Source organism: Mus musculus, chromosome X, assembly GCF_000001635.26.
Source record: "Mus musculus strain C57BL/6J chromosome X, GRCm38.p6 C57BL/6J".
Taxonomy (NCBI): Eukaryota; Metazoa; Chordata; class Mammalia; order Rodentia; family Muridae; genus Mus; species Mus musculus.
This window is the reverse complement of record NC_000086.7, coordinates 150,150,224-150,222,312: the sequence shown is the minus strand read 5'-3', so window position 1 is coordinate 150,222,312 and position 72,089 is coordinate 150,150,224. Positions and strand designations below refer to the sequence as shown.

At 41.4% G+C, this 72,089-nt stretch overlaps 1 protein-coding gene and 1 pseudogene across 2 annotated transcripts; both read left to right on the top strand.

The window, feature by feature from the left end:
- Positions 1 to 1,604, top strand: part of Gm5946 — a 2,643-nt pseudogene extending 1,039 nt beyond the window's left edge.
- A 43,389-nt stretch (positions 1,605 to 44,993) lies between these two features.
- Gm20153 (predicted gene, 20153) lies at positions 44,994 to 64,887 on the top strand. 2 transcript variants are annotated; one of them, NM_001378685.1, is made up of 3 exons: positions 44,994 to 45,476; positions 48,175 to 48,313; positions 64,120 to 64,887. In NM_001378685.1, exon 3 carries the CDS (start codon positions 64,120 to 64,122, stop codon positions 64,531 to 64,533), a length of 414 nt encoding a protein of 137 aa, NP_001365614.1. In that variant the 5' UTR covers positions 44,994 to 45,476; positions 48,175 to 48,313; the 3' UTR covers positions 64,534 to 64,887. The 2 variants fall into 2 exon arrangements, with proteins under 2 accessions (NP_001365614.1, XP_006529071.1); XM_006529008.2 differs by having other exon boundaries at positions 64,117 to 64,887.
- The last annotated feature ends 7,202 nt before the right edge of the window (positions 64,888 to 72,089 follow it).

The window sequence follows — 72,089 nt, the reverse complement described above, 5'->3', positions numbered from 1 at the left end:
ATTACAGCTTTATAGATGCTTAATACATGTGACTGTTGTCCAGTTTGCTTCCTTTTGTAGTGACTTTAAATTTGGCCATAAATGATTGACTAGATGTGATACTTCATATGGATGTTAAGTGGAAATATTGATTCTTTCTCTAAAGAATTGGATTCTGAGAAAGATTCTGTGTTAGGAAAAATGTGAATTGATTTCTGTGACCACTGTTTGGATCTGGAAATGTTCTACTGTGGGTAGACATTGGGCCAGTTTGTTAATCTCAATTAATGCCTACATTACATTCTCTTTGATTGTTCTTGTTATTATGCTGTTCTGTGAACCTGTAGAAAACAAGTGCTTTTTATCTTGAAATTCAGCAAATGGAAAGAATAAGCATAGAATACTGCATTCTGTGCAGCCACGTCACTGTGAATAACAATTTCTTGCATATTTAGCCATTTTAATTCCTGTTTGATTTTTACTTCTCTGTTGCTATGCAAAATAATCAAAGGAAACTTGTTTTACAATCTGTATGCATAAAAAGCAGGTACTACCACTTATTTTACTGACTTGTTGAAATGATTCACTTTTGTAAGAATCAGATGGCATTATGCTTGTTGTACAATGCCATATTGGTATATGACATAACAGGAAACAGTATTATATGATATATTTATAAATACTATGAAAATATTGTGTTTCATGCATTCAAAAACAGTTGTAAACTTCTCCAAATGGGTTCGACCTTTGCAGATATCACAGTGCACCCAATGCTGAGGCTTACCACCAGCACAGAATTTGTTTTAATGTTGATAACCAGTTTCAAATTCTTTTTCACTTAGAAGCAAATGGCAGATCTTCATAGTTCTGGCTTTTCTCCAATAAAACTTTCAAAATTAATATTGCAGTAATGAAAAATTTTAACCAAGGCAAATATAGTGTTTTAATTTTCCATTGGTTAAAATAGAATTAATGTTTTTAAATTCTGTTTATCAGTGGAATTCTAAAATAGATTTTAAAGTCAACCAGCTAATTGCTGAAGTAAAGCATTTTATCTACAATTTTATTTTAGTGTATGTGGCACAAGTGTAATTTCAAATTTAAGAGTTGTTTTCATAGTTAAAGGAATCTGCCTTCAATGTAACATCTGGAAACAGAAGCAATTTGTTATGATTTCTACAGGGATTTTTAATAGAGCAAACATATTGAATTTAAAATATGAATGACCCCTCCAAGTCTTAGTTTTGCTTTGGTTGAACTTAGCGTGTGTTTATCAGCCATCAGTTATTGTGAGGATGTTAATTCCATATGAATATTGTTTCATGTTTGTATGGGAAACTGTAGCTAAGCATTTCATTGTCTGCAGTCTGCAGAAGAAGCACAATTGTATTGCTTTGTCTTGTTTGTAGCCATTAAATCATTACTTTTACACACATTGCTGTTAACTTCTGCTTTCTTTAAAGATTTAGTAAATAATGTTTTATGAAGCCACAAAATACATATATTTTTATTTTGATTCCTGTACAGTCCCATTGTGTGTGTGTCATTTCTAATTATATATGTAAAATTAAATTTCATTTTTAATTGGAAAATTCAATAAAAGGATATTCATTTTTTTAAAAAAAGATTTTTTTCTTTGGTTGGTTGATTTTGTGCTTTTCCAGACAGGGTTTTTCCATGTGGCATTGACTGTCCTGGAACTCTCTCTGTAAACCATGCTGACTCTGCCTCCCAAGAAAGGCAGGGGCCACCACCACCCAACCCCACTTAAACTTTGAAACCCCACAATTCCCCTCACATTCTTTCTCTGCACCTGTGTTCCCTTGCCTCCTCATACTACATTCTTGCCTTAGAATGCTCCCTTCCCCCTTCCCCCACCCCCTTTTTAGTTCCCACAGATGGTAGCAAGAAGATGGTTATGCCATCCACATGAGAAACAACCAGCTAAAGAAGACATGCACACACGTTTACATCTGAATGCCAAGTTTTCCTAAGACCTTGAGTAATCCAGTTCAAAACTAGGCATTTCTCTTTCTTTCTTTTCTCTCTCTCCAGGGTGTTCCTGGCAGCTTCCTCCCCACTCCCAAACTCTCTCACAGGTTTCAGCTGCAAGCCCTTTTCCAGCTCTGCAGCCACTCACCCTTGCTCTTGGCTTTGATCTGTGTGTGATGACAGCCCAGCCAGGCAACATATGCTCTAAACTGTCTGCCTCCTCAAAGGGCAGTGTTGTTCTGAACTCTGTCCCTCCCCTCTCATCCCCTCCATAGCCCCACGGAGCGTGTGACCCACGCTGAGTGACCAACTGAGACCAGGCCCAACTCTGCACAGTGGAGTCCCAAATGTTATGTGCGCCTTCAGACAAAGCCCTGGGTCGTTCAGTGGGCCGGGAAACAGGCGGTGGACAAAAGTGACATGCAGTGGGCAGAGGCAAAAAAAGAATCACAGCAGGGCAGAAGTGATGAGCTGCTGTGGAGGGCCAGACAGCACACTTAACTAAAAAGCCTTTCACTTAACCCTTTACTTTCAACTTCTTCTTTCCTAGAAAAAACAAAGGGGAAAGGAAACCACGGGGAACAATGTACACCTCCTCCCCACCCAGATAAGTCCACAAAAACTGCATCCAAAGTTGTGCCCCCACCCCAGGAACACCTACACTGTGCTTTTCAACCCAAAAATTTCTTGCTTCTTTATTTAAATGCTTATTTTTCTCTCTAGCATTCATGATATATGTCTAAAAATTTTTCTCAACTTGTTTAAAATTTCCTTTCAGGTTTAAGAATCATCCAATCCTTAATTAACAACCAGTTTTCTTTTACAGACCAACTGTTAACTGCCTACCCCAGATACACAATTAATATGATATTTTCTTCCTCAGCCATTAAAATGGACTGTGATGTGCTCCTAAGGAAACCATTGCAGGCATAATTTTGTTATCCACCCTATGCAGAAATACTCTGCTGGTATTCCGCTCCCCTGTTACAATTACTTTACAGATCTATCTCCACATAGTGCCTGCTGCCACAGATCCACCTGAGACAGCACCACAGACAATAAAGTTGCCTTCCTCCAAAAACCTCATCTGACTGAAGACTCCTGAAACACATGCTGAAACCCACAGTAGACAGACTTGGGACCTTCCAGCTACAAATGAACTCTCTTGCCAAAGTCAAATGGCTCATGAACTTTGGGGAATTTACATGATAGTGAGGAAAGCATAATGTGTATATATATAGATTAATTGCTGTTCAAAACTGATGTTATTACCCTCAAATTGTACTACCCATTGAACCATTTATTGTACAATATCTTGCCTTCTCAACTCTTACCCTTAACACTCCTTACTACTCTGGCTTTGTTGTGCTTTTCACCACAAATGACACAGTCACACAATGATTCCCCCCCCCCCCCCGATTTTCTTATAAAATCAGACAGGGGAGTTGTGGAGCACTGGGCTTTGCAAAGACAGTCTGGTCTACAGTCGCGCTGAGGTCTGAACCCTGTGACCTGGTGGTGATAATTCAACTACATAGGACATAAGGAGTTCTCTCATGCCTCCTGGGACTCTGACTCCTGTCGAAGTTACAGCCCCCTCAAGAGAAGCATGATTAGTAGTCACATAGGCAATGTCCCAAGCTTCTGACCTTCAGGCTAAACTCCTTCCCAGTTACCTAGCAACAGTAAAGATAACCCACACCATAAGAGGGTCTGCTTGGCCCCAACTCACTCTCTTCTTCTCTTGCTCTCCCACTCTCTTACTCTTCTTACACTTACTCTCCTCTCTCCTCTATTCTCTCCCTCTCTTTGACTTTTCCTCTCCTCTCTCCCCTCTCTTCCCCTCTCTCCCTCTTACTCTCTAGCCTTTCTTCTCTCTCTCTCTCTCTAGCCTTTCTTCTCTCTCTCTAGCCCTCTCTCTCTCTCTCTCTCTCTCTCTCTCTCTCTCTCTCTCTCTCTCTCTCTCTCTCTCTCTCTTTTTCCCCTTTCTTTCCTCTCGGCCATGGCCAGTCTCTCTATTTTACCTTTTTGCTTTCTCCCTGCCTTTCTATAATAAAGCTCTAAAACCATAGACTGTCTCTGTTCATCAAGGCCTGCTGCTCAGACTCTAGCCTGTATGGAAACCTCTCCCTGTAAGCCCTCTGTCCCATAACCCCGGGGCACAAGGTGTCGCCCCGGAGTCCTGGGGTTTTGGGGCTTCCCCTTGGCCACCCCCAGTTGAGTGGGGTCAGTGGCTTTATGCCCACCAGGGACCAAGTGGAAAGCATCTGGCAGCCCTTCAATGTCTGCCTGCCCAGAGCATAGGAGGAACTCTGGCCGGACGTGGGCTATCCCCCACCCCCTTCTTTCCCATGAACCCTTTTAGTTCCCACAGATGGTAGCACTTCCCCTTTCCCCTACTTCCATTTTTAGTTCCCAAAAAGGTCTGGTCCAATTTCACCTGCTTGTCTTCAGAAAGCCTAGCTGAGCCCCCTACCTATGCACAGAATTTCACAGATTAATGCTATCCATCCCTTGGTCCTTTGCAGAGTGGTAGTAATTCAACAGCCTATTTCCCTGGCTGTCCTATGGCTCAAGAGATTGTGAAGTATTTGTTGGGCTCAGGGAAGGTGATGGAGTCATTTTGAAAGTGAGGAGCCTCTGGGAGTTCATAGTCTAAAGACTCTAGTGGACTTGCTTGGTCTTCTCATTTTCAGTTAGTAAACAACACGTAATTCCAGGAGTGCAGTGGTACAGGGGTGAATTTTGTTACACTGTTGAGATTCATAGAAATGAGAATTTCTGAGGTATACCTGAGTGGAATTGGGTGGAAAGCCAGAACTTAAGGTAGAAAAACCTTGAATTCACTTGCTTCTCAAGTTAGGAAACATTTACAGTTCTATATTATAAATACACACAAATTATCATTCAGTTCTTGTCATGCTCTTTCCTGATAAAGGTCTTCATTACAAGTTCCATTTTCCCCACATTTGTACCATTAGTTCATTGAGGCTCTCTTTCCACCTACTGTGAAGCCTGCTGGCCTGTGATGCTTCTTCAGGTGCTGTCTTTCTTCTGTCCTGTGATTCTAAGCTGCTGTCTGCAATCCTTCATGCCACCTAGTCTTTGGCAGCTTCTTTTTTACATCTGCTTGCTCCACTTACTGTTGGCATCTGCTGCCTTGCTTTGCTATAGCTTCCAAGGGAGTACTCAATATGGGGCACCTGCCAACCTGAAGCACAGAAACGTTTAAATTGCCAAGCATTGCCTCCAGAGGTGGAATGTTCTTGTGCATCTGTACAGTGCTCTCCAGAACTCCTTCCACCTCCACTTCTCTGGGCATCACTGGATTGTCATGTTCGTGGATACTTTGCAAAACTGTGTGGGTGGCCTCTGTGTTTCTCTTCCTCCTCTACCTTTTATCCATTAGGATATCTATTCAGCTCAGATATATAACCTCTTCCTGTAGAGATTTCAGCCTGACAGACAAGGCCACCGATTTTCCTCAGCATGTCTTCTGTTGCACATCCATGGCTCAAGAATTTCCCAAGGGTCACAGATATTCATTCTAGCAGCATCTGATTGCCCTTAGAAATCCTCCTCACTCTTCTCGATCTATTGTTCTCCCCATTAGGCACACTCTTCCTCTTACTATTCTTCTTATTTTTTATTATTATTTATTAATTGGGTATTTATTTCATTTTCATTTCCAATGCTATCCCAAAAGTCCCCCACACGCTCCCCCACCAACTCCCCTAGCCACCCACTCCCACTTCTTGACCCAGGCGTTCCCCTGTACTGAGGCATATAAAGTTTGCAAGACCTATGGGCCTCTCTTTCCACTGATGGTCGACTAGGCCATCTTCTGGTACATATGCAGCTGGAGACATGAGCTCTGGGGGGGGGGTGGTATTGGTTAGTTTATATTGTTGTTCCACCTATAGGATTGCAGATCCCTTCAGTTCCTTGGGTACTTTCTCTAGCTCCTCCATTGGGGACCCTGTGATACATCCAATAGCTGATTTTGAGCATCCACTTCTGTGTAGTCTCACAAGAGACAGCCATATCTGGGACCTTTCAGCAAAATCTTGCTAATGTATGCAATGTTGTCAGCGTTTGGAAGCTGATTATGGGATGGATCCCGGATATGGCAGTCTCTAGATGGTCCATCCTTTCCTTTCAGCTCCAAACTTTGTCTCTGTAACTCCTTCCATGGTTGTTTTGTTCCCAATTCTAAGAAGGGGCAAAGTGTCCACACTTTGGTTTTCGTTCTTCTTGAGTTTCATGCGTTTAGCAAATTGTATCTTATATCTAGGGTATTCTAGATTTCTGGGCTAATATCCACTTATCAGTGAGTACATATTGTGCGAGTTCTTTTCTGATTGGGTTACTTCACTCAGGATGATGCATTCCAGGCCCATCCATTTGCCTAGGAATTTCATAAATTCATTCTTTTTAATAGCTGAGTAGTACTCCATTGTGAAAATGTACCACATTTTCTGTATCCATTCCTCTGTTGAGGGGCACCTGGGTTCTTTCCAGCTTCTAGCTATTATAAATAAGGCTGCTATGAACATAGTGGAGCATGTGTCCTTCTTACCGGTTGGGACATTTTCTGGATATATGCCCAGGAGATGTATTGCAGGATTCTCCAGTAGTACTATGTCCAATTTTCTGTGGAACCACCAGACTGATTTCCAGAGTAGTTTTACAAGCTTGCAATCCCACCTATAATGGAGGAGTGTTGCCTTACAGAAGCTTTGCAGTTTCATGAGGTCCCATTTGTTAGTTCTCCATCTTTCAGCACAAACCATTGCTGTTCTATTCAGGAATTTTCCCCCTGTGCCAATATCTTCGAGGCTTTCCCCCACTTTCTCCTCTATAAATTTCAGTGTCTCTGGTTTTACATGGAGTTCTTTGATCTACTTAGATTTTACCTCAGTACAAGGAGATAGGAATGGATAGATTCGTATTCTTCTACATGATAACCACCAGTTGTGCCAGCACCACTTGTTGAAAATGCTGTCTTTTTTCTACTGGATAGTTTTAGCTCCCTTGTCGAAGATCAAGTGACCATAGGTGTGTGGGTTCATTTCTGGGTCCTCAATTCTATTCCATTGTTCTACTTGTATGTCACTATACCAGTACCATGCAGTTTTTATTACAATTTCTCTGTAGTAAAACTTTAGGTCAGGCATGGTGATTTCACCAGAGGTTCTTTTATCCTTGAGAAGAGTTTTTGCTATCCTAGGTTTTTTGTTATTCCAGATGAATTTGCAGATTGCTCTTTATAATTCGTGAAGAATTGAGTTGGTATTTTGATAGGGATTGCATTGAATGTGTAGATTGCTTTTGGCAAGATAGCCAGTATTACAATGTTGATCCTGCCAATCCATGAGCATGGGAGATCTTTCCATCTTCTGAGATCTTCTTTAATTATTTTTTTCAGAGACTTGAAGTTCTCATCATATAGATCTTTATAGAAATTTGTCCATTTCGTCCAGGTTTTCCAGTTTTGTTGAGTACAAGCTTTTGTAGAAGGATCTGATGGTGTTTTGGATTTCTTCAGGACCTGTTTTTTGTCTCCCTTTTCATTTCTGATTTTGTTACTTAGGATGCTGTCCCTGTTCCCTCTAGTGAGTCTAGATGAGGGTTTATCTATCTTGTTGATTTTCTCAAGGAACCAGCTCCTCATTTGGTTGATTCTTTGAATAGTACTTCTTGTTTCCACTTGGTTGATTTTGCCCCTGAGTTTGATTATTTCCTGCCGTCTACTCCTCTTGGGTGAATTTTCTTCCTTTTTTCTAGAGCTTTTAGGTGTGTTTTCAAGCTGCTAGTGTGTGCTCTCTCTAGTTTCTTTTTGAAGGCACTCAGAGCTATGAGTTTCCCTCTTAGAAATGCTTTTATTTTGTTTCATAGGTTTGGGTATGTTGTGGCTTCATTTTCATTACTCCAAAAAGTCCTTAATTTCTTTCTTGGATGGTTTTATTCAATTCCATCATCTGTTTGGTCATGTTTTCCTGTGATTCTCTAAGGGATTTTTGTGTTTCCTCTTTAAGGTCTTCTACCTGTTTAGCTGTGTTCTCCTGTATTTCTTTAAGTGAGTTATTAAAGTCCTTCCTGATGTCCTCTACCATCACCATGAGATATGGTTTTATGTCCAGGTCTAGAGTTTCAGGTGTGTTGGGGTGCCCAGGACTGGGTGGGGTGGGAGTGCTACGTTCTGATGATGGTGGGTGGTCTTGATTTCTGTTAGTTAGATTCTTACGTTTGCCTTTTGCCATCTGGTATTCTCTGGAGCTAGCTGTTATAGTTGTCTCTGGTTAGAGCTTGTTCCTCAGGTGATTATGTTAGCCTCTATCAGCAGACCTGGGAGACTATCTCCCTCCTTAGTTTCAGTGGTCAGAGTATTCTCTGCAGGCAAACTCTCCTCTTGCAGGGAAGGTGCCCAGATATCTGGTGTTCGAACCTGCCTCCTGAAAGAACTTGTGTTCCACTCACCAGAGGTCTTAAGATCCCGTGGAGGGTCCTGTGAGGACGTTGGGGGTGTCCGTAGACTCCTTGGGAAATGAACCCTGGTGCTGGTGTGGACTGAAAAGGACTTGTTACCCTGATCAGGCCGGGTTTTCTGCTTCCCTAATTAATGCAGTCTCAGGTCCCGTGTGATTGGATTGGAGCAGATGCTGTGTTCCAGTCACCAGAGGTCTCAAGGTCCCGTGGGGGATCCAGTAGGGTTCCTTGCAGGTGTCCCGAGACTCCTTGGGCAAGTAACCCCGGTGCTGGCGTCATGTCTCACTTTTCATTTCTGATTTTATTACTTAGGATGCTTTCCCTGTGCCCTCTAGTGAGTCTGGCTAAGTGTTTATCTATCTTCTTGATTTTCTCAAAGAACCAGCTCCTCCTTTGGTTGATTCTTTGAATAGTTCTTCTTGTTTCCACTTGGTTGATTTCACCCCTGAGTTTGATTATTTCCTGCTGTCTACTCCTCTTGGGTGAATTTGCTTCATTTTGATCTAGAGCTTTTAGGTGTCTTCTCAAGCTGCTAAAGTGTCCTCTCTCTAGTTTCTTTTTGGAGGCACTCGGAGCTATGAGTTTTCCTCTTAGAAATGCTTTCATTGTGTTCCATAAGTTTGGGTATGTTGTGGCTTCATTTTCATTAAACTCCAAAAAGTCCTTAATTTATTTCTTTATTCCTTCCTTGACCAAGGTATCATTGAGAAGAGTGTTGTTCAGTTTCCACGTGCATGTTGGCTTTCTATTATTCATTTTGTTATTGAAGATCAGCCTTAGTCCATGGTGATCTGATAGGATGCATGGGACAATTTAAATATTTTTGTATATGTTGAGGCTTGTTTTTTGACCAATTATGTGGTCAATTTTGGAGAAGTTACCATGAGGTGCTGAGAAGAAGGTATATCCTTTTGTTTTAGGATAAAATGTTCTGTAGATATCTGTTAAATCCATTTGTTTCATAACTTCTGTTAGTTTCACTGTGTCCCTGTTTAGTTTCTGTTTCCATGATCTGTCCCTTGGTGAAAGTGGTGTGTTGAAGTCTCCCACTATTATTGTGTGAGGTGCAATGTGTGATATGAGCTTTACTAACGTTTCTGTAATGAATGTGGCTGCCCTTGTATTTGGAGCATAGATATTCAAAAGTCATAGTTCCTCTTGGAGGATTTTAAATTTGATGAGTATGAAGTGCACCTCCTTGTCTTTTTTGATGACTTTTAGTTGGAATTCGATTTTACTCGATTTAAGAATGGCTATTCCAGCTTATTTGTTCAGACCATTTGCTTGGAAAATTGTTTTCCAGCCTTTCATTCTGAGTTAGTGTCTATCTTTTTCTCTGAGATGAGTTTACTGTAAACAAAAAAATGTTGGTTCCTGTTTGTGTAGCCAGTCTGTTAGTTTATGTCTTTTTATAGGGGAGTTGATTTCATTGATATTAAGAGATATTAAGGAAAAGTAATTGTTGCTTCCTGTTATTTTTGTTGTTAGAGTTGGCATTCTGTTCTTGTGGCTGTCTTCTTTTAGGTTTGTTGAGGGATTACCTTCTTGTTTTTTCTAGGGCGTTGTTCCCGTTCTTGTATTGGTTTTTTTCTGTTATTATCCTTTGAAGGGCTGGATTTATGGAGAGATAATGTGTGAAATTGGTTTTGTTGAATACTTTGGTTTCTCCATCTATGGTAATTTAGAGTTTGGCTGGGTATAGTAGCCTGGGCTGGAATTTGTGTTCTCTTAGTGTCTGTATAACATCTGTCCAGGCTCTTCTGGATTTCATAGTCTCTGGTGGAAAAATCTGGTGTAATTCTGATAGGCTTGCCTTTATATGTTACTTGACCTTTTTCCCTTACTGCTTTTAGTATTCTATCTTTATTTAGTGCATTTGTTGTTCTGATTATTATGTGTCGGGAGGAATTTCTTTTCTGGTCCAGTCTATTTGGAGTTCTGTAGGCTTCTTATATGTTCATGGGCATCTCTTTAGATTTGGGAAGTTTTCTTCAATAATTTTGTTGAAGATGTTTGCTGGTCCTTTGAGTTGAAAATCTTCATTCTCACCCACTCCTATTATCCGTAGGTTTGGTCTTCTCATTGTGTCCTGGATTTCCTGGATATTTTGAGTTAGGATCTTTTTGCATTTTCCATTTTCTTTGATTGTTGTGCCGATGTTCTCTATGGAATCTTCTGCACCTGAGATTCTCTCTTCCATTTCTTGTATTTTGTTGCTGATGCTCACATCTATGGTTCCAGATTTCTTTCCTAGGGTTTCTATCTCCAGCGTTGCCTCACTTTGGGTTTTCTTCATTGTGTCTACTTCCCTTTTTAGGTCTTGGAAGTTTTTATTCAATTCCATAACCTGTTTGGTTGTGTTTCCCTGCAATTCTTTAAGGGAATTTTGTGCTTCCTCTTTAAGGTCTTCTACCTGTTTAGCAGTGTTCTCCTCTATTTCTTTAAGTGAGTTATTAAAGTTCTTTTTGATGTCCTCCACCATCATCATGAGATATGCTATTAAATCTGGGTCTAGCTTTTCGGGTGTGTTGGGGTGCCCTGGACTGGCGAAGTGGGAGTGCTGGGTTCTGATGATGGTGAGTGGTCTTGGATTCTATTAGTAAGATTCTTACATTTACCTTTCGCCATCTGGTAATCTCTGGATTTAACTGTTATAGTTGTCTCTGGTTAGAGATTGTTCCTCTGGTGATTGTGTTAGCCTCTATCAGCAGACCTGGGTGACTAGCTCTCTCTGAGTTTCAGTGGTCAGAGCACTCTCTGCAGGCAAGCTCTCCTCTTACAGGGAAGGTGCACAGATATCTTTCATTCAGATCTCCCTCCTGGCCAAAGATGAAGGCCCAAAACAGGAGCTTTCCCAGAAGCTGTGTTGCTTTGGCCTGTCACAGAAGCTGTTAGCTTCTGCAGTCCACACTCTCACCTGTGCAGACTAATTTTGGTGGAGTCTCAGAACCAAGATGTCTTCTGCTGATGCTGAGGCAAAGCCCTCTTGGGCCGGGCGGACACCTATCCTCTGGCCAGGATGGTGCCCGGATCTCTGGAGCCTGAAAAGGATGCTGTCTCAAGATCTCTGTCGCTCCCACATGTCCTAGAAGCTGTTAGCTTTTGTAGTGCACACTCTCACTTGTGCAGACTACTTTCAGCGTAGTCCCGGATCCTTTGTATGCTTCTTGTATGTTCATGGGCATTTCTTTCTTTAGGTTTGGAAAGTTTTCTTCTATAATTTTGTTGATGATATTTGCTGCCCCTTTGAGTTGAAAATCTTTATTCTCATCTACTCCTATGATCCGTAGGTTTGGTCTTCTCATTGTGCCCTGGATTTCCTGGATGTTTTGAGTTAAGATCTTTTTGCATTTTCCATTTTCTTTGATTGTTGTGCCTATGTTCTCTATGGAATCTTCTGCACCTGTGATTCCCTCTTCTGTGTCGTGTATTCCGTTGCTGATGCTCGCATCTATGGTTCCAGATTTCTTTCCTAGGGTTTCTATCTCCAGCGTTGCCTCACTCTGGGTTTTCTTTATTGTGTATTCTTCCCTTTTTAGGTTTTGGATGGTTTTATTCAATTCCATCACCTGTTTGGTCGTGTTTTCCTGCTATTCTTTAAGGGATTTTTGTACTTCTTCTTTAAGTTCTTCTACCTGTTTAGCAGTGTTCTCCTGTATTTCTTTGAGTGAGTTATTAAAGTCCTTCTTGATGTGCTCTACCATCATCATGAGATATGCATTTAAATCTGGGTCTAGCTTTTCAGGTGTGTTGGGGTGCCCTGGACTGGGCGTGTTGGGAGTGTTGGTTTCTGATGATGGTGAGTGGTCTTAGTTTTTGTTAGTAAGATTCTTACATTTACCTTTAACCTTCTGGTAATTTCTGGAGTTATTTGATTTAGTTTTCTCTGTTTAGAGATTGTTTCTCTAGTGATTCTCTTAGCCTCTATCAGTAGACCTGGGAGACTAGATCTCTCCTCTGAATTTCAGTGGTCAGAACACGCTCTTCAGGCAAGTTCTCCTCTTACAGGGAAGGTGCACAGATATCTGGCATTTGGACCTCCCTCCTAGCCTAAGATGAAGGCCCAAAACAGGACCTGTCCCAGAAGCTGTGTTGCTACGCCCTGTCACAGAAGGTGTTAGTTTCTGTAGTTCACACTCTCACCTGTGCAGAAAACTCTTGGCGGAGTCCTGGAACCAAGATGTCTGCCACCAATGCTGACGCAAAGCGCTCCTGGGCTGGGCGGACACCTATCCTCTGGCCGGGGCATTGTCCAGATGTCTAGGGCCCGAAAAGAGGGCTGCCCCAGAAGCTCTGTGTCTCCTGCCTATCCCAGAAGCTGTTAGCTTCTGTAGTCCACACTCTCACCTGTGCAGAATGCTCTCGGTGGAGTCCTGGAACCAAGATGTTTCACTATTCTTATTATGCAATGTGTAGTGAAGGGGACTTTTTAATTTAATTGTTTTTTGATATTATAGTATAAAGATATCATCTTGCCCTACCATTCTCCACCTCTAAACCCTTCTTAACCATTTTCATATATATGTCCCTTTATTACCTATCTAATTCATTAACTCTTTGTCATTAGTTGATCTTACACACACACACACACACACACACACACAGAGCGAGAGAGGGAGAGAGAGAGAAATGCACACTGTCTAGTCTTTATCATGTTACTTTCATGGATCTTTTCAGGACCTAGCCTTGGTGTAGATAACTAGTAGGTATGCTCTTATCTCCCCCTATCAGCTTTCCTTATACCCCTACCTGCTCCCCTATATTGCCTGTAGTTCTTTTGTAGCATTGAGGTATCCTGGGCATTCCCTGTTCACTTTGACATGTCTACTCTGGTTGTTCTCTTCAGACCATGTTTAGATAGTCATTTTTGTGAAACTGTATGGGTGTGTAGCTATTGGCATTCCTAGGACACACAGTCTCACAGCACAGTCTATGACCCTCTGTTTCTACCAATTGTTTCCTTTATCCGTTGAGGCTGCTCTCTGCAATTCTCCTTGTTGATGTGGTGTACTTTTCTTAAATTGTCTGTTGTGAAGAGATGTTTGACTTATGAGGCCTGAGGACTGTTGTGATTTGTGGCTGTAAGGACAATATTTGGAATGCCATTTGGGATACTGATTCTGTCCTAAATGTCCTTAATATATATCTCCCTGGGAAGTAGGCTAGGTTTCTTGCACTAAACATATTTCTCATCTTTTGAGAAGGCCCGATAGAAAGCTGAGTAAAGAGCTATCGGTTACCACCAAGATATGTGTGCTATTAGTGTCCCCTTTGGTTTAACAGGCACATAACTGGGTAGGACTGTTGGTTGCTTCCCCCTTTTGGAAGCTTGTCTTCATGAAGAACAGACCTGATGAAAGCTAGTTCTCTAGGAGAAAGATTTCAGGTGAGTTCCAGCTGGACCACTGGGACTGAAATTCCTACCTGGTTAGTAAACCCATAAGCAAATGTTTAGAATGACTTGGCATTGGCAGGACATATATCTACCCAGCATTCTCACACAAGGGCAGCCCAGGTAAGTAGGTTGTGAGGCAAGCTAAGAAAAAGCCCCGCAGTTGATTCTGTGACCATCCTCAAAGAGAACTGTAGCAGATTCATGCTGTTGTCAGCTTCTTTGGCTCTGGAGTAAACATGCAAATTTTATGAAGACCTTGAACCAAATATAGCCTTGCCTTTGCATGTAGAGCCTATATTACCATTGTGAAGCACACTTGGAAATTTTGAGTAGTGAAACTTCTTCCCCGGCATTTTCATAGATGTGCTCTTTATTTTGCACCATGTATGTACCTGCAAGGACTTGCCCAAAGCAAGTGCTAATCTGTGTTGAAAGTGTAGAGTGCAGAATTAAGCTTTGTGTGGGAAGGATAGTTCAGCCGTTGGAAACACTAACTTCTGTTTCAGAGTACCTTACATCTCTCTTGGGTGTTTCCCATCCATCTATAACTGCAGATAGAGAGCAACCCACATCTTCCTGCAGAGGCACCTCTTTACATGCTGTACATAGCATAAACTCATCAACACACAAAAGCAATCAGCCTTATTGTTTGTGTTTGATTTTTGAGAGTGGGTTATTCTGTATAGCCCTGGCTGTCTTGGAACTCAGACATCTACCTGACTCTGCCTCCCATTCCTAGGACTCAAGGCTTGTATCTCATTGATATGGCTAATAAATCATTTTTCTTGCTTTCCTATAGTATTCTTTTTAAGGTGTGAGCTTTGTACTTGTGCAGGCATTCTGAAGAGGTGTTTTTAAGAGCACTCAGAACATGCTAAGGAACAATTGTGTCAATGAATATTTGTTCAGCCTGGAAGCATTTCAGGTCTCTATAGTCTGGGAAAAGAACTTGTCTTTCTGAAACTGTGGTATGGGTATGTATAAATGTTTATGTTATGAAGAGCAGTGTAGACAGTGAAAACACACACCTATCAATCAAGCAACAAACAAATTACCAGTTGGTCATACTCTTGAACATTTTACTAATTCAAGAACTTTCATTCTCTTAGGAAGAGTGTTTCAGAGTCCAGGTTTTATGACTGGTGGGACTATTGATTAGATTAATATCAATTGTGGATTCATAAAGAATTGCTGTGTGGGGTGTTGAAGACTCTCTTTGCTACATTGACGCACATTGAGTAATGTTCCCAAGCTTTCATTTCCAGCTACACAGTTCATTTCTCCAATCCTTGTGTTGAGGGCAGGAAGAACTGGACATAGATTTTTATTGGCATTGAGGCAGTATTCTTGGTTATGTGACTTATAAAGGGTATCTTCATTTGTCTGTAAATCATTTTCTGTACATGAGATGGAGAGTGAAGGTATCAGCAAAATGAAATAGTGGTTTCCCATCTCAAGATTTGAATTATGAACCACTCTATAGGCTCATGTATTTGAATGCTTGACCCTCAGTTCCTAAATCTGTTTTGGAAGGATTATGTGTTGTGTGGCTTTGTTGGAGGACATGTATCACTAATGATAGGCTTTGAGGTCTCAAAGGCCCTTGTCATACCATTTCAATTTAGCTCTGTTTCTTTTCCTCATGGTTGTATCTCAAGGTCTAAACTCTTATTATATGTTCAAGTGCCATACCTCCCTTTATGCTGCCACATACCCACCATGGTGGTCTTGGTGTCTAACCATCCTGTGCACGTGGAGGTCTCAAATAAGCCCTTCTGTAAGCTGCCTCCCTCAAAGTATTGTCACAATACTACAAAGCAACTAAGGCAACATAAACATATTTTTTAGACAAGTATTCCTGTTGACATTTACAAAGTATACTTTAAAATTTTCAAACTACTTGAGTGTTGCAGACATCCCATGGGAAATCAGGAGCTCACACTCTATCAGCAAAACTTTGGGCCTGTGGGTGTGGGGGAAAGAGGGGAGTGGGAGGGAACTCATTCTGCCAGAGTTCCAGTGCTCTGGGCAGGCAGACACAGGAGAACTGCACATGCTTTCCACTTGGCCCTGGGTGGGCATCTGGTTGTGTTAAGCCACTGACCTTACACAGCAGGTGGTGAACAAGGGCAATCCCCAGGTACCAGGTTCTCAGTCTCCGGCATCCCACATTAGATATGGCAGAGTAGCTGAGAATAGAATAGTGTTACCAGGGTGGCACTCGGCCCTGGGGATGAAGGGAAGAAAGGGCAGGGGGTCAGGAGGGACTGTATGGTTCCCATGCAGGCAAGAGTCCTCGGTCAGTTCTGTGGCTGGAGAATAGAAAGGCTTTCTGGTGGGAAGTTAGACACAGCTTGATAGGAGAAAGCCTATCCCATCATTCAAGCACACTGGGCCTTGATGATCAGAGACAGTCTATGATTTTAGATCTTTATTATAAAAAGGCAGAGAGAAAGTATAGAAGGTAGAAAGAGAGAGAGAGACTGGTCATGGCCACATGGAGAGAGGGGGGAAGGTAAAGAGAGAAAGAGAGCTAGAGAGTAAGAAAGGTGAAAGCTTAAGAGAGCAAGGAGGGCCCAAGTAGTGCCTTTCATAGTGGGCTGGGCTATCAGGCTGTTGCCAGGTAACTGTGGGGAGGAGTCTAGCCACAATGTGAGAAGCTTGGGAGATTATCTCTATGGCTGATAGCCACAGACCTCTCCTGTGGGTACTGTGGGGGCAGTAACTTTGACAGAAGCCAGGGGTCCGGGAGACATGATGGAATGCTTTCTGTCCCATGTAGGTGGAAATTACCACCCACCAGAATCCACTGCAATTCACAACCTAAGCTGGACTGGAGATCAGGCTCTCTGTGCATAGCCCATTGCCCCACACAAAACCACAATTGTATCAGCCCTCTTAGGAGAATTGGCCCTCAAGACCCAATTTGATTACTAGAGGTTCTTTGATTTAAATTGATTAAATTTACTATTTTTTCCTGTCTTTCCTTGTATGTCCCTTACTTTTTTATTGTCTGTCTGTGTATCTGTCTGTCTGTCTGTCTGTCTGTCTGTCTGTCTCTGTGACTGCCTGCCTGTACAGCTGTTGTAGCCTGTCTTCCTGTCTGTCTCTGTGTATTGGCAGGTTCTCAATACATAGCTGGGGCTTGCCTGGAACTCAGTTTATAATTCAAACTGGCCTTCAGATAGTCCTACCTCAGCCTCCCAAGTGCTACAATCACAGGTATGTGCTCACATGCCCAGCAAGCAACTTCCCTCATAAAAACCATTTTGTGACTTCTGATCATCAATGTTAAAGATACTGAAGTTGTAAACCCCATCGACGAACACTGCTGTAATAGTGATGTCTTAGAAATGTTATGTTTTCAGCAATATGAAGATGAAGGTATTTCTTTACTTCTTCAATAAAAGCTGTTCAGGTTCATTCTAGGACTTAGAGGCATGGCAGTATCCGTCTCATGAATGACCATCTCTCTCAACAGTCTAACCCCACATGCAGATTATGTCATAATAACTGTTCCAAGGAAGTTTCCTTGGAAAGGGGATGGGACCTGCACTCAACCCACTTTAAGGCATGGGAGAGGTATGCTGCTACAATTCTATTGACAGAAAATGACTAAGTGTGGTCTTGTTGCATCTGTAACACTGTGGAAGAAGTTTCCCTTGCAGTCTGTCTCTGTCCTCCAAGACTTTATCCTTGGCCAACTTCACATTTTCAATCTTTGGCATCTATTTTGTTCATCAGAAAGAATTCATCTTCGAGTGTTTCCAAATTCATAATTGTCCAGAGCAATGATTAGTGTAAAAAATAATAAGAGAAATTGAACTATTTCCATGTGTGCATTATGGGAACCAAGCCAAACAGTTGTTATTTTACATACTTCAATTGCCAGAGCAATAAGCACGTTGGTTTCTTTCCAGGTTTACTCTCCAATAGCAGTAAGGAGTCTTTCTTTTCTTTTTTTTTTTTTTTTCATTTTTTTTCAATTTTTTATTTTATTTTATATATTAGGTATTTTATTCATTTACATTTCCAATGCTATCGCAAAAGTCCCCCATACCCTCCCCCCCACTCCCCTACCCACCCACTCCTACTTCTTGACACTAGTGTTCCCCTGAACTGAGGCATATAAAGTTTGCAAGACCAATGGGCCTCTCTTTCCACTAATGGCCAACTAGGCCATCTTCTGATACATATGCAGTACCTGGGGGGGGGGGGGTTGTTCCACCTATAGGGTTGCAGATCCCTTTAGCTCCTTGGGTACTTTCTCTAGCTCCTCCATTGGGGGCCCTGCGATCAATCCAGTAGCTGAATGTGAGCATCCATTTCTGTATTTGCTAGGCCCTGGCATAGCCTCATAAGAGACAGCTATATCAGGATCGTTTCAGCAAAATCTTGCTAGTGTGTGCAATGGTGTCAGCGTTTGGAGGCTGATTATGGGATGGATCCCCGGGTATGGCAGTCTCTAGATGGTGCATCCTTTCGTCTCAGCTCCAAACTTTGTCTCTGTAACTCCTTCCATGGGTATTTTGTTCCCAATTCTAAGAAGGGGCAAGGTGTCCACACTTTCGCCTTTGATCTTCTTGAGTTTCATGTGTTTTTCAAATTGTATCTTGTATCTTGGGTATTCTAAGTTTCTGGGCTAATAACCACTTATCAGTGAGTACATATCATATGAGTTCTTTTGTGATTGGGTTACCTCACTCAGGATGATGGCCTCCAGGTCCATCCATTTTTCTAGGAATTTTATAAATTCATTCTTTTAAATATCTGAGTAGTACTCCATTGTGTAAATGTACCCCATTTTCTGTATCCATTCAGTCACAACATCAGTTTCCCAGTTGAAAAATGAACTTTAAGTGTGTCCTTTGTATATAAATATGAGTATGCAATGAGACTACATATATATGATTGTAATTTTTAAAAAGTGAACAATGCTAAAAGTCACAATGAGTAGCGTCAAACAGTAGGCTGTCCTAAAATAAAAGAGAGATGGACATGGAAAGAAAGTAACTTGAGGGTGTTTAAAATTTGAACAACATTTAGAAAACTTACTTGCCGCAGACCCTCTGGGCCCCTTTGTCTGCATGGAACGGGTCTCTAGTCATGGGTGGACAAAGCATAGGATGAGTGACAAATAGACGCACACAGGAGAGGTCGTGTGGAATCTGAATGTAATTTTTCAAGTCGAACATCAGACTTTTTATGCAGAAGACAATAAGGAAGTTGGGTGACATACCCGCAAGGTACAAATGAGGTAACCAGATGCTTAATGACTCTTACACAGAACAGAGGAATGAAAACGCAAAGACTGGCAGGAACTGGGCAATAAAATAACTGAGTCAAAGTCAGCCCTATCTAAGGTCAGCTATAGTCTTAGAAGCCAGGTGTGAGAACTTTTCACTCCTAGGGTAAGGGCTTTCACACCCAAGTCATGGTTCTAACTAGGGAATTCCATTCTAGCTAACCATCTCATGAATAATGCAATACTCTAAAACCACAGCCCGATCTACTTCCTAAACCATTGTAAATTCCTGTATATGGGAGCGACTTGGCTTTTATTGATAGTGTAATACCAGAGGCTATTCTGAATGTCACTGTCTAGCTCAAGAACGTTCTAGGACTGTTGGGACACTGGCAGAAGGCTTTAGCTATGTCAGAATTCAATCTTAAAAGGCACTTATAATAAGATGATACTGAAAGAGAGCACGTGGATCCATACACTAAACTAACGCGGGAATGGAGAATTAAGGGAACGCCAGACTCCAGGAGGAAAGCTTCCTTGAAACTCTTTTTGCCTCATGAGCAGCTTTTAGCCTGACAGGCTGACTCGGCTAGAGTGCCGTGGCACTTACTTATATTTTTTTTGTGTATTATATGTATGGGTATGCAAACATGTTTGTAAATCTACTTCTAAATATGCTGTCAAAGTCTCAGCTAAAACAAAATATTCATTATGCTCCTTTTATTTTTATTTGTATACTTCAAGTATTTAGTATTTCTAAATATTTGTTATCCTGAGGGGAAAGATTGAGAAGGATTAAGGTAATAATAAGACATCTTACTTTACTTCATGTATTCTTATAATTATTGAAGTTTTTGCCTAATCATTATTTGTATAAAAAGAAATGTTATGTTTTGCCCCAACAGCGGCAGCCCTTCGCCATCTTGGGTGCAGACTTGGTGGAGGGTCCCAAGGTTCCTAGAAGGCTCTCCATGCTGTAGGTATGCTAGCACACCCAGGATCTTGAAATCACTGGTGAGTGGAACACAATGTCTGTAACAAAAATCTCAGAGAGTTTTGTGATAGCAGGAAGAGGGACAAAGGAAACCTGCCCAACCAGTGGCTGGGGTTTTTTTCCTGTCCACACCAGCTACATGCCACCTTGAGCACAAACTCGGCAGAGGGTCCCAAGGTTCCCAGAGGACTCTCCATGCTTTAGGCACACTAGCACACCCATAATCTTGAGATCACTGGTGAGTGGAATGCAACCCCTGTTACAAAAAAAAACCCTGGAGGGTTTTGTGCCAGCAGGAACAGAGACAAAGGAAACCTGCCCAACCAGTGGCTGGGGTTCATTCTGTCAGCACCAGCCCTGTGCCATCCTGGATGCAAATTCTGCAGACCCTAGCACACCTAGAATCTTGGAATCACTGAGACCAGTCTACGCAAAAGAGCATGTGGACTGCAGAAGCAACAGAGCTTCTTGGCCAGGGTTCCTTCAGGCCCTTATCCTCAGCCAGGAGGCAGAGCTGAGACCCAGACCCCTGGGCACCTTCCTCACCAGAGGAGAGTAGACCTCCAGAGAAGGCTCTGACCCCAGGACTCAGGAGGTAGATCTGAGCTCCAAATTTCTGTGCACATTCCATGCAAGAAGAGATCTTGCCTGCAGAGAGTGCTCTGAGAACTGGGACTCAGAAGAGAGTTGGACTCCCAGGAATGCTGACAGAGGCTAAAGAATCACAGGAGGAAAAATCTCCAGCCAGAGACGGCTAGAATATCTAACACCAGGGATTGCCAGATGGCAAAAGGTAAACATAAGAATCTTAGAAACAGAAACCAAGACCACTCGGCATCATCAGAACACAGTACACCCATGACATCGAGTACTGGATACACCAACACACCCAAACAGCAAGTTTTGATTTAAAATCATATCTCATGATGCTGGTAGAGGATTTTAAGAAGGACATTAATAACTCATTTGAAGAAATACTGGAGAAGAATGCTAGACAGGTAGAAGTCCTTAAAGAGGAGACACAAAAAACCCTTAAAGAATTACAGGAAAACACACCAAACAGGTGATGGAAGAAGAAACAATGAAGAAAACCCAAAAGGAGACAACTCTGGAGATAGAAACCCTAGGAAATGAATCGGGAACCATAGATACAAGCATCAGCAACAGAATACAAGTGATGGAAGAGAGAATCTCGGGTGCAGAAGATTCAATACCAAACATGCACACAACAATCAAAGAAAATGAAAAATGCAAAAAGAACCTAACACAAAACATGCAAGAAATACAGGACACGATGAGAAGACCAAATCTACAGATAATAGTAGTTGATGAGTATGAAGATTTTCAACTTAAAGGGCCAGCAAATATCTTCAACAAAATGATAGCAGAAAACTTCCCTAACCTAAAGAAGGGGATGCCTATGAACATACAGGAAGCCTACAGAATTCCAAATAGACTGTACCAGAAAAGAAATTACTCCTGAGACGTAATAATCAGAACAACAAATGCAGTGAATAAAGAGAGAATATTCAAAGTAGTAAGGTAAAAAGGCCAAGTAACATATAAAGGCAGACCTATTAGAATTGCACCAGACTTCTCACCAGAGATTATGAAAGACAGAAGATCCTATACAGATGTTATACAGACGCTAAGAGATCACAAATGCCAGCCCAGGCTACTATACCCAACAAAACTCTCAATTACCATACATGGAGAAACAAAAGTATTCCATGACCAAACCAAATTCACACAATATCTTCTCACGAATCCAGCCCTTCAAAGGATAATAAAGGGAAAACTCCAACACAAGAAAGAATATGACACACTAGAAAAATCAAGAAAGAAATCCTTCAACAAACCTAAAAGAAGACAGCCACAAGAACAGAATCCCAACTCTAACAACAAAAATAACAGGAAGCAACAACTACTTTTGCTTAATATCTCTTAATATCAATGGACTCAATTCCCAAATAAAAAGACTTAGACTAACAGACTGGCTAAATAGACAGGACCCAACTTTCTGCTGCTTATAGGAAACCCACCTCAGGGAAAAAGACAGACATCACCTCAGAGTATAAGGCTGGAAAACAATTTTCCAAGCTGTATTAGTCAGGGTTCTCTAGAGTCACAGAACTTATGGATAATCTCTAAATAGTAAAGGAATTTATTGATGACTTACAGTCGGCAGCCGAATTCCCAACAATTGTTCAGTCGCAGCTGTGAATGGAAGTCCAAGGATCTAGCAGTTACTCAGTCTCACGCAGCAAGCAGGCAAAGGAGCAAGAGCAAGAGCTAGACTCCCTTCTTCCAATGTCCTTATATTGTCTCCAGCAGAAGGTGGAGCCCAGATTAAAGGTGTGTTCCACCACACCTTTAATCCCAGATGAAAGGCGTAGCCCAGATTAAGGGTGTGTTCCTTAAACTCGGAGATTCAATCTTCTGGAATCCATAGCCACTATGGCTCAAGATCTTCAAACCAAGATCCAGATAAGGATCTCCAAGCCTCCAGATAAGGGTCACTGGTGAGCCTTCCAATTCCGGATTGTAGTTCATTTCAAATATTGTCAAGTTGACAACCAGGAATAGCCACTACAATCCACCCCTTGTCAACTTGACACAAATAATATCTCATGTTCACATGAAACAATAACAAGGTTGTAAATACGCCTAACATGATATAACTATCCCTCGTACAATCGCAAACGCATTAGTAAATTTACAATGGGCATTCATATTACTTTATAATCCTCGTTTCTGCAACTGGTTACGTGGCCTTAATTGGTATTTATAACTACCTTCCTCTACTACCCATTCTGTATTTCCTTCACCTTCAGCCAGCACCTCAGCAGGTCTTGGCTCTTTTCCTGGAGGATTGACCCATACCTTCATTCCTGATGGGTCTGCGTCCTTTGTCATCCTGCTTGGATTAGGCTGTTGTAGTTTCCCATTGACTTTAATCACAGGACATGGTAGTACTAAGAGACGCCCTAAGGGATCTCCTGCACTCCAGACATAATCTTGCTTACCACCATTGTGAAGAAGTAATCCAATTTCCCCATGGTAATCTGGATCTATCACCCCTCCTAACACTGTTATTCCTTTTTTAGCCTGTTGGTTTAAGGGCATTAGAAGCCCAAAATGACCAGGGGGAAGTCTGAGCTTCCAGTTCAATGAAATGTTTGTTGTAGCTCCTGGTAGGAGCACTCCCCTCTCTGGAGCCAAAACTTCTAAGCCAGCAGAACCTAGAGTTATGGGGACAGGAAGCAAAAATTTTCCTAGAGGGTCACTAGGAGTGATAGTAAGTGGAACTATTCCGTTTTCCACCCCTTGATTCCTGGACCCATGAATCCTGGCTATGGGTGAAACTGTACCATATATCGAGCGCTGATTCAAAGCATATACTGCCTTCTGAAGAACTCTGCCCCAACCTTCCAAGCTGTTACCACCTAATTGGCACCGTAACTGCGTCCTCAAAAGGCCATTCCATCTTTCTATCAGACCAGCTGCTTCAGGATGATGGGGAATGTGGTAAGACCAGTGAATTCCATGATCGTGAGCCCACTGTCGTACTTCTCTGGCTGTGAAATGAGTTCCTTGGTCAGAAGCAATACTGTGTGGAATACCATGACGATAGATGAGGCATTCTGTCAGTCCGTGAATGGTGGTTTTAGCAGAGGCATTACGTGCAGGAAAGGCAAATCCATAACCAGAATAAGTATCTACTCCAGTAAGAACAAAACGCTGTCCTTTCCATGAAGGAAGTGGTCCAATGTAGTCAACCTGCCACCAGGTTGCTGGCTGGTCACCTCGAGGAATGGTGCCATATCTGGGACTTAGTGTTGGTTTCTGCTGTTGGCAGATCTGGCAATCAGCAGCAGCTGTAGCCAGGTCAGCTTTGGTGAGTGGAAGCCCGTGTTGCTGAGCCCAAGCATAACCTCCATCTCGACCACCATGGCCACTTTGTTCATGTGCCCATTGAGCAATGACAGGGATGGCTGGGGAGAGAGGCTGACTGTCCACAGAACGGGTCATCTTATCCACTTGATTATTGAACTCCTCCTCGGCTGAAGTCACCTTTTGGTGAGCATTTACATGGGACACAAATATCTTCACATCCTTTGCCCATTTGGAGAGATCTATCCACATACTTCTTCCCCAGATGTCTTTCTCACCAATTTTCCAATTGTGATCTTTCCAAGTGCCTGACCATCCAGCCAATCCATTGGCTACAGCCCATGAGTCAGTGAATAATCGTACATCTGGCCATTTCTTCTTGCAAACAAACTGTAATACCATGTGTACTGCCCGAAGTTCTGCCCACTGTGAAGATTTCCCTTCACCTGTGTCTTTCAGGGTAGTCCCAGAAAGGGGTTGTAATGCTGCAGCTGTCCACTTCTGGGTGGTGCCTGCATAACGTGCAGAGCCATCAGTAAACCAGGCTCTAGTCTTCTCCTCTTCGGTCAGTTGATCATAGGGAACACCCCATGAGGCTATAGGCACATGTTTGGGAGCAGATGGCATTGTAACAGGAGTAGAAACCATAGGCATTTGAGCAACTTCTTCATGTAACTTGCTTGTGCCTTCAGGACCTGCTTTGGCCCGATCACGTATATACCACTTCCATTTGATAATAGACTGCTGCTGTGCGCGTCCCACTTTATGACTTGCAGGGTCTGATAGTACCCAGCTCATGATGGGTAGTTCAGGTCGCATAGTAACTTGGTGTCCTATTGTCAAACGTTCAGTTTCCACTAAGGCCCAATAGCAGGCCAAGAGCTGTTTTTCAAAGGGAGAATAGTTGTTTGCAGATGATGGCAGAGCTTTGCTCCAAAATCCCAAAGGTCTTTTCTGTGATTCACCTACAGGGGCCTGCCAGAGGCTCCAAACAGCATCTCTATCAGCCACAGACACCTCAAGTACCATCGGGTCTGCTGGGTCATATGGTCCAAGTGGTAGAGCAGCCTGCACAGCAGCCTGGACCTGTTGAAGGGCCTTCTCCTGTTCCAGGCCCCACACAAAGCTAGCAGCTTTCCGAGTCACTTGGTAAATAGGCCTAAGTAACACACCCAAGTGAGGGATGTGTTGTCTCCAGAATCCAAATAGACCCACTAAACGTTGTGCTTCTTTCTTGGTTGTAGGAGGGGCTAGGTGCAATAACTTATCTTTCACCTTAGAAGGAATATCTCTGCATGCCCCACACCACTGGACTCCTAAGAATTTCACTGAGGTAGATGGTCCTTGAATTTTGGTTGGATTTATTTCCCATCCTCTGATACGCATATGTGTTACCAATGAGTCCAAAGTGGTTGCTACTTCCTGCTCACTTGGTCCAATCAGCGTAATGTCATCAATATAGTGCACCAATGTGATATTTTGTGGAAGATCCAAACGATCAAGATCCCTTCTTACTAAATTATGACACAGGGCAGGAGAGTTAATATATCCTTGAGGCAAAACTGTGAAGGTATACTGTTGGCCTTGCCAACTGAAAGCAAATTGCTTCTGGTGGTCCTTATGGACAGGTACTGAGAAGAAGGCATTTGCCAGATCAATAGCCGCATACCAGGTGCCAGGAGATGTGTTAATTTGCTCAAGTAACGAAACTACATCTGGTACAGCAGCTGCAATTGGAGTTACCACCTGATTTAGTTTTCGATAATCAACTGTCATTCTCCATGATCCATCTGTTTTCTGCACTGGCCAGATAGGAGAGTTAAACGGAGATGTGGTGGGAACCACCACCCCTGCACCTTTCAAGTCCTTGATAGTGGCAGTAATTTCTGCAATTCCTCCAGGAATACCATACTGTTTTTGATTCACTATTTTCTTTGGCAGAGGCAACTCTAAAGGCTTCCATTTTGCCTTTCCAACCATAATAGCCCTCACTCTACAGTTCAGAGAACCAATATGAGAATTCTGCCAATTTCTGAGTATATCTATCCCAATTATACATTCTGGAACTGGGGAAATCACCACAGAATGTGTCCGGGGACCTACTGGACCTACTGTGAGTCGGACATCAGTCAAAACTCCATTAATCACCTGCCCTCCATAAGCCCCTACTTTAACTGGAGGGCCACAATGTTTCTTGGGATCCCCTGGGATCAGTGTCAACTCAGAACCAGTATCCAGCAGACCCCGAAAAGTCTGATTATTTCCTTTTCCCCAGTGTACAGTTACCCTTGTAAAAGGCCGTAGGTCCCTCTGGGGAAGAACTGGAGAAAGGGTAACAGCAAAACCTTTGAGTGTCTTATCAAGATCCTTCCTCAGCGGAACCTGGCCACCCCTTCATTCAAGGGGTTCTGGATCTGCAAACTGTCTCAAGTCTGGAAATTGATTCACTGGCCGAGATTGCTGTTTACCACGATCTAATGTAGCCTTTCTTTCATTTGTTTGAGAATTTTTCTGCTTATACAGATCAAACAAATATGCAGTAGGCTTCCTATGTATTTCATTCCTGGAAACACCATGATTGATTAGCCAGTACCAAAGGTCCAAGCGAGTCATGCCATTATAAATTTCACCTCTCCTGTGCTGACCATTACTGGGTATGTTATTATAAACATTCTTTTGTCTACGCTGTCCATTATAATAACTAGAATCACCTTGTCTCCGGTGATTCAATGCTGCCACCTGGCCCTTGTTACCTCGGAATCCAACTAAACCCAGTGAATTTAATTCATCTAATTGAGCAGAAGCATCTCCAATGCTAAGATCTGGCACAAGGAAAAGGGAAAGAACAAAACCCTTTAAATGTGCTGGTGCCCCTCTCACCAATTTGCGTCTTATAGAGCTGGTGAAAGGCATATCTTCTGGACCTTCCCATTGTGGACAATTATGCTTTACACAATATATCCACTCTAGCATTGCAATTTCCCTAAGTCTTAAAATCCCTTCATCAACACTAAGCCACGGAATATCAGGCATCTCCAAGTCATTTCCAGTAGGCCATCTTTTGATAAACACCTCAGCCAACCATTCAAACAAACTTTTGACACCTTTTTTAACTATGCGAGCTTCTGTATTAAACCTAGAATCTCTACTCAGAGGACCCATGTCAATAAACTCAGCCTGCTCTAGTTTTATGTTCCTTCCACCCTTATCCCACACCCTTAAAATCCATTCCCACACATATTCACCAGGTTTCTGCTTGAATGAATTAGCAAATTCATTAAGCTCCTTAGTAGTGTAGCGAATTTCTTCATGGACCACACTTTCTACCTCCCCTCTAGGAGCCTGTTTTGCTTTGAGTCTGGTCACAGGTCTAGAAGAAACTATTGGTGGGCCTTGAGCAGACTCTGCAAAATTAATTTCCTCATGTGGGGAAGGCATTATTTCAAGAGGTGGGGCTGAGGGTACTACTTCCTCAGGTGGGGCAAACCCTTGAGAATCTGAGGATTCAAAATTCTCAGCTTCAACATGGTCTTCCCACACATCCCCGTCCCATGTTGTAGGATCCCATTCTTTGCCAATTAGAGCCCTTACTTTAACTGTCGACACACTCTGAGGCTGAGACTTGAATTTTCTCTGTAGTTCAGCCAACCTTACAATGAGAGTTTCTGTTTGATTTTCTGCAACTTGAGCTCTATTGCTACAAGAGAGAAGATTCTCCTCAAGGACACACTTAGCAACTTTTAGATCGTTTACTTGTGTCTGGAGCCTTCCGATTTTATCACACAACTCCTTCCTTTCATTCATCATTTTTTCCACAGATACTAAGAGCAGCCAGCCAGTAAAATCATTTTTCGATTTTTTCCCCATCTTGTAGAAAGCTTTGTGCACTGAATCACCTAATTCATTAAGAAAATCAAGGGCATTAGCTTCTTTAAGTTCGGAATATAGTTTCAACCATGGGTCTTCAAAATTCTCTGAGCTCCCAGGAGGGAGAGAATCTGGAGAGGTTTCAATATTTGAAAGTGCTGGTGGATCAACAAGCCAATTCCAGTATTTTAAAAGATTCATCCTTGTACTTCTGTTACTCTAGAACCACTCCTGGTACCAACTTCTGTATTAGTCAGGGTTCTCTAGAGTCACAGAACTTATGGATAATCTCTAAATAGTAAAGGAATTTATTGATGACTTACAGTCGGCAGCCGAATTCCCAACAATTGTTCAGTCGCAGCTGTGAATGGAAGTCCAAGGATCTAGCAGTTACTCAGTCTCACGCAGCAAGCAGGCAAAGGAGCAAGAGCAAGAGCTAGACTCCCTTCTTCCAATGTCCTTATATTGTCTCCAGCAGAAGGTGGAGCCCAGATTAAAGGTGTGTTCCACCACACCTTTAATCCCAGATGAAAGGCGTAGCCCAGATTAAGGGTGTGTTCCTTAAACTCGGAGATTCAATCTTCTGGAATCCATAGCCACTATGGCTCAAGATCTTCAAACCAAGATCCAGATAAGGATCTCCAAGCCTCCAGATAAGGGTCACTGGTGAGCCTTCCAATTCCGGATTGTAGTTCATTTCAAATATTGTCAAGTTGACAACCAGGAATAGCCACTACACAAGCAAATGGTCCTGAAGAAACAAGCTGGAGTCGCCATTCCAATATCGAATAAAATCGACTTCCAACCCAAAGTTTTCAAAAAAGACAAGGAGGGGCACATCATACTCATCAAAAGTAAAATAATCCAAGAAGAACTCTCAATTTTGAATATCAATGCTCCAAATGCAAGGACATCCACATTCATTAAAGAAACTATAGTAAAGATCAAAGCACACATTGCACCTCATATAGTAATAGTGGCAGATTTCAACTCTCGACTCTCATCAATAGACAGATCCTATAAACAATAATTAAAGAGAGACACTAGCAGAAGTTATGAAGCAAATGGATTTAGCAGATATCTACAACACATTTTATCCTAAAACAAAAGGATATACCTTCTTCTCAGCACCTCATGGTACCTTTTCTTTTTTCTTTTTTTTTTCCATTTTTATTAGGTATTTAGCTCATTTACATTTCCAATGCTATACCAAAAGTCCCCCATATCCACCCACCCCCACTCCCCTACCCACCCACTCACCCTTTTTGGCCCTGGCGTTCCCCTGTATTGGGGCATATAAAGTTTGTGTGTCCAATGGGCCTCTCTTTCCAGTGATGGCCGACTAGGCCATCTTTTGATACATATGCAGCTAGAGTCCAGAGCTCTGGGGTACTGGTTAGTTCATAATGTTGTTCCACCTATAGGGTTACAGATCCCTTTAGCTCCTTGGGTACTTTCTCTAGCTCCTCCATTGGGAGCCCTGTGATCAATCCATTAGCTGACTGTGAGCATCCACTTCTGTGTTTGCTAGGCCCCGGCATAGTCTCACAAGAGACAGCTACATCTGGGTCCTTTCGATAAAATCTTGCTAGTTTATGCAATGGTGTCAGCGTTTGGATGCTGATTATAGAGTGGATCCCTGGATATGGCTGTCTCTACATTGTCCATTTTTCATCTCAGCTCCAAACTTTGTCTCTGTAACTCCTTCAATGGGTGTTTTGTTCCCACTTCTAAGGAGGAGCATAGTGTCCACGCTTCAGTCTTCATTTTTCTTGAGTTTCATGTGTTTAGGAAATTGTATCTTATATCTTGGGTATCCTAAGTTTTGGGCTAATATCCACTTATCAGTGAGTACATATTGTGTGAGTTCCTTTGTGAATGTGTTACCTCACTCAGGATGATGCCCTCCAGGTCCATCCATTTGGCTAAGAATTTCATAAATTCATTCTTTTTAAAAGCGGAGTAGTACTCCATTGTGTACATGTACCACATTTTCTGTATCCATTGCTCTGTTGAGGGGCATCTGGGTTCTTTCCAGCTTCTGGCTATTATAAATAAGGCTGCTATGAACATAGTGGAGCATGTGTCCTTCTTACCAGTTGGGACATCTTCTGGATATATGCCCAGGAGAGGTATTGCTGGATCCTCCAGTAGTACTATGTCCAATTTTCTGAGGAACCGCCAGACTGATTTCCAGAGTGGTTGTACAAGCCTGCAATCCCACCAACAATGGAGGAGTGTTCCTCTTTCTCCACATCAACGCCAGCATCTGCTGTCACCTGAATTTTTGATCTTAGCCATTCTGACTGGTGTGAGGTGGAATCTCAGGGTTGTTTTGATTTGCATTTCCCTGATGATTAAGGATGTTGAACATTTTTTCAGGTGCTTCTCTGCCATTCGGTATTCCTCAGGTGAGAATTCTTTGTTCAGTTCTGAGCCCCATTTTTTAATGGGGTTATTTGATTTTCTGAAGTCCACCTTCTTGAGTTCTTTATATATGTTGGATATTAGTCCCCTATCTGATTTAGGATAGGTAAATATCCTTTCCCAATCTGTTGGTGGTCTTTTTGTCTTATTGACGGTGTTTTTTGCCTTGCAGAAACTTTGGAGTTTCATTAGGTCCCATTTGTCAATTCTCGATCTTACAGCACAAGCCATTGCTGTTCTGTAAAGGAATTTTTCCCCTGTGCCCATATCTTCAAGGCTTTTTCCCACTTTCTCCTCTATAAGTTTCAGTGTCTCTGGTTTTATGTGAAGTTCCTTGATCCACTTAGATTGACCTTAGTACAAGGAGATAAGTATGGATCGATTCACATTCTTCTACATGATAACAACCAGTTGTGCCAGCACGATTTGTTGAAAATGCTGTCTTTCTTCCACTGGATGGTTTTAGCTCCCTTGTCGAAGATCAAGTGACCATAGTTGTGTGGGTTCATTTCTGGGTCTTCAATTCTATTCCATTGGTCAACTTGTCTATCTCTATACCAGTACCATGCAGTTTTTATCATAATTGCTTTGTAGTAAAGCTTTAGGTCAGGCATGGTGATTCCACCAGAGGTTCTTTTATCCTTGAGAAGAGTTTTTGCTATCTTAGGTTTTTTGTTATTCCAGATGAATTTGCAAATTGCTCCTTCCAATTCGTTGAAGAATTGAGTTGGAATTTTGATGGGGATTGCATTGAATCTGTAGATTGCTTTTGGCAAGATAGCCATTTTTACAATGTTGATCCTGCCAATCCATGAGCATGGGAGATCTTTCCATCTTCTGAGATCTTCTTTAATTTCTTTCTTCAGAGTCTTGAAGTTTTTATCATACAGATCTTTCACTTCCTTAGTTAGAGTCACGCCGAGATATTTTATATTATTTGTGACTATTGAGAAGGGTGTTGTTTCCCTAATTTCTTTCTCAGCCTGTTTATTCTTTGTGTAGAGAAAGGCCATTGACTTGTTTGAGTTAATTTTATATCCAGCTACTTCACCAAAGCTGTTTATCAGGTTTAGGAGTTCTCTGGTGGAATTTTTAGGGTCACTTATATATATACTATCATATCATCTGCAAAAAGTGATATTTTGACTTCCTCTTTTCCCATTTGTATCCCCTTGATCTCCTTTTGTTGTCGAATTGCTCTGGCTAATACTTCAAGTACTATGTTGAAACGGTAGGGAGAAAGTGGGCAGCCTTGTCTAGTCCCTGATTTTAGTGGGATTGCTTCCAGCTTCTCTCCATTTACTTTGATGTTGGCTACTGGTTTGCTGTAGGTTGCTTTTATCATGTTTAGGTATGGGCCTTGAATTCCTGATCTTTCCAAAACTTTTATCATGAATGGGTGTTGGATCTTGTCAGATGCTTTTTCTGCATCTAACAAGATGATCATGTGGTTTTTTTTCTTTGAGTTTGTTTATATAATGGATTACATTGATGGATTTTCGTATATTAAACCATCCCTGCATCCCTGGAATAAAACCTACTTGGTCAGGATGGATGATTGCTTTAATGTGTTCTTGGATTCGGTTAGCGAGAATTTTATTGAGGATTTTTGCATCGATATTCATAAGAGAAATTGGTCTGAAGTTCTCTATCTTTGTTGGATCTTTCTGTGGTTCAGGTATCAGAGTAATAGTGGCTTCATAAAATGAGTTGGGTAGAGTACCTTCTACTTCTATTTTGTGACATAGTTTGTGCAGAACTGGAATTAGATCTTCTTTGAAGGTCTGATAGAACTCTGCACTAAACCCGTCTGGTCCTGGGCTTTTTTTGGCTGGGAGACTATTAATAACTGCTTCTATTTCTTTAGGTGATATGGGACTGTTTAGATGGTCAACTTGATCCTGATTCAACTTTGGTACCTGGTATCTGTCCAGAAATTTGTCCATTTCATCCAGGTTTTCCAGTTTTGTTAAGTATAGCCTTCTGTAGAAGGATCTGATGGTGTTTTGGATTTCTTCAGAATCTGTTGTTATGTCTCCCTTTTCATTTCTGATTTTGTTAATTAGGATTTTGTCCCTGTGCCCTTTAGTGAGTCTAGCTAAGGGTTTGTCTATCTTGTTGATTTTCTCAAAGAACCAAGTCCTTGTTTGGTTAATTCTTTGAATAGTTCTTCTTGTTTCCACTTGGTTTATTTCACCCCTGAGTTTGATTATTTCCTGCTGTCTACTCCTCTTGGGTGAATTTGCTTCCTTTTTTCTAGAGCTTTTAGATGTGTTGTCAAGCTGCTAGTATGTGCTCTCTCCTGTTTCTTCTTGGAGGCACTCAGAGCTATGAATTTCCCTCTTAGAAATGCTTTCATTGTGTCCAATAGGTTTGGGTATGATGTGGCTTCATTTTCATTAAACTCTAAAAAGTCTTTAATTTCTTTCGTTATTCCTTCCTTGACCAAGATATCATTGAAAGAGTGTTGTTTAGTTTCCACGTGAATGTTGGCTTTCCATTATTTATGTTGGTATTGAAGATAAGCCTTAGTCCATGGTGGTCTGAAAAGATGCATGGGACAATTTCAATATTTTTGTATCTGTTGAGGCCTGTTTTGTGACCAATTATATGGTCAGTTTTGGAGAAGGTCCCGTGAGGTGCTGAGATGAAGGTATATCCTTTTGTTTTAGGATAAAATGTTCTGTAGATATCTGTCAGGTCCATTTGTTTCATAACTTCTGTTAGTTTCACTGTGTCCCTGTTTAGTTTCTCTTTCCACGATCTGTCCATTGATGAAAGTGGTGTGTTGAAGTCTCCCACTATTATTGTGTGAGGTGCAATGTGTGCTTTGAGCTTTACTAAAGTGTCTTTAATGAATGTGGCTGCCCTTGCATTTGGAGCATAGATATTCAGAATTGAGAGTTCCTCTTGGAGGATTTTACCTTTGATGAGTATGAAGTGTCCCTCCTTTTCTTTTTTGATAACTTTGGGTTGGAAGTCGATTTTATCCGATATTAGATTGGCTACTCCAGCTTGTTTCTTCAGTCCATTTGCTTGGAAAATTTTTTTCCAGCCTTTCACTCTGAGGTAGTGTCTGTCTTTTTCCCTGAGGTGGGTTTCCTGTAAGCAGCAGAAATTTGGGTCCTGTCTATTTAGCCAGTCTGTTAGTCTAAGTCTTTTTATTTGGGAATTGAGTCCATTGATATTAAGAGATATTTAGGAAAAGTAATTGTTGCTTCCTTTTATTTTTGTTGTTAGAGTTGGCATTCTGTTCTTGTGGCTGTCTTCTTTTTGGTTTGTTGAGGTATTACTTTCTTGCTTGTTCTAGGGCGTGATTTTTGTCCTTGTATTGTTTCTTTTCTGTTACTATCCTTTGAAGGGCTGGATTCGTGGAAAGATATTTTGTGAATTTGGTTTTGTCGTGGAATACTTTGGTTTCTCCATCTATGGTAATTGAGAGTTTGGCCGGTATAGTAGCCTGGGTTGGCATTTGTGTTCTCGTAGTGTCTGTATAACATCTGTCCAGGCTCTTCTGGCTTTCATAGTCTCTTGTGAAAAGTCTGGTGTAATTCTGATAGGCCTTCCTTTATATGTTACTTGACCTTTCTCCCTTACTGCTTTTAATATTCTATCTTTATTTAGTGCATTTGTTGTTCTGATTATTATGTGTCAGGAGGATTTTCTTTTCTGGTCCAGTCTATTTGGAGTTCTGTAGGCTTCTTGTATGATCATGGGCATCTCTTTCTTTATGTTTGGGAAGTTTTCTTCTATTGTTTTGTTGAAGATATTAGCTGGCCCTTTAAGTTGAAAATCTTCATTCTCATCAATTCCTATTATCCGTAGGTTTGGTCTTCTCATTGTGTCCTGGATTTCCTGGATGTTTTGAGTTAGGATCCTTTTGCATTTTGTATTTTCTTTGATTGTTGTGTCGATGTTCTCTATGGAATCTTCTGCACCTGAGATTCTCTCTTCCATTTCTTGTATTTTGTTGCTGATGCTCGCATCTATGGTTCCAGATCTCTTTCCTAGGGTTTCTATCTCCAGCGTTGCCTCGCTTTGGGTTTTCTTTATTGTTTCTACTTCCTTTTTTAGTTCTAGTATGGTTTTGTTCATTTCAATCACCTGTTTGGATGTGTTTTCCTGTTTATCTTTAAGGACTTTTACCTGTTTGGCTGTGTTTTCCTGCTTTTCTTTAAGGGCCTGTAACTCTTTAGCAGTGCTCTCCTGTAATTCTTTAAGTGACTTATGAAAGTCCTTCTTGATGTCCTCTATCATCATCATGAGAAATGTTTTTAAATCTGGATCTAGATTTTCGGTTGTGTTGGGGTGTCCAGGACTAGGTGGGGTGGGAGTGCTGCGTTCTGATGATGGTGAGTGGTCTTGATTTCTGTTAGTAGGATTCTTATGTTTGCCTTTCGCCATCTGGTAATCTCTGAAGCTAGCTGTTATAGTCGTCTCTGTTAAGAGCTTTTTCTTTAGGTGACTCTGTTAGCCTCTATAAGCAGACCTGGGAGGGTAGCACTCTCCTTAGTTTCAGTGGGCAGAGTATTCTCTGCAGGCAAGCTCTTTTCTTGCAGGGAAGGTACCCTGATATCTGGTGTTTGAACTGGACTCCTGGCATAAGTTGTGTTCCACTCACTAGAGGTCTGAGCATCCCGTGGGGAATCCTGTGTGGGCCCTTGCAGGTGTTGGGCGACTCTGCTGGCAAGGTACCTCGGGGCTCGAGTGGAGCGGAAGGGGCTTGTGCCCCAGGTCCTCATGGTACCTTTTCAAAAACTGACTATATAATTGGTCACAAAATAGTACTCAACAGATACAAAAATACTGAAATTGTCCCATGCATCGTATAAGATCACCACGGACTAAGGCTGTTCTTCAATAACTACATAAATAAAAGAAAGCCAACATTCACGTGGAAGCTGAACAATACTCAATGATATCTTAGTCAAGGAAGAAATAAAGAAATTAAAGACTTTTTAGACTTTAAGGAAAATGAAGATACAACATACCCAAACTAGTAGGACACAATAAAAGCATTTCTAAGAGGAAACTCATAGCTCTGAGTGCCAAAAAAAAAAAAAAAGAAAGAAAGAAACAAAGAAAGAAAGAAAGAAAGAAAAAAAGGAAAAAATATCTAGAGAGAGCATAAACTAGCAACTTCACCCAAGCCAACTCACCCAAGAGGCAGGAAATAATCAATCAAAGGAATGAAATCAATCAATTGGAAACAAAAAGAACTAACCAAAGAATCAAACAAAAAAGGAGCTGGTTCCTTGAAAAAATCAACAAGATAAATAAACTGTTAGCCAGACTAAGTAGAGGGCACAGGGACAATATCCTAATTAACAAAATCAGAAATGAAAAGGGAGACATAACAACAGAGTATGAAGAAATACAAAACATCATCATATACTACTACTAAAGGCTATACTCAACAAAACTGGAAAACCTGGATGAAATGGACAAATTTCAAGACAGATACCAGTTACGAAGTTTAAATCAGGGTCAGAATAATGACCTAAACATTCCATATCCCCTAAAGATATAGACATAGTCATTAACAGTCTCCCAAACAAAAAAACAAAAACAAAAAAAAAAACAAAAACAAAAATACAAAGAAAACAAAACAACAACAACAACAACAAAAAAAAAAACCTCCCAGGACCAGATGTGTTTAGTGGAGAGTTCTATTATCAGAATTTCAGAGAAGACCTAATTCCAATTCTCCTCAAACTATTTCACAAAATAGAAACAGAAGGTCCTATACCCAATTCATTCTATTAAGCCACAATTATTCTGATACCTAAACCACATAAAGACCCAACAAACAAAGAGAACTTCAGACCAATTTTCCTTAACAATATTGATGCAAAAATACTCAATAAAATTCTCGCAAACCGAATCCAAAAACACAATAAAACGATCATCCATCATGATCACTTAGTCTTCATCCCAGGGATGCAGGGATGATTTAATATACAGAAATCCATCAACCTAATACAATATATGAACAAACTCAAAATAAAAAACCACATGATCCTCTTGTTAGATGCTGAGAAATCATTTGACAAAATCCAACACCCATTCATCATAAAAGTCTTGGAAAGATCAGGAATTCAAGGCCCATACCTAAACATAATAAAAGCAATATACAGCAAATCAGTAGCCAACATCAAACTAAATGGAGAAAAGCTGTAGCAATCCCTCTAAAATCAGGGACTAGACAAAGCTGTCTACTTTCTCCCTACTTATTCAATATACTACACGAAGTCCTTGCCACAGCATTTAGACAACAAAAGGAGGTCAATGGGATACAAATTGGAAAGGAAGAAGTGAAAATATCACTATTTGCAGATGATATGTTGGTATATATAAGTGATGCCAAAAATTTCACCAGAGAAGTCCTAATCCAGATAAACAGCTTCAGTAAAGTAGGTGGTTATAAAATTAACTCAAAGAAATAAGTGGCCTTTCTCTACACTAAGAATAAACAGGGTGAGAAAGAAATTAGGGGGAAAACCCCTTCACAATAATCACATATAATATAAAATACCTGACTGTGACTCTAACTTAGGAAGTAAAAGATCTCTATGATAGGCTCTTCAAATCTCTGAAGAAAGTAATTGAAGATGACCTCAGAAGATGGAAAGATCTCCCATGCTCAGGGATTGGCAGGATTAATATAGTAAAAATGGCTATCTTTCCAAAAGCAATCTACAGATTCAATGCAATCCCCATCAAAATCCCAACTCAATTTTTCACAGAGTTAGAATCTGCAGTTTGTAAATTCATCTGGATAAATATAAAAAACAACGATAGTAAAAACTATTCTCAACAATAGAAGAACCTCTTGTGGAATCACTATGCCTGACCTACAGCTGTACTACAGAGTAATTGTGATAAAAAACTGCATGGTACTGGTACAACGAAAGACAGGAAGATCAATGGAATAGAACTGGAGACCCATAAATGAACCCACACACCTATGGTCACTTGATCTTTGACAAGGGAGCTAAAACTATGTAGTGGAAAAAAGACAGCATTGTCAACAAATGGTGCTGGCACAACTGGTGATAATCACATAGAATAATGAGAATTAATCCGTTCTTATCTCCTTGTACAAAATTCTAGTCTAAGTGGATCAAGGAACTCCACATAATATCAGAGTCGCTGAAACTTATAGAGGAGAAAGTGGGGAAAAACCTAGAAGATACGGGCACAGAGGAAAAATTCCTGAACAGAACAGCAATGACTTGTGCTGTAAGATCGATAATCATCAAATGGGATGTCATAAAACTGCAAAGCTTTTGTAAGGGAATATACACTCTAAATAAGACAAAAAGGCCACCAAAACATTTGGAGAGGAACTTTACCAATCATAAATCAGATACGGGAATAATATCCAATATATATAAAGACTTAAGAAGATGGACTCCAGAAAATCAAATAAGCCTATTAAAAAATGGAGTACAGAGCTAAACAAAAATTCTCATCTGAGGAGTACAAAATGGCTGTGAAGCACCTGAAAAAATGTTCAACATCCTTAATCATCAGGGAAATGCAAATCAAAACAACCCTGAGATTCTACTGCACACCAGTCAGAATGGCTAAGATCAAAAATTCAGGTGACAGCATATGCTGGTGAGCATGTGGAGAAAGAGGAACACTTCTCCATTGCTAGTAGGGTTCTAAGCTGGTACATCCAATCTGAAAATCAATTTGGTGGTTCCTCAAAAAATTCGACATAGTACTATAGGAAGATCCAGCATTACCTCTCCTGGCCATATACCCAGAATATGCTCCAACATGTAATAGGGACACATCTTCCACTATGTTCATGGCATCCTTATTTATAACCACCAGAAGCTGAAAAGAACCCAGATGTGACTAAACAGAAGAATGGATACAGAGAATGTGGTACATTTACACATTAGAGTATTATTCAGCTAATAAAAACAATGAATTCATGAAATTCTTAGCTAAATGGATGGATCTGGAGTATATCATCCTGAGTGAGGTAACCCAGTCTCAAAAGAACACACATGATATGGAATCACTGATAAGTTGATATTAGCCCAAATACTTAGAATATCCAAGGTACAATTTCCAAAACACATGAAATTCAAGAAGAAGGAAGAAGAAAGTGTGGATACTTCCTTCCTTCTTAGAATGGGGAACAAAATACTCATGGAAGGAGTTATAGAGACAAAGTCCAGAGCAGATCCTGAAGAAACAACCATCCAGAGGCTGCCCCGCTTGGGGATCCATTCTATAAACACCACCAACCGAGAGCCTTGGTAGATGCCAACAAGAGCCTGCTGCCAGGAGCCTGATATACCTGTCTCCTTTGAGGCTCTGACAGTTCCTGGCAAATACAGAAGTGGATGCTCATAGTCATACATTGGACAGAGCACAAGGTCCCCAATAAATGAGCCAGAGAAATACCCAGGGAGCTAAAGGGGTGTGAAGCCCCATAGAAGGAACATCAATATGAACTAATTGGTACCCTCATAACTCCTTGGAACTATACCACCAATCAAAGAAAATACATGGTGGAACTTGTGGCTGTAGCTGTATTTGTAGAAGAGGATGGTCTAGTCGGTCATCAATGGGAGGAGAAGCTCTTGGTCCTGTGAAGGCTCTATGCCCCAGTATAAGGGAGTTCTAGGACCAGGAATGGGAGTGGATGGGTTGGGGATCAGAGGCTTTAGGCAGGGGATAGGGGATTTTCAGAGGGGAAACTAGGAAAGGGGATAACATTTGAAATAGAAATAAAGAAAATATCTTTTAAAAAGTTTCATGTCTAAACCATTGTTTTTTCCCTAGGTTATTATTATGTTCTGGTGGAAATATATGTGTCTTGTAACTTTATAGGCCTCACCATTTTTAGCTTAAGGAAATTTTCTTCTATTTTGTGGAAAAAAGTTTCTGGGCCTTTGCCCTGGCTTTCTTCTTCCTCCTCTTTACCCATTATTTACAGGTTTGATGTCTTCATAGTGTCTCAGATTTCCTGGATGTTTCATGTCAGGAGCTTATTTTTAGATTTAACATTTTCTTTGACTGATGTACATATTTGCTAGTGTGTCTTTGACACCAGAAGTTCTCTCTTATATTTCTTATATTCTGTTAATGAAGCTTGGTGTTTCAATTCCTATATTTTTCATTTTTACAATTTCATCGGTTTGAATTTTCCTCACTGATTCTATTTCCTAGTTTAGGTTTTAAGCAGTTCTAAACATTTTCTTCCACTGTTGATATTTTCCTAGATTTGTAAAGGTATTTTTGCATTGCCTCTTCAAGGACTCCTATCACACCAACAAAGGCAGTTTTAAGGTATTTTCTTGTGCTTCAGGTCTTTGGGATATCAGGGCCTCCTGTGGTAGGATAGCTGGGCTCAAATGGAGACATACCACGCTCAGTGTTGCTCATTTCGTTTTTACCCTGGTGTCTCCACATCTGGCTGGTGTCTATGGTGAGCTGCGCATTGACAGCCTGGTTCCTGTTCAGCACAGGCCTTGAACCTGGTGACCCTAAGTGATAGCAGGTGTCCAGCCATTCCTCCTGGGACCCTGGTTCCTGTTGCAACTACAGCCTCCCACAGCTTATCCACCCTAAGCAGAGAGGTGTGTGGCCATCAGTTGTGTAGGCAATGATCCAAACTCCTGGTATTCTGTCTGAACTCCACATCCACAGTTACACCCACTCCCTAGTCACCTAGGTAGGCCTGAACCACTATGAAAGGGGATGTTTGCCTTTGGCTCCCTCTCTTATTCTCTTGCTCTTAATCTTTTTACCCTGGTCCCTTGCTCCCCATCTCTCTGTTTTTTCCTTCCTTTCCTCCCTACGTCACCTCTGCTTCTCTACTCTCTCCATATCTCTGCCTTTCTACAATAAATGCCTTAAAACGATGGACCTTCTCTTCTCGTTGGAATCTGCCCTGCTGGAGCAATGTAGCAGGTCTTCCCTTAATGAGCCTCATCTAACCTCCTGCCTGTGGCCTTCCTACCCTCCAGCTATAGCTGCCACCAAAACAACCCACCAGCAACCAAGTCACATGACTCAGCTGGAGCTCTCTCCTCCCTGTCCCTTTCCCTTTGGGAAATGTTCAGGGCCAACCAGTGCCCTCCTACTTCATTCTCAGGTCTTCCCCAACATTCATGGTGTCTGTGATGTCCAAGACTGAGAACCTGATGCCTCTGGTCTCCTTCCAGCCCAGTGATCCCAGAACCAGTGCTCCCTGGTACCCAGCTGCATCCCTGGTGCCCGAGATTCTGAGACTGACTCTTGCATGTCCATGGGGACTTCAGACTGTACCTTTCCCAACCCTGATTCCTGTGTCTTCTCACAACCCGACGTCTACCTGGGGTTTTTGTGGTAGGGCACACAGTCAAACTCTCTGCTTTCGCCTAGCCCAGAGGCCTTAGCCCTGATAGGACACCGGACCCCTTTTTTGATCCATAGGCTGGCACTGGGAAAATTGTAATTGTTGAGGCTGCTATCTGCTTTTTTTGTAATTGATCAGGTGTTTTGTTCTTTGCTTTCAGTTTTCTCTCTGGATTTTCAGCAAGTGTGGTGGCTATGTGTTGCTTATTTTCTTAATCTGATCATCTGTTATGTTCAAAGGGGATGCCTGCTTTGTCTGGAAGCTGGGGTATAGAGAAGAGTTGGGGAAGGTAATGTAGGGGAATGAATGAATCTATGATCCACTGGGCATGGGGTTAGATAGAGAAAGCAGATACATCAGGTTTCCTTCTACAGAGCCATGGAATAGACTGTTGGCATTGGATCTCAAGATCAGTAGTAGAGTTGTGGGCCTTCTTATTGCTGCCTTTGGCTTATCGGGAAGTGACTGCTAGAGTTCAGGTTTGGGCAAGTGGGGACTGAAGTTAAGAGGCAATGCATGGTGAGATCAGCAGCAGATAGGGTTATGAAGACCAGGGGAGACTAGAACCTGTGTTCTGTAGCAGAGCTGGCTATGATCCTGGAAGATTCAGTCTCATCTTTGGAACAGAGTGGAAAAGGTCTCTGATCAGTCCATTCGATACTGGGTTTTCTGGCAAGTGCCACTTATGGTTTAGCAGAGCCTGCTGGAGATGGAGGTCGAGACACATCCACCAGTGGGATGAGGGAGACTAGGAGGTAATGATCTCTGGGATCTTCCCAGGGGAAAGGAAGGTTGCAGCTTGTTTGGTATTCCAGGGCTGGAGAAGAGAGTTAAAGAATGAGTCAAGGGGACACACAGGGAAGAGAAAGCCTGCAATCACACTACTTGTTTTCTCTTATGTCACAAGCTTTTGAGAAAAAAAAAGTCATGTGAATGTCCAAATCCAAGAAACATTCTCCTGGCCTAACTAGTCCAAAGAACTTTGGGTTGTGGGGTACATTTAACAATGGTATGTTTGAGAGAATATACTGGGTAGGTAGCTACCTGGTGGTCCATATGTTAGAACTAATTGATACTTTGAGAATGAACTCCAGTCTTCATCCTGTAGCTTTGGATGGGAGGCATGGAGATACACCCATCCCTACTGTCACCAGAGTTTAGAGTAAACACTACAGAAACAACCACTTCTAGGCTCAGCTACACAGCTCAGTACCACTTGAAGAGATGAGAAAGAGAGAGAGAGACAGAGACAGAGACAGAGAGACAGAGAGAGAAACAGAGAGAGAGATCCAGGTCATATTGGGAAGAGAAAGATATAAAGGTTTCTTGGCCAGGTGTCATTGTTCTGCCTTAAACTTTAAGTTTAAAGAGATTAATAACTTGGGAAAGCAGCCAAGGTCTAACCACATGTGAGACATCCTGGCCTGACCTGAAGATCAGATTGTCTTTTCAGGTCTGAAATTGTAAGAGCAACTGCAGATTTAATTAGAATTCCAAAGGCACTTGACGTGGACCAGGCTCCTTTGAGATGCACAGCCTTGTCATTGTGGATCACTGGCCTCAAGTGTGTGGATGAGTGCTTGTGCTGTGAGGCTCTCCTCTTCCTAGAATACAAGGCTTGAGGTTGAGGACAATGACTTCATCTGGGCCTGCAGCCTCAATGGGAGCAAATATAGGGTTAGGAAGGAATGGGTCTTTTAGACAGGCAGTCACTTAATAGCTATCCTAGGTAAACCGAGGGAGGCAGGTTTCTAAAACAAAGGAAGTGAAACATATAAAGCGATGCATTGATTGAGAGACAGACAGGCAATAATACCAAGATGCCAGACTTTCAACCTTATCTGTGATTGTGTTCAGAAGCCAAGTGAGGATTTGATGCTTTTTTCTTTCCTTTAGAATTCATAGTAGTTCCTAGGTGTTAATTATATACCCAGGCTCCAAGACAGACAGTGAGCCTGAGGAGGAGGATGCTGGTACACATGAAGTTACCCATGACCAGGGAAATGAGCTTCAGTGCTAACACAGGATCAGCACCACCTCCTTATTTTTATTCTGTGTTCCTCTCCACAAGTAGATGGATTGTGTAAGTGGTTTGAAAGTGACAGACTGTGAGTGAACATGTCACAGGCAAGCTTTTTAAATGTCCACCACTGGGAGTAGAGACATTTGCTGCCATGAGCAAATGTGTTGTATACTGAGGATATGAATGAAATGGGTGAGGGCTCCTTGTGTCTCTGAACCTGTCATACAGATTCTTCTCTCCTTCCTGGGAATGTCACTGAACAGGCACGCAGCTGCTGGAGCAGAGTGTTAAACATCAGGTGTGGCACTTTCTCTTACCCACAGTCAGTATGCTGTCTGCAGGTCATGAAAACCTTGACAGCTAGTGAGGATATGGTTTCCATGAGCAGAATGTTTCTCTGGTCTTTCCAAACACATTGGCCTCTTTCCTTTTCACTCGTTTCCTTGCCACCTTTTTCATAAATATTAAGGGAAAGGTAAAACATGGCATTGAAAAGGAGAAACTGGTCCTTCATTGCACGTTTCACACTGAGAGCCTGGAACACATTCCCTGAAATCAGCAGCCTCTTCTTGCACAGAGCTACTGCTGAGATGGTGTCCTATTGAAGTCCAGTAGAGATACGGCAAAGCTTCCCTCTCAGACCACTCCACTAAGGTGTCACATACTTCCCCCTCTGTCCTTTTTCCAATTTTGGTAACTTTCATGGACACTGTGAAAGTGGATTCTGTTTTTTAACACCTCGCTAGGCTACAGCCTGTCAACATCTGTTTTTCAAATGGGATAACATTAACTCAACATCCCATCCACTGCTGTTCTCTGGGTATTCCAGGCTACTGTGCACATGTGCATATTCACAGATACAGAAATATATATATACAAATTCAAATACACACACAACACCTGCTAACATGCTATGTTCAAGTATCAATGACAAGAACATTTTGTGAAGCAGTCTCTGCATAGCATCTGTTTTCCCTGTGTATCAATCCCTGCCCAAAGATGAGTGAAACAGGGGAAGAGGAGCATCAGTGGGTAAGAAGAATTGGTAGGTTTTAGTAACATTCAGGTTGTCTAAAGGAGCGTGGGAACAGTGAAGGATTTTAAGGCTCTGGGGACAGTCTGGGAGATGGTAGAGGCTTTCAAAAATTACTGAGAATAGAGAAAATGCATGTTCTCAAATATTACATGACCACGAGTTCAAGTGAATGCATAGTATCCAGGGTCCCTGAGATTGTCAGATGAGAGTAGTCTGGGAGGAGAGTAGAAACTGAGGACCATCACCAAGATGGAGATGCAGATGTGGAGCTGGGTGTCAATAGCAGATGAAAACAGAACACAACACCTAAGATCTAACCTGCCTAGCTCTGCATGGATCTTCTAGGGCCTGTTCTATCCTCCACTGGGTACAGCATGGCACAGTCCTCCATGCTCCACTTCCTGATGCCAAGCAGAAATGGTAAGAAGAAAATGAGCATAACCTTAATGCTGCTGCCATCAGTTGGTTGCAATGTAATGTTGTCCCTCATAGATGATGCCTGCCTCTTCAAAGGTTCTGTTTTCCTAAGGAAGGGATTAAGGAGGAGGTCAAAGGAGATCAAGCAAGGACCCTGCAGCCTGTGGAATAGGCTAAGTACAGTGGTATTCATGTATGCACTCTTGTGAAGAAACCCTTGATTTCTATACCTACAAAGCCATTTGGAGGCAGGGACTGCAGGTCCTTTGATAAACTGATGCCTATGATACATGAAGGAAGTCCTTGTTTTATCCCCAGTACCACATAACACAGGCATGGTGGGCTAGGCCTCTAATTCTGGCATTTGGGATGTGGGGGCTGGAGGATAAGAATCTCAAGGGCATCTTGGTGGGAAAGTGTGTTTGAGGTTGACCTGGTTTATATGGGCACTTCACACACACACACACACACACACACACACACACACACACACACACTAAATGAATGCAGTCATCAAATTTAAATGATTACTTAGGAATTCACATTGACATACACCTTTGAGCAGCAAGCTAAGAGTTGATTCTGCTTGATGATGCCTGAAACACTGAGCAGTTTCATTGTGTTACTCTTAGAAACAGACAAAAGAAACAAATGAAATTAGTGCTCTGTGGTGGATTCCTACAGAAAGGCAGTCCCTGACTATTACACAGAGATTCTCTGTCCTTTTCAGTGCCCTTAACCATGTACATTTTCTCCTAAACCACCATCCCAAGTACAGAGTTCATGAACAGGTTCTCTATTCCTGCACTGGTAGGTCACAATGAGCACCATGGAAACACTTCTTTTGTCACAATCACTCCCAGCAAGACAGCAGAGCCTTGGGCAGCGCTTCCCCAGTCTTGCCACACTGTCCATCTGGGCTGGGAATGGGATTGGGGGCCTATGACCTCTGAGTCCTCAATCAAGGAGTGGAACTTGATCTCCCCCCCCCAAAAAAAGCAAAAAATAGCTGGTTCATCACTGCAACTAGCTAATCACCATCAGGACCTCTGGTCTTTCCTTCTTTTTCTAACTGCCCTCTCCCTGCAGGAAAAAAGCCAATCTTCTCAAGAATCTCCACAGAAACTCTGGCCACATTCAGACACCAGTTCCTGAGAGATCTGTGCAGGAGGGCCCAGCTTATCAGCACTGTCTTTAGATCCTCAGCTCTGAGATCTCGGCTGCCTGTCTACTCCCAAGGCCACCTTCCATTGGACAACATTTGGTAGCAGAAAGAACTGAAGCAGCACTTGGCATCCCAGGCCGTGTGGGACAGGGTTCATAGACAGCGAAATGTGGTCTGTTACCGTCAGGTGAGGAGAAAATTGGGTTTCTTGAGACCAGGCTCATATTTGATGTTTGCTCATCAGGTAAGTGTGGCCTCCCTAAGGAGGAGTTATTTCCTTTCTCTACTGATATGTCTGTGACCTAATGGTCTCAAACCCTGTGGAGAACCTTTGATCCTTCTCTGGTTGGAGAAACTGGACCTCCACAGGTTGTATGGGTATAAGGAGGCCATTAGATTTGAATCTGTGATAATAGAGACTCCATATCCAAGTTTGTGCCTTGTATCTTACTACATCCCCCATCACAAAAGATTTCCAAATTTGATGGGCCACAATTGGCCCTCAAAGAAATCAAGATGCAGAGGCAGGCAATTAATGGACAGTGTGGTCTATACAGTAAGGCTCAGGGCAGCTATGGTTACACAGTGAGGCCCTCTCAAAAATATGAAACCAAGTCTTGGGGGAAAAGTCCACCAGGAATGATCAGAACTATCACAGACATATATGTGGTCACTGACTAGAGAAAGGGTCACATATCTTGGGACTTTTCAAGAACAGTCAGCAGAAGGGAATGCAACTGCCAGCCACTCCTGAGACATGTATGAGCATCCCTTTAGTGCCTCTGTTGGACCATGGAGCAGCAGCTGGCCTGACCTCATCACAGAAAGATAATGCTTTGAGGGGGTGCTGGAGCAGACTGAGAGCAGAGCACAGGAGCAAACTTGGGGAGCCTCTCCAGCCCTCTCCTGAGCTGCTTGGCAGCAAGGTACAGGGTCCTGACACCACAGTGTAGGAGGAGCTGAATTCCTACACCAGGCAGAGTGAGCTCTGGCAAGTCAGCTTCTTCATGACCTCCTCTGCTAAGAGATACACTAAGGATATATTTCTTCTGGCCTGTTAACCCAAGGCAGAGAGTATGGCCTATTCCAAAAGATCTTCTGAATCTTAGAGTGGAGGATATAATAAATTTCAGTGACCTAAAGTCACAGCATAGGTGGCTGATTTTCACAGCACTGATAGAAAACCAATTGGCCAGGAAATGGTATATTTTCCTGGACAAAATCGATCAGATACTCTTTGCCCTGGAAGGCTTAAGTTATGGCCAGAGGATTTAGAAAGCACGTGTTCACATCCTTGCTATGGCTATTGATTAAACAAGATTGTCCACAATAAATAGTGATTGCTACATCTTGGCTAACCAGATGTATGCATTGGTATGAGAGATGACAACTAGAATTGTGAAGGTATGAGAGATTCTAACCACATTACAAAGCACACAGGTGTTTCCAGTTTTACCTGGCATCATCAGCAAGTTAGTAGTGATGGAAAATGTAAGAAGAGAAATTAAAAAATATACAAGGTGTTAGTGATCATTTTTTTCTATTTATTTCTCTCTTCTCCTTCCAAAGAATACATCAGGACCTTGTTTATTCCTCAATCACCTCCTCCCAGGTCATCCTCCTCCCTCTCCTATGTCTACTCCTCTGTACTGGCTGAGAATATAGCAGGTCACCCAGGGATATCAACTGAACATGGCACAACAAGATTCATATGAACAGGAACAAACCTTCTCACAGCTGGAAGAGACAACACAGTAGGAGGGAAGCAGTCCCAAGCTCAAGGGAAAGAGTCTGAGACACCTTCACTCCCAGTTTGAGGGCTCTCACAAGAACACCAAGTTGATATCTACATTTTCAGAGGACCAAGCCCTGACCCATACAGACATCCTGATTGTCATTTTGATCTGTGTGAGCCCCTGTGAGCCCTGCTTAGTTAATTCTGTGGGTGGGTTTTCTTAGTGTCCTTGACTCCTCTGGCTCCTAAAATCCTGTCTCTCCTTCTTAGCTTGTCATCTCTGAGCTCCAAAGGGAGGAATCCAATTGAGATCTTCAAGTGCGGCTCTTTCTGTGCCCAGTGTTTGGCTGTGGGAGTCTGCATCAAGTCAAGCAGTTTTTTAAACTGAGTCCAGCAGCTGAAATGCACATATAGGAAAACCCAGGAGACATCATTTTCTTGTGCATGTTCACATTGTGCATTTGATGAACTCAAATGCTAGGAGATTTTTAGCTTTCTGGGAGCTCTGGATTTCCAGTTGAAGGTTGTATGTGGATAAGATTTTACAGGATGGGTATTTACCCTCAGGGAGAACATCCATGTTTAGTCCATGGCAGGTGTAGGGCAAGGTACTCACCATATGGAGGAAGCATGGCATCTCACATATGGCCAGAGACTCCTTATGTAGATACTAAGAGAAGGTAAGGAATGTACAAGGGTCGAGTGGGACAAGAACAGAGATAACTGTCAGTGTGAATGAAAAGAGATGAGTAAAGTCTGAGAGTGACAATTGCTTACATCCCCAGGGTAAAAGTCTGTACTTCAGCAGACAGAGTTCTATAATGCACCCAAACCTCCACCGCAATGTGTGGGAGTTAAGTGTCTCTCTGGCATGTTCTGTGTCAAGTAGCACGTGGGATGGTGCATATACACAATGCACATTTTCAAGATGTTCATCTCATAGGGACATTTCCTGGTATAAAAATATGGCCACAGGCCCCAATCTGAGCCTTGCACCCAAGAAGTGCTAAGAGGAGACACTCCTGAGGATTAGGGTGCACCAGGCTTGTGACTGGATACAGGGAAACTTTGCTCACATACTCAGTGCATTCCTTAGCAATGGATGGGTTGTAGCATTCATAGAAAATGTTTAACTCTGATTTCCCTACAGAGCCCTCTGAAAGGTATCAACCGGTCACTCCAAACACCTCCCAATAAGAAATATAAGAAGCACTCTGAAGAAATCATTGTTACTAGACATACCTAGACAACCATTTCAGCCAAAATAATTGAGAAAGACCCACAAAGAGGTAGGTGTACCTTTGTTCCGACCTGAACATAGAGTGTGAGAATGACCATGATTCTGAATGGAAATTCAGGGCACTTTTGGAGGGCAGGAAGAGGATGATGGCCTCTCAGCCTTCCAGATTCACAGCTCTGAGTTTAAACAGAGGACTCTGTCACTGTGGGTGTTCTGAACAGAGAGAATTTTCCAGGAGGGTAGGCAAGCCTCTGATTGTAGTGTGTGTCAGGCTCTGTCCAAAGTGGTTGAGCTTCAAATTTCACTCAACTATCACAAAGAATTCTTCCAATGGGGGGCCCTTAGGGACCCTCCCCGCTTCACAAAATGGCTGCAGTGCTGACAGAAGCAGCACAGCAGGTCCTACGACAGATATATCTGGGTCATTCCAGCAAATACTTGCTAGCCAATGCAATGGTATCAGCGTTTGGAAGCTGATTATGGGATGGATCCCCGGATCTGGCAGTCTCTAGATGGTGCATCCTTTTGTCTAAGCTCCAAACTTTGTCTCTGTAGCTCCTTTCACGGGTGTTTTGTTCCCAATTCTAAGAAGAGGCAAAATGTCCACACTTTGGTCTTGGATCTTCTTGAGTTTCATGTGTTTCACAAATTATATCTTGTATCTTGGGTACTCTAAGTTTCTGGGCTAATATCCACTGGTCAATGATTACAGATTGTGTGGGTTCTTTTGTGATTGGGTTACCTCACTCAGGATGATGCCCTCCAGGTCCAACCATTTGCCTAGGAATTTCATAAATTCATTCTTTTTAATAGCTGAGTAGTACTCCATTGTGTAAATGTACCACATTTTCTGTATACATTCCTCTGTTGAGGGGCATCTGGGTTCTTTCCAGCTTCTGGCTATTATAAATAAGGCTGCTATGAACATAGTGGAGCATGTGTCCTTCTTACCAGTTGGGGCATCTTCTGGATATGTGCCCAGGAGACATCTTGTGGGATCCTACGATAGTATTGTGTCCAATTTTCTGAGGAACCACCAGACTGATTTCCAGAGTGTTTGTACAAGCTTGCAATCCCACGAACAATGGAGGAGTGTTCCTCTTTCTCCACATCCTCACCAGCATCTGCTGTCACCTGAATTTTTCATCTTAGCCATTTTGAGTGGTGTGAGGTGGAATCTCAGGGTTGTTTTGATTTGCATTTCCCTGATGATTAAAGATGCTAAACATTTTTTTCAGGTGCTTCTCAGCCATTCTGATTTCCTCAGGTGAGAATTCTTTGTTTAGCTCTGAGCCCCAATTTTTATTGGGGTTATTTGATTTTCTGGAGTCCACCTTCTTGAGTTCTTTATATATATTGGGTGTTAGTCCCCTATCTGACTTAGAATAGATAAAGATCCTTTCCCAATCTGTTGGTGGCATTTTTGTCTTATTAACGGTGTCTTTTGCCTTATAGATGCTTTGCAATTTTATGAGGTCCCATTTGTAGATTCTCGATCTTACAGCACAAGCCATTGCTGTTCTATTCAGGAATTTTTCCCCTGTGCCCATATCTTTGAGGCTTTTCCCTACTTACTCTTCTATAAGTTTCAGTGTCTCTAGTTTTATGTGGAGTTCCTTAATCCACTTAGATTTGACCTAAGCACAAGGAGATAGGAATGGATCACTTTGCATTCTCCTAAATGATAACAACTAGTTGTGTCAGCACCATTTGTTGAAAATGCTGTCTTTTTTCCACTGGATGGTTTTAGCTCCCTTGTCAATGATCAAGTGACCATAGGTGTGTGGGTTCATTTCTGGGTCTTCAATTCTATTCCATTGGTCTACTTGTCTGTTGCTATACCATTACCATGCAGTTTTTAAACACAATTGCTCTGTAGTACAGCTTCAAGTCAGGCATGGTGATTCCACCAGAGGTTCTTTTATCCTTGAGAAGAGTATTTGCTATCCTAGGTTTTTTGTTATTCCAGACGAATTTGCAGATTGCCCTTTCTAATTCGTTGAAGAATTGAGTTGGAATTTTGAAGGGGATTGCATTGAATCTGTAGATTGCTTTTGGCAAGATAGCCATTGTTACTTTATTGATCCTGAAAATCCATGAGCATGGGAGATCTTTCCATCTTCTGATTTCTTCAGGATCTGTTCTTATGTCTCTCTTTTCAGTTCTGATTTTGTTAATTAGGATGCTGTCCCTGTGCCCCCCTAGTGAGTCTGGCTAAGGGTTTATCTATCTTGTTGATTTTCTCAAAGAAGCTGCTCCTCCTTTGGGTGATTTTTTGAATAGTTCTCCTTGTTTCCTCTTGGTTGATTTCACCCCTGAGTTTGTTTATTTCCTGCCTTCTACTTCTCTTGGGAGAATTTGCTTCCTTTGGTTCTAGAGCTTTTAGTTGTATTGTCAATCGGCTAGTGTGAGCTCTCTCTAGTTTCTTTTTGGAGGCTCTCAGAGCTATAAGATTTCCTCTTACAATGCTTTCATTTAGTCACATAAGTTTGGTTATGTTGTGGCTTCATTTTCATTAAACTCTAAAAAGTCCTTAATTTTTTTCTTTTTTCCTTCCTGTCCAAGGTATCATTGAGAAGTGTGTTGTTCAGTTTCCACTGAACAACACATACATAATGGATTACATTGATGAATTTCCGGATATTAAATCATCCCTGCATCCCTGGAATAAAACCTTCTTGGTCAGGATGGATGATTGTTTTAAAGTGTTCTTGGATTCGGTTAGCGAGAATTTTATTGAGTATTTTTGCATCGATATTCATAAGGGATATTGGTCTGAAGTTCTTAATCTTTGTTGGATCTTTCTTTGGTTTAGGTATCAGAGTAATTGTGGCTTCATAGAATGAGTTGGGTAGAGTACCTTCTACTTCTATTTTGTAGAATAGTTTGTGCAGAACTGGAATTAGATCTTCTTTGAAGGTCTGATAGAACTCTGCATTAAACCCATCTGGTCCTGGGCTTTGGCTTTTTTTGGTTAGGAGACAATTAATGACTGCTTCTATTTCTTCAGAGGATATGGGACTGATTAGATCGTAACTTGGTCCTAGTTTAACTTTGGTACCTGGTATCTGTCTAGAAATTTGTCCATTTCGTCCAGGTTTTCCAGTTTTGTTGAGTATAGCCTTTTGTAGCAGGATCTGATGGTGATTTGGATTTCTTCAGGATCTATTGTTATGTTTCCCATTTTATTTCTGATTTTGTTAATTAGGATGCTTTTCCTGTGCCCTCTAGTGAGTCTGGCTAAGGGTTTATCTATCTTGTTGATTTTCTCAAAGATCCAGCTCCTCATTTGGTTGATTCTTTGAATAGTTCTTCTTGTTTCCAGTTGGTTGATTTTGCCCCTGAGTTTGATTATTTCTTGCCATCTACTCCTCTTGGTTGAATTTGCTTCCTTTTTTCTAGAGCTTTTTGGTGTGTTGTCAAGCTGCTAGTGTGTGCTCTCTCTAGTTTCTTTTTGGAACCACTCAGAGCTATGAGTTTTCCTCTTAGAAATGCTTTTATAGTGTCCCATAAGTTTAAGTATGTTGTTGCTTCATTTTCATTAAACTCTAAAAAGTCTTTAATTTCTTTCTTTATTCCTTCCTTGACCAATGCATCATTGAGAAGTGTCTCATTCATTTTCCACGTGAATGTTGGCTTTCCATTATTTATGTTGTTATTGAAGATCAGCCTTAGTCCATGGTGGTCTGATAGGATGCATGGGATGATTTCAATATTTTTGTATCTGTTGAGGCCTGTTTTGTGACCAATTATATGGTCAGTTTTGTAGAAGGTACCATGAGGTGCTGAGAAGAAAATATATCCTTTTGTTTTAGGATAAAATGTTCTGTAGATATTTTTTATGTCCATTATTTTTCATAACTTCTGTTAGTTTCACTGTGTCCCTGTTTTGTTTCTGTTTCCATGATCTGTCCATTGATGAAAGTGGTGGGTTGAAGTCTCCCACTATTATTGTGTGAGGTGCAATGTGTGCTTTGAGCTTTACTAAAGTTTCTTTAATGAATGTGGCTGCCCTTGCATTTGGAGCATAGATATTCAGAATTGATAGTTCCTCTTGGAGGATTTTATCTTTGATTAGTATGAAGTGCCCCTCTTTGTCTTTTTTGATGACTTTGTGTTCGAAGTCGGTTTTATTAGATATTCGAATGGCTACTCCAACTTGTTTCTTCAGACCATTTGCTTGGAAAATTTTTTCCAGCATTTCACTCTGAGATAGTGTCTGTCTTTTCCCCTAAGATGGGTTTCATGTAAGCAGCAAAGTGTTGGGTCCTGTTTGTGTAGCCAGTCTGTTAGTCTATGTCTTTTTAATGGGGAGTTCAGTCCATTGATATTAAGAGATATTAAGGAAAAGTTATTGTTGCTTCCTATTATTTTTGTTGTTAGAGATGGGATTCTGTTCCTGTGGCTGTTTTCTTTTATGTTTGTTGAGGGATTACTTTCTTGCTTTTTCTAGGACATGGTTTCCATCCTTTTATTGTATTTTTTTTTCTGTTATTATCCTTTGAAGGGCTGGATTCATGGAAAGATAACGTGTGAATTTGGTTTTGTCGTGGAATACTTTGGTTTCTCCATCTATCGTAATTGAGAGTTTGGCCGGGTATAGTAGCCTGGGCTGGCATTTGTGTTCTCTTAGTGTCTGTATAACATCTGTCCAGGATCTTCTGGCTTTCATAATCTCTGGTGAAAAATCTGGTGTAATTCTGATAGGTCTGTCTTTATATGTTACTTGACCTTTCTCCCTTACTGCTTTAATATTCTATCTTTATTTAGTGTATTTGTTGTTCTGATTATTATGTGTCGGGAGGAATTTCTTTTCTGGTCTAGTCTATTTGGAGTTCTGTAGGGTTCTTGTATGTTCATGGGCATCTCTTTCTTTAGGTTTGGGAAGTTTTCTTCTATAATTTTGTTGAAGATATTTGTTGGCCCTTTAGTTTGAAAATCTTCATTCTCATCTACTCCTATTATCCATAGGTTTGGTCTTCTCATTGTGTGCTGGATTTCCTGGTGTTTTGAGTTAGGATCTTTTTGCATTTTGCTTTTTCTTTGATAGTTTTGTCTATGTTCTCTATGGAATCTTCTGCACCTGAGATTCTCTCTTCCATTTCTTGTATTCTGTTGCTGATGTTCGCATCTATGATTCCAGATTTCTTTCCTAGGGTTTCTATCTCAAGTGTTGCTTCACTTTGTATTTTTTTATCGTGTCTACTTCTCTTTTTAGATCTTGTATGGTTTTGTTCATTTACATCACCTGTTTGGATGTTTTCCTGTTTTTCTTTAAGGACTTCTACCTGTTTGGTTGCTTTTTCCTGTTTTTCTTTAAGGACTTCTACCTGTTTGGTTGCTTTTTCCTGTTTTTCTTTAAGGACTTGTAAGTCTTTAGCAGTGTTCTCCTGTATTTCTTTAAGTGAGTTATTAAAGTCCTTCTTGATGTCCTCTACCATCCTCATGAGATATGCCTTTAAATTTGGGTCTAGCTTTTTGGTTGTGTTGGGGTGCTCAGGACTGGCTTAGGTGGGAGTCCTGGGTTATGATGATGGTGAGTGTTCTTGGTTTCTGTTAGTAAGATTCTTACATCTGCCTTTCATCATCTGGTAATCTCTGGAGTCAGTTGTTATAGTTGTCTCTGGTGAGAGCTTGTTCCTTTTGTGATTGTTATTCTCTACCAGCAGACCTGGGAGACTAGCTCTCTAGTGAGTTTCAGTAGTCAGAGCACTCTTTGCAGTCAAGGTCTCCACTTTCAGGGAAGGTCTATAGATATCTGGCATTCAGACTTGCCTCCTGGCAGAAGATGAAGGCTAGAGACAGGGCCTGTACCAGAAGCTGTTAGCTTTTGTAGTCCACATTCTCACCTGTCCAGACTAGTTTTGGTAGAATCTGGGAACCAAATGACTCCTACAGATGCTCCAGCTCCTCCCTCCCGGGTGGGGTGGACACCTCTACTCTGGCAGGGAAGGTGTCCGGATATCTGGAGTCCGAAAAGTGGTCTGCCTCAGAAGTTCTGTTGCTCCTGCCTGTCCTAGATGTCTCCTGCAAATGCTCCTGCAACTCCCTCCTGGGCTGAGTGGACACGTCTCCGAAAGTGGGATGTTTTATGTTTGGGTAGACAGCTCTGCTTTAAAGGACAGATCTGCTACAGGAGAGAAGTAAGCTCCCACACTCTAACAGGTTGTCTGTAAACAGGGTGGGTTAATCCATGTCTGTTGAGAGTTTCTTTGTACATTTGAAGCATGGCCTAAGGTATCCTGTTTGTGGAGAATGCAAGTCTTTGTAGGTGAGTTGCTGACCACAGAATTCTGTGGTGTTATGGGGAATAGCTGATTCCAGGCTTCATTTTTGTATTATGTTTCTCTGATCTCAAACATTGACATCCTCGTGGCTATTAAAAGCAATGTTGTTCATAGGTGTTCACTCAGAATAGTCCTCAGATTCTTGTGCAGTGGGGGTGTTTGTGTATGGGTTGCTACCTGTGCTCTCTGTGAATAATTTCATCAACAGGTAGGTCTTGGGAGTAACTCGTGGTAGTTAGTTTATTATCAGATACAGCCATGTCTGCTTCTGTTTGTGGCAAGTTTTCTCGTTTGACTTTCTTAGGGATTCCCCTTCAGCCTTTTTTTTTCTCCCTATAAACAAGTTCAGGTAAAGGGCAGAACATTTGCTGTGCAATGGTTTGATGGGAGCAGATTCATCCTGGTGGTGCCCTGGTGGAGTTTCAGGGTCTGCTCCCAATGAGTCTATCCATGTTTCCCATCATATACACACCTACATATCCTCCTCTCCATTGTGTCCTGCTTTGCTAAGGATGTGATCTTCAGAGCCCAAAGTTCCCACTTGATATCCCACAGTCAATTGATCTGGAAGCAAATCCTGGTGGAAGCAGTCTCCTGAGTGTTTGCTTATACCATCTTCAAGATCTAGATTTGATGGCAGTTCTGTCGATTCCTTCTGTCACACTCATGCATGTCCTTGATCTTACCCAGCCTGAATCAGTACTGCCTAAGGAAAGAAAATTCTGAACACATTTCTTGATCTGTCTTTGACACTCACTACAGGATCCCAGAGGATCTCCTAATTCATTGGCTGCTCTCCTGTAGGATCTGGAGACCAAATTTGAAAGCAAAGTTTTCTGTGGGCTTCCATGTTCTTATGCCTGGATTGTGAACCCAGTTCTCCTAAGCACATATTGCCTTATCAGATGGCTTCTTTGGGTTGGTGTTCACCAATCCACAAAATTTATAGATCTGCATGTGTTGTTCACATGCTGTTTCAGAGAGAAGCCTGGTCCTCCAGACAAGCCTTTCTTTGTTTATTCTCTTAGAATTTGTATTGATGTATTGATGTTAAGTACCACAGTGTAGCATTGTAAGCCTGAAGACCTCAGTCAACCATAGCCTCACAAACTCTCAGAAAATATTGTCATGATAGTAGCAAAGGTAAAGGACAAAACTTACTTGATAATAGGTTCCACTTCCTGCCAAGGGATTTTCTCAGCACTTCCTGAATGAGTAGGAAAAAGTAAACAAATAATATTTCAATGGGTAATCAAAACAGCTAAATTTAAGGGGCCTGTTACAGGAACATTTACATAACTCTGGATATTTCTTACTGAAATCACAGGGATATGGGCATTATTGGCCTATGCCTGTAACTTCATCCTTCTGGAGAGAGAGGCAGGCAGATTGCTGTATGTCTCTGGCCAGCCTGGACTATGGGAGGTCCTGGTCAGACCCACTTACTGAGAAAGATCATGTCTTACAGAAACTAACTAAAGAACTATGAAAAAGCATCCAGGGGTGAAAGCTCCACGTGAGTTTCATGAATGATTGACATTTCCAAATGAAGACCTGATAAGGAGCAATTCATATAGAACGCAAGAAATAAGCTCTTATTGTTTTTTTATTCTTTAACCTAAATTCTTTCTTTTGGAGATTATCATGGGTGAGAGCATATTAATACAATTTTCATCCCTCTGTCTCCTTATGTGAACTGCTCCAGCATTCCCTCTCAAATCTTTCTTGAATTCAAGACCTCTTCTTGTTTGATTACGGTAGTTACACAGGCACATATGTTGCACCTACAGGAGGACACAGAAATCGATAGACACATTCTCACAACCTCTCTGAATCTGTTGCATGTTTCTCCAATGTGGATAGGAGTAGGGCTTACCAGGTGAGTTTGAGGAAATCATCATGGTGTTCAACTTTGCAGAGAATTCATTGCCCCTCTCTAGGCAGCCACCATAAGTCTGTAACTCTTTTCCCAAGCAGATAGGGGCTTCTAGAATTTCCCTCATCAACATTGGCATGTAGACTATTGTGACCATGATGCAAGTCTTTGTTTGCATAAACATAGTGTTGAGATTTCATAGGGTGCAGCATCCATGTGTACAGGATGCTAGGTCCATGCCCTCATCCTGAACTTCTGGCTTGTACATTCTTCCCAACTCCTTGGCTGTGGTCCCTCAACCATAGCTTAGCAGTTCATTTGTAGATGTATTACTTAGATTGCAGGTGAAGTAGATGCTGCTGACTCTTTCTCACTTTTGTTAGGCCATGTCACCGCTAAATTCTTTCCTTAACCACACAACTCTAAGAATTAATTTCTTGGGCTTCCTCTTCCTGTCCACTGACTAATACCCAGCACAGTCACGTGGTGGGCCTCAAGAGTGTCCCTACAAGGGTTGAAACCAACATCTCCCTGTTTCTTGAGGATTCCATTGCAAACTGAGGAGAAACATTCCTGTGCTCTGAGCTGAGGCTATCGGTTGATGCATTTAAGTCTTTCCTTTCGACACCAGTAAGCCTCAAGTGCCACTATCTATAATCACAACCTCTTGTCTGAAACAGTTTTGCATCTCACTTCTCCATTTCATGCTCAGAAGAGAGCAGAACATTGATCAGAATAACTCAGAGAAAATCTATATAGATAGAAAGTTTCCATCTAACATATGCCATTTGACAGTATGAACCCAGGTCCTTGAAAATTGCTTAATTATCTTGGAACGTATGTCTTGAGTTTCTGAACTATAGTTATACTACCTTGTGAAAGCATTCATAAGAATTCATAATTGCTAAAACTACTTTAGGTAAAAACTAGTCTCTGATGACTTAGATCTGCCATAAATTCCTAAGGTAAAGTGTTGTCTGAAACAACCATGATTCCACACAAAAATATAATGTGTCACTGACCTGAATGTCCTTTTTCATTCAAACAACCAAGCAGTCCTTGCCTATAAAAACCTCAAATGAACTTGAAGTCAAGGATGCTTATATCCATTTTCCTAGGGCCAGAATATTGGCTTTGATATTCATGAATGTCAAAAACTCCTTATAACTTATGCAGGAATCTCAGGCATCCTGTAACACTTTTACATTGGAAAAGGGCCAGGGTGTATTTCAACTGTAGAGTAAATGTCTACAATGCCCAGTCCCTGGGTTCCATGCCTAGCAACCCAGGATGAAGTCAAATTGCTGCATCAGTAGTGATTGTGGCTGTAGACCTCATGTATATTCAGGTCTGGGGATGCTGTGGGATGCTACTCTTCTCACTGAAGCAATCACATCCAGGAGCCTCTATGGAAGTCTTTCTACTCATCCATATCTAGTGGAGGGCTCAAGAGATCCTCTATCTTTGTGCAAGACTTTTTTTATTTTCCACCAAGCTGCTTCTTTGGATGTGTAACTTAAAGATTTCTCCCCACAGATGAGCTAGCTGGCTTTGTCCTGCTACACAGTCATTCTGACTACAACTGCCTTTCACCGGGGTAACACAGCACTCAGTCCTAAGGCTCATTGTGGTATGCTTTTGTAGTTGTTCAGGGTTTCCCCTGTTGTACATTACTCTGAGCAGCCCTCTGTTTTATTGCTGATCATTTGTTCTCAAAAATCAAGTTGATGGGTAGGAGAAGGTAGATCATATCTCCTTGTTTGAATGAGCAGAACATACAACTATGTCCACAGTGGATATGGTTCTGAGAGCTGTAAATTACAGAAATATGCCGAACTGCACACACAGGTGAGAATCAGTCTGAACCAAACACGGTTTCCTGTGGGATAATTCTTATCATCACCACAGTTTTACAAATCTAGATATCCTCTCTTTTGCACATGTAATATTGTATTTTTGAGACTATAAATTCAATTTATATGAGAATTCTATAAAGCATTTAATCAAGAAGAACTATTTCACAGACATTCATTCTTGCTCCTATTATATCAAGTTAAGGGACAGATCCTAACAAATAGTTTGAGAGACCTTGGAACACTCAATTCTAAATGGGTTCTCAGTATCAGGTGCTTCCCCTGGGATTCAGGCCACCCCCAAGGAATAAGAGGTAGAAAGTGTAAGGTCCAAAGTGCGTGGGGTATACCAGGAGAACAAGGCCCTCTAGATCAATGTGAACAAAGCTCATATGAGTCCAGATTGACTGATCTGTCACCCCGGGGCCTGCACTAGTCTACACTGGGCACTCTGACTAAATATTGTATCTGCTGCTTTATTGTTTTCTTGAGACTTCTGAGTACAAAGTGAACAAGTGGGTCTCTGCCTCTTGTCTTTTGCTTTTGTCATTTTGTCCTGTTCAACTTCAACGTGATGGTATTACTTTTTCTTGTTTTATTTTATATTGTTATATTGAATGCTATCTTTTAATGGCCCGTTCTTTTCTAATGAGACAGAAAGGGAGTGGATCTGGATGGGAGGGGTGTATGGAGGAACTGAGAGGAGTGGAGGAAAGGGAGATCATAATCAGAATATATTCTGTGAGAAAGAACATAATTTTCAATAAGATTTTTTAAATAAAGAACAGATTCTATTCTTAAGCAACATTTATTTTGATGCTCTTATTATTTTGATGCTATTTTTCATATCCTTAAGTCTATTTATAACTCCACCTTAATGGTTCCCTCAGTGTGACACATCTTCTACCACCAATGTGGATTTTCCATTTGAAGCATGGAAAAGAGAGCTCATGAGCTTCAGAGCTCTTTGCACCACAGTTTTAGTCTGTGCCATTCTTGTGAGTGATTCCATAACCTCAGGATTGCCACTGTTTCTCTTTTTTTGTTGTTGTTGCTGTTGTTGTTTTTTGTTTTTTGTTTTTTTTTTTTCTTTTGTTTTTTCGAGATAGGGTTTCTCTGTATAGCCCTGGCTGTCCTGGAACTCACTTTGTAGACCAGGCTGGCCTCGAACTCAGAAATCCGCCTGCCTCTGCCTCCCGAGTGCTGGGATTAAAGGCACGCGCCACCACGCCCAGCTGCCACTGTTTCTCAATTAACTTCATTTCCCTTATCTCCAGTGTCTTAAATATTATAGTGTGGGTGCATTCTTGGATATGGAGTCCATGCTCATTGCTCTCAGTTGTTAGTTATGAGAGATGCAGTTGCCATGAAATTGTCCTTGCTTCTCAGGGTATTGGCACTGCTGCTAGTATTTGCAGCTGAACACAGCACAACTTGGAATTTGAATCATTTCAAAAGTGAGCCTGAGAGTTGACTAGGCACTTGGGGAGAAGAGACAAGGGGACCTAGCTGATTCTTTCTGTTGGAGAGTGTCTTTATAAGCCTTTCCCAACATCATGGTATGGATCATGACTACTTACAGGTACCTCTCTAGAGAGTGAGAGGCACCTACTCATTGGATAATAATTTCCAGGTCTCTGGTCTGCACAGCTCATGTGTGGCTCATGGTGACCCGATAAAAAACTCCACTCCTGCACTGACTCTCTACTCTCTAGCTTCACCCATCAGGGAGGGAGGGCAATAGGAACAAAGGCTGTACTTTATGGAGTACTTTCTCCATGGCAGGTATTTTATTTATTCAGTGTCCTTTTAGGGAGCTTCCTCTGTGTAGCAGAAAGTAGACAATGAGCTGGGCATGTTCCAGGGCACTGTTGAAAATGCTAGCTCCCATTGAGTTTACTTAGTATTGTAGTCTATAGAAATCACCATTGAAGCTAATGAATCAACATGCTCTGATGTCTCCTTCAGTAGGAGGCAGTGTTTTCTGTTAGGAAAGCTGAGCAGGAGAAAGCAGGTTGCCAGTGGTGAATGATGGGTATGCACTTTTTTAAAAAAGAAAATTTTTGAGATTAAAATTACATCATTTTATCTTCCCTTACTTCCCCCACACACACCTCCTGCTTATTCCTCCTTAATGCCTTTAAAATTCATTGCCTCTTTTTACATTAACCTTTATCATATTCCCATATGTATACGTAATCCTAAAAGCATACATACAACCTGTTCAGTCTGTATAAATTTGCTTTCAGGAACATTTTTCAAGGCAGAGCTTTTGATATTGGATAACCAATTGAGTTGGTGTGGCATTTCTCAGGGAAGACTGGGCCTCCTAGTCTTGGTATTCCTTAATTTCCTGTAGTTCTTTATGCAGGATCGGACCCTCTCTGTGTTAACATGTCTACTGGTGTTGACTTTGTCAGCTCAAAGTTTTCCAGTCATGTTGCTGAGACCACATGAGTCTATCTGCTGACATTCCTAAGAGATAGACTCTCACAGCTAACTCCCTAATCCTCTGGCTTTACAGTGTTTCTGCCCCCTCTTCCACATTGATCCCTGAGCCTAAGATGCAAGAGTTTTGTTGTAGATTTATCATATAGAACCTGGCTTCACAACTCTGTATGATGATTGGTTATAGTTTTCTGTATTGATCTCTGTCTGTTGCAAAGAGACGTTTCCTTCAGTGATGGTTGAGCACTACACTTACCTGTGGGTACATAGAAAAATACCTAGAATGAAGTTGGGGGATTTTTCTGGTTTACAATAAAATGTCCGTTGCAGTATCTCCTATAATATTCATGACTTCACCAGGCTGTGTATACTTGGCTAGCTTCCCAGTACCAGGCATGATTTCTTCCTTTTGGGCAGGGCTTAAGTCTAATCTGAAGCTTTTGGCTACTGCCAACTGTGTGTGTCAGTTCTGTACCTTTCAGGTTATAGTGCCAGGGCCTACAGTTTTATTGTTGTTGTTTTTGTTGTGTTTTGGTTTATCTTGCTGTCTGAGGCATGACATTTTCTCTACATAACAATGACTGTCTTCTAACTCAATCTGTAGAGCAGGTAGCCTTGCACACACAGAAATCAATGTGCCTCTGCTTTCAGAGTGCTAGGATCAAAGGTGTGTACCACCAGTGCCTGGCCCTACTGCATGCTCTTTTAAATCGAATGTCCAGTGACAATCTCTCTGACAAGTTTCTATCTGAGCAGGTAGTTGAAGACAAGGAGGCACTGGGATCAAAGGGTATCTGGAGGAATAGTGGGCATGAGAGGAATTAGTATCGGAGAGGTAGGAGATATTCAGAGTCTGTGGCAGAGCATCCAAAGATGCAGGGCAGCTGGAGAAATCCCCAAAATGTTGGGAAGACAGTTAAGTGTAGAAACAGTTGCAACTGGATGGCAAATGCTATTGGATACAGGGAAATCTGGAAATTTTGGTCACTGTGTGTGGAGATTGTCTGCTTTGCTAGATTTGGGGAGTTGCAGGTGTGGGAAATTCTTTTTAAGGATCTGCGATGTTTTGTATATGCTTGGGCCAGGAAATAGCACTATTAAGAGGTGTGGCCTTGTTGTAATAGGTGTGCCACTTGTGTGTTGGTTTTAATATGCTAATCCTAGCTGCATGGGAGTATTCTGATAGCAGCCTTCAGAGGAAGATGTAGAACTTTTAGCTCCTCCTCCACCATGCCTGCCTGGTTTCTGTCTTGCTCCCATCTTGATGGTGCCTGGGCCTTATGCTTTACTACTTTATTATCCTTCCTCAACTCCTTATAAGGTTCTGTCTACAGCACCTTTATTCCTTTTTTTTTTAACCATCTGTCTCCTTTTATTGGCTTTAGCTTACTTTACTTTTTTATGGCATTCACGTGTGAAAGGAAACACATGATATTTGTCTTTCCAGATCTGGGTCTTATCACACAAAATCCACCCTCTTCCCTCAATGTAGTTTTTTTCCTTCCTTTCCATCATGGAAAACTCCCTCTTGTAAGTGCACCACATTTCTGTCAATTATTCCATTGACTGGCACTTGAGCTGAATCCATTACTTGGGTTTTGTTGTTAGTGTGGATATTTAGGTATCACTGTAGCAAGGTAGCATTGACTCCTTTGCATTATAGTGATTAATGTTCTGGTTGGACTATGTGGGAGTTCTATTTTGAATATTTGACCACCTTAATGATCTCCATAACCTCCTTAATGGTGAGGCCATGGTGACATAGGCCTTTAATCCTAGCACTCAGGAGTCAGATGTAGGCAGATTTCTGAGTTTAAGTACAGTGAGAGAGAGAGAGAGAGAGAGAGAGAGAGAGAGAGAGAGAGAGAGAGAAAGATTGATTGATTGATTGATTGACTGATTGATTTTCAGGATAGCCAGTGCTACACAGAGAAACTGTGTCTCAAACCAAACCAAAACCAAACAAACAAAAAATTATCTCCATAATGGTCAAACTGATTTACATTTCCTTATGTGAAGCCTTCTTAACTCATCCAACCAAATGCTCTATGTGGACTTTGCTTTTGTGTTTTCTCAACTGGGGAGTGGGAGGTACATAAGCACATTTGACTTCAAATCTTCCTATGCTAGTCTAGTTATTTCCTTAGTTTCAAAGGGAAAGTCCTCTCATTCCCAATAAACTCCTTCAATGCACAGCCCTCATGTGCACCATACCCGGGAACAGTAGGTCTTATTGCAGGTAGCAAATGTTTCAGAGAGGTCAAGGGTCTTGCCAGGAGCCAAATTTCCCTCTGATAAAACACTGTCAGCTTTTCTCCCATGTATCAACCCTTGGAGCCTGAAGCCTGAACATGACCCATAAATGCATGTGTGTGTTTGTGTATACATATTGCTAGCTACTAATTATAAATACATAAATTCTAAGAGTGTATGCATCAGTTGAATTACTTCCATATCTATCCATCTGTCTCTGGAGATTTTATAGCTACTAGCTTCATGGACAGGCCTTGAAAGATAGTCTGTGCCTTTGTGTTGTTGTTGTCACTGTGGCATTATGTGCTCTCCAGGGTCTGACCCATGCCATATAAGATGGGAAGACATAGGTCATCTTTGGCCAACCTCGATCTGTGCCCAGTGACTTTCTCCTTGTGCTCATTTTGCTCCTCTCTGGTATTTCATTTGTCTCAGTAAGGAGTGGGAGTTAAAAAAATCACAGAAAAACCTGTGGGTCACACAGAGCACAGAGAGCATACAACCTCCAAGTAAGGACTTAAAGGAAGCAGAGGCAGGCAGAATTCTGAGTTTGAAGCCAGCCTGGTCTACAGAGTGAGTTCTAGGACAGCCAGGGCTACACAGAGAAACCCTGTCTCAAAAAAAAAAAAAAACGGAATAAGAAGAGGCCGTTTGTTTCAAAAGACACCAGTTATCTGAATGCTAAGAAATAGTTATCTGTCAGCACCACTTGCAATTAGTTCTTTCCTTGGGTTTCTTATGGCACACATACTCAAAACTACAGGCACATCCTTGCTAAAACATATATTACAAATACAAATTGCACATGCAAACTTTGCTTTTTGGCAAGTTGGTACCACAAACAAAGCGAAGCCATGCAAAACACACACACACACACACACACACACACACACACACACACACACACACACACACACACAAACACACACACTCACACACACAAGAAAACACAACACAACAAAAACAAAAAACAGCTGCAGGAAGCTGTTTCAAATGAACGTTTCCATCTCTCAAACCATGAGAGGCTCCTTCCAAAATGTGTATCTGTGTGTGTATAGGTGTTCCAGGAGTGTGTACAACATGAGCTCTTTTCAACAGACCCTTTGTGTTTCTAACATGTTTTTTTTCCTTAGAGAAGATGGATGAAGAGCAACACCAAAAGAGTTCAAAATCACCTGAAAAGAAGCTAAAGACAGTTGAATTCAAGAAAAAGAAATGTGTTAGGTTTCTGTTACCCCATAAAGCTGACAAGGAAAAGAAATCCTCTTCCCTAGGAGAAACAGAGGAGTCAAAGTTCAGATGTGAATGCCAACACTGCCAGATGTGTGAGGGGAACACATCTGGGGTCTCTGTGGGACCTAGGACTGAAGCAGTCTCTCCGTCATCCTCCTGGGAAAATCTAACACTAGACCTCAGTAACTTGACACTCAACCCTCATACCACCCATCCCCATCTTGTGCAAGACACCATATCCAAAGGAGAGAACAAAATGCAGTGCCCAAGGAAAAACAAGAGGATGTTTCAAAAGGTTCTCTACGAATGGACAGAATAACTCTGACACTGTCATCGTCATGAGAAGGAAGATCCAAACCTACAGGACCATGAGTATCAACATCTTTTGGGGAGCAACATCAGGAGGAGTAATGTCCAACCTGTTGATAATAATACAGCTGGATCGTGACTCGAATCTATTCCACAAATGTAGCCATCTTTTCCTTAGTAGTTTAGGCATCTTCCCTTAGGCACTCTGGGAAGAGATGTGGTTCTCAGTAAGGACGACCAAATTGCAATTTTTCTATACTCCCCATGTCAGTGTTCCCATGGGATTTGCTACCGATTTTCCTCTCCTCGGGTTTGAGGTTTTCCTCCTTTACATTGTTGCCAATAAAGTTAAAACATCTATGTAGGGTTTCTGGCTTGCTGTTTTCAAACTGCTTCCATTTCATTTTATTACCTTGTACCCAGAAGGAGCACAAGGCCTGATGGAGTATGTGTGTGTGTGTGTGTGTGTGTGTGTGTGTGTGTGTGTGTGTGTGTGTGTATGTGTATGTCTGTGTTAATGTGTGTGTGAAATTTTTGTTTCAAGACCATTATAGATATGGAATATGAACATACAGAGGATTCTTCACCTAGTTAAATCCTCTGATAATTTATCTTCCATTATACAACAACAATACTTCAAAAGGAGGGCATCAACCCTGTTTTAATGAGTGTTTAGAGCTTTCTGTCCCTTTATCCTATGTGCACAACCATGTGTCACATCTGTTCCATTGTGAAACTCTGACTCTAGCTAGGTTTATGATGACTCCTGGTAGCATGCTTAAAACTGTGACAGACATAGCCTTGTTTAGTCTTTCCATAATATTTTAATTTCAAGAATGTCATATAAAAATGTTCAGTGCTGGCCTTTTCTGCTCATCACCATGCAATTAATTCTTCAGACTTAATTCTCCAGACTCAAAAATCTATTCTTTAGGAATGTAACTTTTGGGCAAATTGATTGCCCAGAGTATGTGGTACCATAGGTTTGATTACACAGTACCACAGTTAATAAAAGAGAAATGAAACCTCTACTACTCCTTTGCATTGCTGTGTGCCATACTATGGTTCAGATGTACCACTGGTTCCTTTGCTCATTCACCAGCTAGGAATTTTGGTTCCCAAATTGGTATAGCTACTATGAAAAAGGAAATAAAGGGTTTTGTGTGGATAAATGCCTTCATTTGGACAAAGACGTAACAGTTAAATCCCTGGGTGAAATAGCCAGTGTAGACTTTCTTTCATTAGGTTATAAAAACCACTGAAGCCACTTGTAAAACTCAGGAGCCCTGATCTAGCCTATCCATTACTTGTAGGATATAGAATATGGACTGTGGGAACAACAAAACCCAATTGATCCAATATACATTGATCCAATATACATTGGATCCAATATACATTGGACCTAATTGATCCAATATACATTGGTTTAATTCGCCCAACTGTAGTGGTTGGTTTTGTGTGTCAACTTGATACAGGCTGGAGTTATCGCAGAGAAAAAAGCTTCAGTTGAGGAAAAGCCTCCATGAGATCCAGCTGTAAAGGCTTTTTCTCAATTTGTGATCAAGTGGAGCGGGCCCACCATTGGTGGTGCCATCTCTGGGCTGGTAGTCTTAGGTTCTATAAGAAAGCAAGCTGAGCAAGCCAGGAGAAGCAAGCCAGTAAGTAACATCCCTCCATGGCCTCTACATCAACTTCTGCTTTCTGACCTGCTTGAGTTCCAGTTCTGACTTCCATTGATGATCAAAAGCAATGTGGAAAGTTTAAGCTGAATAAAACCTTTCCCCCAACTTGCTTCTTGTTACTGATGTTTGTGTGGGAATAGAAACCCTAAGACAAATTGGTACCAGGAGTGGGGTGTTGCTGTGACAACCTGCCCATGTTTTGTGGAGGACTTTGGAACTTTGGGCTAGAAGATTTATTCTTGTTTAAGATCTCTGTGGGATGTGTAGGAGCTTGGAAAATAATCTTTAGAACAGTGCAGAAGATGGAGGCCTGGCTTGTGAAATTTCAGAGAGAAGATTAAAGACTCTTATCCGGGCCATGGCTATTTTGATTGTGAAAATTCGGTGGTTTTGGTTAGCTGGGTCTTTAGAATCAGCTCTAATTAACAAGATACCAGAACTAGTAAAGCAAAAACTTTGTATTACTGGGACTATTGATTGTGGTTGGCTCGAGCTAAGAAATTAGCGGTGATTAAGTAGTAACTAACCTCATTGAGGTGAAATCTTCTGAGAAGTATTTTCTGAGAGCACAGAATGGCTGTGTTCCAGATATATCCAAGGTTTTACCTTGCACTGTGGATGGACTTGGTAATGTGTAAAAGTCACACAGGTAGTACTGGTTCTGAAGGCGTGAAAGGGTCATGAAGAGCAGGTGAGACTTGGCCTTGTGAGAGGACATGAAAGTCCACTGGTGAAGGTGCAGGCTCAGTTGCAATTGATGACCCTGGACTTATAGCAGTCATGCAAAGGAGATCAGGCTTGGTACCAGGAAGAGAACATATGAGAATATTGGTGAAGCCTAGGTGTAGCTGAATACAGCATAGTTTTGGAGATGCCCTGAGTCTAATCTCCATCAAGGCAAAGAAACAACCCCAAAACTTCTGGGAGAAATTTATTATCAAAAGATGATATACATATTATTTCATATATTAAATTACAAACACACACACACACACACACACACACACACACACACACACACACACTTTCAATTTCACAGGGTAAAGCATACCCCTAATCTGCTTCTATACACGTGTATGGCTATTTCAAATTGCTCCTCCCCCTTTAGTGAATTCTGCTGAGCGTACTATCTCAGGAAGCAAGGCTATTTAAAATGCATCCTAACAAGGAAGAAGTATTGTTGAATGATTTTTTTTCTTTTGTTTTGATGTGTGGTGTACATACACATATGTGTTGCCGCGCGCGTGTGTGTATGTGATTGTTCTTCTAGGTGTAGGGCCTGGTGCAATTTCCACTGTCAACTGATGTCATTGTGCAGGTCTTGTTAGGTAGCCATAGTGTTGAGATTTTCCCTGTCACATATGGATGACATCTTTTCTTAGCTGAAGTCCTATTCCTCTGGCTCTTGCAATCTTTCTGCCCCATTTTCTTAAATATCCCCTAAGCCTTAGGTGTAGGGGTTATGTTGAAGATGTGTCCATTGGGAATGCTCCCTTCCCCACAGTCAGTCATTGCCAGAAATTTGACCATCTGCTGGGAAAAGGAACTCTTTTGGTGAAGGGCAAGACCTCCTAAGCTCATCTGTGGGTATAAAGATGAGTATGTAGAATGCAGTTTGAATGTCTTAGAAATTGGTAGTAGTGGACTCCCCTCTAGTGGCTATGATCTTACTATATTCTAACTTTGTTGGATGGTTTATTGTTTTGTTTTGTTGTTGTCCCTTTTAAAATATCATTTATATTTTGGTATTAGGTTTTAGGATTCATCTGGTTTTTTCTTTGTCCTTTTTATGTTCTGATTTGCTTTTTTCACACAATATATTTTGATTATGTATTTACCCTCCCCCAAGTCCTTTCAGATTCATTTCTCCTGGCCAAGTACTCTAGAGCATGGGCCCTGCGCTGGAGTATGATTGATATATTCCGTGGCATTCAGTATAGAAACCTGGTCTCCTTTTGCTGGCAGGAATTAGTTGCAAACAGGTACATGATTAGTGGTGGTTCCTTGTGTCCACTTCCCTTTCTGAGTTCTTGGATCACATTTGGCTTCAACCCACACAGGTCTTTTTCATGTTGCCAGTGTCTCTGTTTTCACATGTGTATTGGTCCTGTTTTCTCAAAAAGACACTGTTTTCATGAAGTCACCTTCACCTATTGCCCTTGAACTTATTTCTCTGACTACATACATCCATGAACCTTTAGAACATGATTTTGAAAACAACATCATGTTGTGGACTGAGAAATCCAAAGTTTCTCACTCTCTGCACACTGTTCATTGTGGTTATCTGTGTTAGTTTTCCTTTGATATAAGAAAATTCTTCCCTGGTGTTGCTGAGTTGCATTGTCATTATGGGTATAGCAGTATGTCATTAGGCGTTATTTTATATCCATTTTTCCTTTACAAGAACAATACTTGTAGGCCTTCCAGTATGCCAATGATCTACGCAGTCTCAGATTTTTGGACACTTCAACACTGTTGAAGCACTTTTTTCCCCTCATGAAGTATGCCTTACATCTATTCAAATTTGATTCATTGCTCCCCTAACATTTATGCCACTGTCATACCAGTATAATTTACAGACTTGTTGCTGTTGTAAGTAGGAGGTTTAATAGCTAGGTCATGTTTCTGATTACTTTTCTCCTTTGGTAGCCAGCAGAGTACCTTATAGTTCCATTAAGTCTTTTAAGTAAGGGTGAATTAATTGGGCATAAATTCAATTTCAGTTTTGGAGTTCATACACGTTAAGCACAGGACCCTGATTCCAATCTCTTGCAGGAAGAAACTAAAACAAATAATCCAACATGACTCAGGTTGCCCTCTTACTCTTCTGTCAGCCCTTATCACCTTTCCTTCTTGTCCATTTTTATTCCTTTGTGACAAATTCCAACATGAGGAATGTTTCTCTCCCAGGCTCTCCACAAGCTGACACATGTGGATAAGGTCCAGAGTGAGGAAAAAGTACCATAGAACAGGCGACCAACCCAAGACAAGACTACAAAACCATTCCAAGAGATATTTGAAACATCACGACACCCAGTACCTAGATCCCAGTGCAAAATTACAATAAAAGTCAAGACAATATGTCTCCCCCAGAAGCCTGCTACTCTATTGTAATACGTCCCACAAAGAGCAATTTAATGGAAACTAATGAAAAAGACTTGAAAATAAAAACTATGAACATATTCATAAACTTTAAAAGGGTATGAATAAATGCCTTACTTGATAAAGACCATGGAAATACAACTAAACTGTTGTATTTCCAAACAGAATAGAATACTGAAAACATTTCAAGGCTTGAAAGTAGAATTTAACAACGAAATGCAATGATACACACACACACACACACACACACACACACACACACACACACACACACAAAACCCAAGCTGAAATGAAACTCAAAATGAAAAAACTTACAAAATGAAGCAAAAAACTTCATAGGTGTTGTATGCTGGTCTGCGACCTATTTGAACTGGGTACACCTGGGAGGCAGGCTGGGGCTTAAAGAGACTTTGATGGCGAGAGATTAATGGAGACTAAAACACGATTCTATTCAAGGTCCACCACTTTACTAAGAGAGTGTGCTTATAAGGGGGGAAGGCCTATCCCCCACCAGTGCATTCTTGATGTCTGGAGCCAGCCTGTAGGCAATGTGCAGGATAGGATGTTCTTCTGGAATATCTTAGGGGCTTCTCATCAGGTAGCAGTGTCTTGGAGAGAGCAGTAGCAGGAGACAGAACAAAGGAGCCATCTAGGTTGGAAGGCTCCACCATAGGTAATCTTCTTAGTAGCAGCAAGGTCAAAGTCTGGATCAGCCTGCTTCATTGCTAAAGGAGGCTAAAATTCCTCCCTGATTATATAATAAAAATAGCCAGACCGAGGTATAAAATTTATTTATGCTCCATAGTCCTGCCTGGGAGCTATGGTGGCTGGAGGCCGTGCCTGCCTTAGGATCTAAGATTTTCCTGAATCATCCAATTCCATCTTGGAGGCTGCATGCAGTTAGTTTGTGTTATATTTCACGAAAATATGGCTTTGTGGTGTGTTGTCCACAGCCACAGCCTTTTGGCAAGTACCTCTGTCTTAGATTGGTATGATTCTGAAATCTGGTTGCTCGTCATTGACTAACGGGACCTCATAACACACCTTATTCCCAAATCAGACCAAAGCCACAATATGTACTTAGAATGCTTCTTGATGGAGATTAATAACTGCCACCTGTGCTGTTGGAAGCAAGGTTTTACTCCTGATGCAGTCAGGCTGAATGGTGGCTGACCTGCTTGAGAAACAAAGGTGGGACAGTGAAAAGCAACAGTATAAAAGCTGCTTTGAAGAAGTCCAGGTACTCCATTCAGTTGCAAATTAGCAAAGATCAAGCTCAGGCTTTGAGCTCCCAGTGTGGGGGAGCTGGCTTTGAGAATTAGCAGAAAGGCCAGAGATTCTCTGGAAGTGGAGGCTGAGCTCCAAATTAACTTGCTAGGTAATTAAGAACTTTAGCTATCTTCAATAGGAATCTCTAATATTGGAATTAGTACTAGACCAGACTAAGGTTGAGTTAGAATAACTGGTCAAATTTAAGAAAAGAGAAGAATCATTATAACTCTATTAAATGACTAATCTTTCTAAGTTAGAATACACAGTCTCTGACGTTCTTTTTACCATAAAGTTAAAAAGCTTGAAGCAAGGCTGCTTCGCTTGTCCAACCTGGAAAAATGGCAAGCAAGGATGGGTCGAAAACATGTACCCAATTCAGCTTCCTTGTCACTACAGTCAGGGCACTTAGTGAACTCACCTATCAGTTTGTCACAGGAATTAGCCATCATGCTACTGCAGTGTTCTGTGGAGAGAACCTATGCTTTTCCCTTTTCTAAAAAGTTAGCTGTTCAGGATCAAGCCATATGCCAATAAGTAGATCCTTTTAAGATACTATAAGGCATTTATTAAGTTCTTTGACATCCAAATTTCAAAATTCTAAAATAAAAGTATGATTTAAATAATGTGCACAGGAATGCACTAAATAATATGCACAGGGATATAATTCCCCCTTCTTTGTCTTTTAAGAAGCTAACGTTTTAAATTTCCACAATACCTTTTCATTGAGAATGAATAATTTGTTGACAAAGTATCTCAAATACTTGACTGTTATAGTCAATATTAATGTAACATGGGCAGTAACTAATTGCACTTCCAATTGTTTCTCTTGAAGAGTGGTTATAACTAGAAATTTTGAAAAGTAATTATTACTCTCATGTGCACAATTTATTTATTAATCAGAAATAAGAGCATTCATTTGCAGCAATTGATTAAGTGTAGGTCCTCAAGAATTAACATCATTATGTGGAAACAGGTAGAATCTGAGGACAACAAGAACAACTCTTTCACAATTTGATATGCACCTTCTCTAAAAATACCAAAATACTATCTTAAGCCATTACTGTTTTGATTAAATAAAGAACAAGATTATATATCCAATCCTTCTTATATGTAGGACCTATAGACTGCCTGAGACATAAATCCAGCATCGCATTGCTTTAAGATGTCTTGTCTAGACAATCCAGAACAATTTATTAAATGTCCAAAAACAGCCTTCTTAAAAGGACAGCATTTTTTCTTATGAGTTGTATATGCATAAGCAATTGCAAATTTGAGAATTAATAGCATCTGAGGGATGAACAATCTTAAGCAATTGTGAGCTCTGAGATATAAAATTGACTATTAATATACAAGTTAAGGTTTGATTGTTCAGCATTTTAAAACACCATCCACAGCACACAACTTAATTATCTATGCTGAAACAGGAAGAAACTCAAAAGAATAAATGTGTGATCTAATTCACATCTACTTATTTCCCATAGAGGGGTTGTTTTTAAACACAGTAACTGGG

Coding starts and splice junctions, on each gene's coding strand:
- Gm20153 (NM_001378685.1), top strand. CDS start 64,120: ATGGATGAAGAGCAACACCAAAAGAGTTCAAAATCACCTGAAAAGAAG.